Source organism: Rhipicephalus sanguineus, chromosome 5 (genome assembly GCF_013339695.2).
Source record: "Rhipicephalus sanguineus isolate Rsan-2018 chromosome 5, BIME_Rsan_1.4, whole genome shotgun sequence".
Classification (NCBI taxonomy): domain Eukaryota; kingdom Metazoa; phylum Arthropoda; class Arachnida; order Ixodida; family Ixodidae; genus Rhipicephalus; species Rhipicephalus sanguineus.
In genome coordinates this window covers 173,174,744-173,246,832 of record NC_051180.1, presented here as the reverse complement: position 1 = coordinate 173,246,832, position 72,089 = coordinate 173,174,744, and the positions used below count along the sequence as shown (strand labels likewise).

At 45.4% G+C, this 72,089-nt stretch overlaps 1 protein-coding gene and 1 long non-coding RNA gene across 2 annotated transcripts; both read right to left on the bottom strand.

Annotated features, from left to right (window-relative positions):
• Positions 1 to 15,443: 15,443 nt before the first annotated feature.
• Positions 15,444 to 24,836, bottom strand: LOC119394447 (uncharacterized). The gene is made up of 4 exons (XR_005184137.2): positions 24,707 to 24,836; positions 22,163 to 22,260; positions 17,644 to 17,764; positions 15,444 to 15,563 (listed from the first exon to the last, which is right to left on the bottom strand). It is a non-coding gene; the product is annotated as an uncharacterized LOC119394447 (long non-coding RNA).
• A 13,464-nt stretch (positions 24,837 to 38,300) lies between these two features.
• LOC119395107 (transposable element P transposase) lies at positions 38,301 to 46,017 on the bottom strand. Its single transcript, XM_049416089.1, has 5 exons — positions 45,942 to 46,017; positions 44,809 to 44,872; positions 43,328 to 43,721; positions 42,594 to 43,259; positions 38,301 to 38,357 (listed from the first exon to the last, which is right to left on the bottom strand). Exons 1-5 carry the CDS (start codon positions 46,015 to 46,017, stop codon positions 38,301 to 38,303), a joined length of 1,257 nt encoding a protein of 418 aa, XP_049272046.1.
• Between the last annotated feature and the right edge of the window lie 26,072 nt (positions 46,018 to 72,089).

The window sequence follows — 72,089 nt, the reverse complement described above, 5'->3', positions numbered from 1 at the left end:
CGTACCAGATATTTCAGCACGCGTAGACGGCAAATCTAACTAAGAAGCCGTTCATCTCACTGCCAGAATTCACGAAAATCTAAGCGTCAGTCCCAATTGGTCTATAACAGGGTATCTACTTGGGCTTTTTCTTAGTTTTGAGATTGCATATCTACTGTATTGCAAAAAGGCAGAGACCAGGAAGACACGGTTTCTTACCGCTGTTGTGTTGAACACTACGGGAATTGTTCTAGCGCATACTTTCCCTATGGCAAAACCCAGCGCCACTGGGTACCGGCGTCCAGTGCCATGCGCGATTATGGGCCCAGCGTCGCGCTGGATATTGGGCCACTGGAGCGGCGTTTCACTGGGAGGCACTGGGTACTCAAGCGCAAAACGGCTCTACAGCGTTGAAACAACGGTGGCTACGTGCCCGGCATAAATATATTAGTAAAGAAAGTGATATAGAAAGCATTAGTGCATAAAAAAGACGTATGAAAAAAAAAAAAAAAAAGCTCCACCACGAGGATCCGAACTCGCCACCTCTCGATCCCCAACAGTGTACTCTACGGCTGCGCCACGCTGATTTTTTGTTCTTTCATGGTACTTATTACACTGAGTATTAAAATGCGCAATAAGAGCACAAATAAAACAAACAAAAGTAGAATCACATAGCGACAATAAGCGTTCAAGCGTTAATGAGGACACATTCGATGGCTAACACAACATGCAGTAGAACAGTGAGAGTTCACATCTTGTTATATAGAAAAGGTGCTGAGGCCGAACGCCTCACCAAGAGGGAGTACCAGTCCTGTCTAAAGTCCACGTCGTCTAAATGACCTTTGGGTGAATAACCATTCGAATGAAGTGTATGCTCGACGAAATGGTGGGCTCTGCATTACGGTCACATGTTACGGTCACCTCGCTGTAAAAGAGCTAGTACAGTAACACAGCGTTTCGTTTCATATTTTGATGTCGCATACTGAAGGAAGACACGACGTTCCTTTCCAAATCAAGCTTGCTTCTTTATTAGACACAAACAAGGGGTTGCTGGCAACGAATGAAATGCCCAAAATGGGAAGAGCGCTAAGTTTCTTTAAGAATTCCTGTCTTACCTGCGAAACATACGAAATGAATCCAGTAGCAGGGCACAGTTTAACGGCTGTTACTGCCGATTTATAATAGCCGTCTCTCGCCCTTGCTAATGGTCAACGTGTACAAAAGCTTTATGATGACTCGTTCGATAAACATGCGGGTACCTGAATTCATACTGAGTAGTTTTGTCGCGCGAGCGACGATATTACTGCGGGGCGGGCGTGCCTGTTTACTGATTTGCAGTTCTATCGATAGCTACAACTATAAAACCGCTCAGCAAAAACAAATACAATTCGCTGAAAAAATATGCCGGTGTGTTAGTTCACTAACACGTACCAGTTGACAGGTATGTGTTCTGACGCATCAGTCAGAGAAGTAGCTGCGAGCGCGGCCGGCTGCACTGTAGAAAATGTGTGCAAAAGTACAGACATCCTTACAGAAAAAGTTTTTGGTCACACAGAAAATTTCTGTTATTCGTCATTAACAGAAATATGTACCTGAAAAAAACAGACAATTTCTGTCTTCAAAGTCGGCGCTTTACAGACGATTGATCACGTGTCTCTTAGTGCTTGTAAAACAACTATAAAAAATACACTCCATCAAGTAATACATTGCTTATATTTTAGGAAGCAAGCCAACGGTAGCAATTAATTTTGTTTCAAGTAGTATGCGTATTTGTACATGTTGCGGTCCTTGCTTTCGGCGCGCTTCAATGCACAGATTCAAATTTCATGCTGCATAGGCCTAGTTTCTTCTTTGTGGGCTGGACCGACTTACCCTCCTCGTTGTTTGCTCGTCGACAGTCTGCTGCAGTTTAACCACTGCACTTTGTTACAGTTCGTCCATCAGGTGAGTGAGAGTTCCCTTGCTGCTTTATGTGAATTGCTGAACTCTATTCTGTATTACTGAAGTGCTATTACGTGACTATGTTGTTGCTCTAGCGAACGATGACAGGGGCTCGTGACGGTTAGCAAAGTTTTTTGAACCAATGATTCTAGAAACGTTGGTTGCTAGTGCACGTCGTATTTAGCTGTGCTGCTGCGCTTAGCCGTGCGGCAGGTGGTGTAAATATTGGCAGGAGGTGTAGGCAGAGCAGTACTGCCATTTGGAATGTGCCAAGAGGCTGCCGCGGTCTGCGCAGTGTGCTTCGTTGTTACCGCGCAGAGCGTACTATCATGCACGCCCAGTTCAGGCGTTGACTGCGCGAGATTGCGTCACACTGCAATGTGTTCGACCGTTCTCTTGTCTGTGAGGGGCTAGTTTAGGCGCACCGAAGCAGATGCTCCGCTAATATTGCGTTTAACGAATGTGTTCCGTGTCATGTGGCGTTGGCGGAACGAGTCCCAATTATGCCGATCGCGTGCGTCCTTAGCTTGCTATGAAGCGTGATTTTTTTGTTCGTGCACTAGCCCAGCATATTTGCATGGAATTTTACAACTGTTCGACATGCACAACAATTCGTGTGGTTCGATATCTGCGTGTTCGACTACATTTATTCGATAAGTACTGTTCATGTAGAGGACACAGAATCGTTGCGTTAATATGAAACGGGTTGAGGCATTGCTTAAAATGGACACTGCAATGTGTTCGACCGTTGTCTTATCTGTGAGGAGCTAGTTTAGGCGCACCGAAGCAGGTGCTCCGCTAATATTGCGTTTAACGAATGTGTTCGTGTCATATGGCGTTGGCGGCACATGACTGGCTGCAGCCGTTTCTTCTCTTTCATTCTTTTACATCCCCTTTCCCTTTCCCACGTGCAGGGTAGCAAACCGGAGACTGCTTCTGGTTAACCTCCCTGTCTTTCCTTTCTCCATCTTCTCTCTCTCTGTCTTTGTTCTGCTTTGTCAGCGCAGCGTTCGCGTCAACCAGCGTCAGCAGAAGTTAGCGACGCTAGGTTCGTTGGTTCGTCACGTTACGTTGACGCGAAAACCGAGCATTCATACTCCCACTTGCGCGCCGCGCCAGCCGCGCTACGTCGACTTGACGCATGCGCAGTTGAGTACGCCCGGCGTCCCTTCGTCACGAAGAAAAAAAAAAGGCAGACACCGTGAAGTTAGGGTCGTTGGATACACTGTTCTTTGGGTAATGTCGCTGGCGCGGAATGCAGCATGTCGCATTTCGCGCCGGCTGGAGTAGGGGCGCTGGCACGCCGACGGACTCCGGACATGCCGGTCGCGCCGGCCTTTGTGCTGTAGTACGTTTGAAGAGCGTAGCGTCGCTGTGCCGAGCGTGCGCACGCGTCGGCGTTACGTCGAACTGTCTTTGACACCGGAGCGCTAATGTCTGCCTTAGTGAATTGTATCGTTCGAGATTCTGTTCGATAATATAATTATTTAAAAAAGTGGCGTGACGCAGTGTCCATTTCAAGCAATGCCTCAACCCGTTTCATATTAACGCAACGATTCTGTGCTCTCTACATGAACAGTACTTATCGAAAAATTGTAGTCGAACACGCAGATACCGAACCACACGAATTGTTGTGCATGTCGAACAGTTTTAAAATTCCATACAAATATGCTGGGCTGGTGCACGCAAACATAGTGCTCTTCTTAACTGCACACTCGATATCTATATCGAACGCGACGCCACGCCCAAGGCCTCAAAGTACACTGCACCACACGTGCAGGAAGTCCGCGCACGCGTAGTGTAGAGAGTGTAGAACCTGTCTTTTCTTCCTCTCCTTTTTGTGTTTCTTTTTTTTTTCTTTCTCTTTTTTTGAACTTTGCGTTACTACAAGATATGTATGCGTGGCGACAGATAAGTCATTTTCAGTGCCACAGTCTGCCTCACTTCTGGCTCGCTGGCTTCGTTGACTGGACGACCCGCACGCCTCTGCGCGCTTATTGGTTCGCGCCTGGGTCTGGGAGAGTTAATTATGGCTCATCTGTTCACAGTACAGCAGCGGCACGGTAAAGATGTTGAGCCTGATCGGCATCGTCGGCAGACGCGCCGGTGAAAGCAGTGTCGTTTGAGACAGCGTAACGCCTCAGGTTCTCGAATTTTCAAGGCTAGGCGCAAGCGCTTTGTTCTAAGCCAGCTGGCTGTTCTTGCTTGTACGCGTTTCTCAGGCGTGGGGGAAGGGTGGGTGCTTTGAAGAAGTGGCGGCCTTTGATGAAATTGCGCTCCGTCGAAGGTATCGGCGCCTTGATTTGGCGCTGGATGTTGAATGTGGTGTAAGCGCTTACTTGTTCGAAACAACTGTTCTTGCACGGGTTTCTCTGGCGTGGGGGGGAGGGTGGTCGCTTTGAAGAAATGGCGGCCTTTGATGAAATTGCGCTCCTTCGAAGGTATCGGCGCCATGATTTGGCGCTGGATGTTGAATGTGCTGTAAGCGCTTACTTGTTCCAAACACGGTGGCTGTTCTTGCACGGGTTTCTCTGGCTTGGGGGGAGGGTGGTCGCTTTGAAGAAATGGCGGCCTTTGATGAAATTGCGCTCCGTAGAAGGTATCGGCGCCGTGATTTGGCGCTGGATTTTGAATGTGGTGGAAGCGCTTATTTGTTCGAAACACGATGGCTGTTCTTGCACGCGTTTCTCTGGCGGGGGGGTGGAAGGGTGGGTGCTTTGAAGAAGTGGCGGCTTTTGATGAATTTGCGCTCCGTCGAAGGTATCGGCGCCGTGATTTGGCGCTAGATTTTGAATGTGATGTAAGCGCTCACTTGTGACTACAGGGCATGTCTTTCTCAGCACCAAGCTGGCCTTTTTTTTATTCAGCACTTTTTCATTCTTGGACATTTCACGTGTGCTGCCAGTTGAGCCCCGTCGACCTGTTCGGCTTTTAGATGCGAAGCATCTCTTGCTCGGGGGTAGGTCCCGCGGCGTGCTAGTCCGCACTCACACTAAGCATGCGCAACTCTCCTCCTTCCCTCTCTCCAACAGCTGCGCGTTACTCTCTCCACTTCTCTCCCAGCAGCTGCTTGCGCTTCTCCTGCGTTCTCGCTTCTGCTATCGCGGCGCATGCGCTACTCTCCTCCTCTAGTCACCTCTCCTTCAAGCCGGTAGAGCGCTGCGAGCTTTGTCCAGCGCTTGCTTCTGTTGACTCCTCTGAAATGCAGGCTCGACATGCCGAAATTCTCTCCTGCGCAGCGCCGCGATGAGCACCAGCGCATGCGCGTCCCCTCTCCTTCTCTCTCCTCTCCTACGCTGCCTCCCTCTCGCGCGCCTGTGGACCGCGTTGCCCGCTCGCCCTGTGAGAATTAACGGCCAGGCTAGAGGGAAGACACGACGCGCGCAGTGTTCGTCTTCGCGTTGCACGACGCGAGGTCGGTAGCATGCCCAACGAACGCCAACAGAACGCGATCGTGCAAGTGCTCCGGCTTCGCATCGCCTCATGGTCTCCTTTAGCGGGAGATGGTGTAATTTTTTTATCATCAAATCATTCATTTATCAGCGTCGTGTGCCTGTCGACGTTGTTGCTTGTGGATACGCCAATCGGTAATCTCCCGTATTTTTGGAAATTTTGACATTTTGTCACGAGCACAATTTAGAATATCGAATTACTTATACATCGAACTATTTCAGAATCTCAATCGAGTTCGATATATACAGGCTCGATTGTGCACCGAAAATAGAGCGAACCATCGCATGTGCTGACCAGCACTTTCAAAATGCGCCATTTCAATTCCACTTAGGGCAAGAGATTCGGTGCTAATACAGGCTTAAAATCGCTTGGTGATTTTTTATCTTCTTTCTTGCATTGTGCCTTTTGTTAAGCATCGTTGAGGCGCTCAAAGTGTTTGAGATTAAGCAGTGTTAAAATATGTGCAAAAATCCAACTTTAACAAATTGTTTAAAAGGGTATGAGCTTTGGCTTGTTGGCTTGGCTTCATAACAGGAAACAGCGCGGGCAAACGGGACAAGAAAGTCCTGTCAGCCTTTCTTGTCCCGTTTGCCTGCGCTGTTTCCTGTTATTAACAAATTCTATTTTGCCTCGTGTCTACTTATTCGATCAATGCTCGTTTCTTTATTAAAGGATACCACCTGTCATGATGACATTGAGGAAATGCCAAGTTGGCCTTTCATATTTACTAAACATACGTTATTCTCCCCTTGTAAATAAGAGTAAATTTAGAACCCAAATTTTCAACTTGCAGGTGATGGTTTCCCGACAACGAAGTCCTTCACAGTTTGCATTGACACCGTTCCTCTCATGCAAGCATCCAGTCCTAGAGAGGCGTTCAAGATATTATTCCTGACACACTTTGCATCAACGTTGCCTACCCTAAAAAGAAAAGTCTTACCCGGGAGTTCACTCATAGGTGAGAGGGAAACTAAATCTTGGACACAATACTTTGGCCAATAACTGTAGCTTTCCGGTAACATTTTTTTAAAAAAAAGGTATGGTATATTGCTGACATAAAATACCTTTATTTATTGAGATGTCTTCATTTAGTTAAAAGGAAGCTACTTGTTTTATGGTATGCTGCTTGCGAGTATCCACAAGCATACTGGCTGTCATTACTTAGACATTAGAAGGTTCAAGTTCTAATATTAGTGTTAGAATGGTTAGGAGTTTCATTTTAGACTTATGTGGCAATGTTGTATTTAAAGTGAAGGTAATTTAAGTAGCGATGGATGTATGCAGAAAAGCTTATTCTTAATGAATAGCAAGTGGGTGCCTTTGTAGTTACACCTTGTCTAAGAATATTTAGGTACTTCTGCACTGCAAAACAGAATCGCTTTTTCATTTTAGGTGAATTGTCACTGTCAGTCCCGGAAAGGGCACAAAGACTGAGCATGCACGTGGGAAACACCACAACCTGAATCCGAAAGTGGCGACATTGATTAGCTCCCTCAAGGACTTGCCTTTTAAACATATGTTCCTGCCAACTGGAACAATATCCCCGAGAGATTCCTGAATCTGGACACCTTGTGATACTGTAGGCATAGTGAACGAAACGTGAATTGTTGGCTTATTTTTCTTTGTTAGACACAACATTAATCACAACTAACAGACAAGAAAGCCAAGGCAAGTAAGGGGATGATATTTCTAGCCATTACGAAGCAAATGTGAAGGAAGCAAAGTGGATGAAAAGATAACATGCCGCTGGCAGGGACGGAACCTGCGACCTTCGAATAACGCATAGTGACCACTTGTGATAGTGTGAGCACCTCTCGTATTTTAAGGTGCACATGTTGGCAACTGCCTGAACTTCTATATCCCATGTCAATAAACGTGTTTGCATTTCACTCTATGGTGTACTGCATTAACGAATTTGTGAGATAATATGCGTGCTATAAAGGGGACAATGCAAATGCAAAAAATTGTGGTGCTTTCTGTTTGTGAGATTTCCTGTTCTTGTTCCACATACATTTTAATTTTGCATAACCTGTCAAATTGCAGAATATTTGTCCACTGACGTTGCTGCCATGAGAAAGAAATACAATTTCAAATTTCTTGTTACTTAAAGCAGAAAGCCCATTTTAATTATAGAAGTTTCCTGTACTGAACAAATGTAAAAAAAAAAAAAAAACTTGTCCAATCACAGAATATTTTTCTACTAAAAGAATCGGCAGATCCCACGCACTGTAGGAATCGATGTAATGCGAAGCAGCCAGCAAGGAGCTGCATACATCGCTTTGTTTGTCTTTGAGCCAAATGAAATCATTCATGCCATGGCATCTAGTCCACCATATATCGCATGTTTGCCATGCACGCATGCATGCACAATCTAGTGTACACCATGCCAATGAAACGCATATTCTGGTATATAAATGCATGACCTGTCGTTTATGTTCATCACGCACTCGTGTGATGCCATACCAATTTTGGCATATATCACGTTAACAAAACGGCCGGAAGCGCACCATGACAGTGGCATGTAAATCATACCGTACATGACATGCATAACATGATTCGCATGTTAAGACCTCTCATTTATGTTCGTCATACAGTCACATCGCACAATACCAATTCTGGTGTATATCAAAGGAGCAAAATGGCCGCGAGTGCACCATGAGTAGAGCATGTAAATCATGCCATACATGACATGATTATTATGGTTTTTCATGTTACCACCTGTCACTAATGTTCATCACACAGTCACATCGCGCAATACCAAGTTTTGGTGTATATCAAGCTATCGAAACGGCCGCGAATGCACCATGAGCGTGGCATGTAAGTCATGACATACATGGCATGCATGTCATAGTTTTAATGTTACCACCTGTATTCATGTTCTTCATACAGTCACATCGCGCAATACCAATTTTGGTGCATATCAATCTAGCGAAACGGCCACGAGTGCGCCATGAGCATGGCATGTAAATCATGACGTACATTTCATGCATGTCATGATTTCCATGTTACCACCTCTCATTTACGTTCGTCATGCAGGCGCGTCGCGCAATACCAATTTTGGTGTGTCAAGCAAGCGAAACGGCATGAGTGCGTCATGAGCATGACATGTAAATCATGTCGTGCATGTCATGCATGTCATGATTTTCATGTTACCACGTCTCATTTACCGTCGTCGTACAGTCGCTTCGCGCAGTAGCAATTTTGGTGTACATCGAGCTAGCGAAGCGGCCGCGAATGCATCATGAGCGTGGCAATTAAATCATGACATACATAACATGCATGTCATGGTTTTCATTTTACCAACTGTCATTCATGTTCTTCATACAGTCACATCGCGCAATACCAATTTCGGTGTATATCAATCTACTGAAACTGCCGCTAGCGCAGCATGAGCGTGGCATGTAAATCAGGTCGTACATGACTTGCATGTCATGATTTTTATGTTACCACGTCTCACTTACGTTCGTCATACAGTCGTGCCGCGTAACACCAATTTTGGTGTATATCACGCAAGCGAAGCGGACGCGAATGCACCATGAGCGTGGCATGTAAATCATGACATATATGACATGCATGTCATGGTTTTCATCATACCTACTGTCATTCATGTTCTTCATACAGTCATATCGCGCAATACCAATTTTGGTGTATATCAATCTACCGAAACTGCCGCTAGCGCATCATGAGCGTGGCTTGCAAATCAGGTCGTACATGACTTGCATGTCATGATTTTCATTTACCACGTGTCAGTTATGTTCGTCATATAGTCGTGTCGCGTAACACCAGTTTTGGTGTATATCACGCAAGCGAAACGGACGCGAATGTACCATGAGCGTGGCATGTAAATCATGACATACATGTCATGGATGTCATGGTTTTCGTGCTACCACCTGTTATTCATGTTCTTCATAAAGTCACATCGCACAATACCAATTTTGGTGTATATCAATCTAGCGAAACGGCCGCGAGTGCGCCATGAGCGTGGCATGTAAATCATGTCATACATGACACGCATATCATGATTTTCATGTTACCACGTGTCAGTTATGTTCGTCATACAGAAATGTCTCGTCATACCAGTTTTCGTATGTATCCCTCCATTTAAACGGCCGCGAGCGCCCCGAGACCATGTCATGTAAATCATGCTGCACATGACATGCGCGTCATGATTTGTATGTTAGGACCTGTCATTGTGTTCGCCATGAACTCTTGTCACGCCGTACCAATTTTGGTATATATGAAATTAACGGAACGGCCGCAAGAGCCCAAAGGCCGTGGAATGTAAATCATGCTGATCATGACATGCGTGTCATGATTTTCATGATATGACCTGTCATTTATGTTCCTGATAAGGCCATGTTATGACACCCCAATATTGGTATACATCCGATTAACGGAACGGCCAGGGAGCCCAAAGGTCGTGGAATGTAAATCATGCTGTTCATGACATGCGTGTCATGATTTTCATGATATTACCTGTCATTTATGTTCGTGATAAGGCCATGTTATGACACACCAATTTTGGTATACATCCGATTAACGGAACGGCCAGGGAGCCCAAAGGCCGTGGAATGTAAATCATGCTGTTCATGACATGCGTGTCATGATTTTCATGATATGACCTGTCATTTATGTTCGTGATAAGGCCATGTTATGACACACCAATTTTGGTATACATCCGATTAACGGAACGGCCAGGAGAGCACAAAGTCGTAGGCGGCTAGATAGATAGATAGATAGATAGATAGATAGATAGATAGATAGATAGATAGATAGATAGATAGATAGATAGATAGATAGATAGATCGATAGATCGATAGATAGATAGATAGATAGATAGATAGATAGATAGATAGATAGATAGATAGATAGATAGATAGATAGATAGATACGCTCAAAGTCGCAGAAGTTCGCTAAGAAATGCTTCGCATTTAGAAACCAAAAGTGCAGCAAAATTACAGAAATCCACTGTTAGTGAGAACCGAAAAAACCATGTCAAGGTAGAGAAGTTCTCTGTTACTGACAACAGAAAAAATTATTTGAAATTACAGAAATTTACTGTTACTGAGAACAAAAACACCATGTAATATCAGAGACATTTTCTGTTACTGAAAATGGAAGAAGCCATGTAAATTACAGAAATTTTCTGTTAGTAGGAACAGAAGAGACATGTAAAATTACAAAAACGAAAGAACGGAAAACAGAAAGAGAACAGAAATTTTCTGGCAGGCCAGCCGCCAGACAATTTGTTTTTTTCAAGAAAAATTTTTTACAGTGTGCTTTCGGTGAGCCTGCGTCCGTTGCTGAAAGCGCGTCGCATCGATGGTCATCGGTCCTTGTGCAGACAACGTACACAAGAAAAAATTACTAATTAATGTTAACGGATGTCCACAGTGTACTTTACAGTCATTCTTACACCATGAAATTGCGTGTAAATAAACCAAGGAGCGCCGGTGGGATGTAGTCGGACTCGGACGGTACGCAAGCCCTAACGCTCGCTGGGAGTCGCACTGGGTAAGACCGATCACGGCGGAGATGAGTTGCGATGGCTGAAGTTCCTGCATTTTGGCCTTGGAACCTTTTTAACTGTTATCTAACGTATAGCTGAAGTAAGTGGAAGTGCAAGAATCGCCCGAGATGCGTTTCCGGTGTGACGATACCGAACGACCGTTGTTTTTCTGGTCTGTGTTGGGAGAGGTCGCGAAGCCAGAGCTCATTGACTTCTTGCCAAATGCACGGCGATGTAACGATATTCTCTGTATGTTCAGACCAACGCCTCCAGACTTATAAACACTAGAATATGGAGACAAACCGCAACACATCACGGATGCAAAGCTGATATATATGCGCCATGTGCACAAAATGTGTATTCCTTGCGCCTACATGCTCCGCAAGAATTAACGTCGCTATTGGCACTGCATGAATAAAAAAAAGCATGCTAGAAAGCATAATGATCGGTGTTGGCTGCTTTGGATTATTAACATAGTTTTTCCGCATTCGATAGGGAAGCATTAAAAATGACCGTGATTTCACATATCACGTACATCATGAAAATAGTGCGCATCTCATCCTCTTTCTCTGCCAAGCTGGAATTTGTGACATGCTTGGGACCTGTTAGGCTAACATCTGTCTGTATCATCGAATCAAACATTGGATATGGATATTCAACGATACCGAAGCATTGCGCCGCACACAATACTGGAAGCAGCGCGCTGCACTGGCAGAAACAGTACAGGCTCCAGTATGTGCCAGTGCACGCCAGTGAAAATTCAAGTCTCCAGCGCTTCCCAGTGAGCGCCAGCGTCACAGCGGCAAAGCCAGTGCCCCTACCAGTGCGACCCAGCTCTTTCCCAGGGCGTTCACCGGGGTCCCAGTGAATCCGAGCGTATACCAGTGTTCCCAGTGTGAGCAAGTGTCAAAAAAAAAAACGTACTGGTATGACGCTGGGGTTACTGGAACGGCGCAGCTTTTTCAATAGGGTTCGTACCTCTGAACTATCAGTAAACAAGAATCGTTCCTTACTTCTCGACCGACGTGCGTCTCGCTTCGGCAGTTCATCGACGCTGTTAATCGGGTTGCACGGGCCGGCAACTGCACCCATTCTTCTAGCGTGGCTGAAGATGCTAAGTACGCTCACTGCAGAAGAAGCGTCAGACGTGGCTAGGCCGATTGGTTGCTTGGTTGTTCCAGGAAGAATGCCACAGCCCACCACGGGGGATCGGCCACGAAACATACGGTAGTAGTTGCTTGCTTGCTTGATTGTTCCCTTTTGTTGGCTCTTACCCACTACGGGGGATCGGCAATGAAAGCGGCGGTTATGTTAATAATTTTTTTTCATATATATAAAGAATGAGGAATAAATCAATTGCCGAATGAATAAACGAAATTTTAAGAATGACTAGTCGATATAGAATAAGGAGCAGAATAATATTTGTGGAGAAAAAGAAAGTGTGGGGGGATATGAGAAAAAGAAAATATATAGTGAAGCAAAATATTGTTGGCAATTTTGGTTCATTTATGAAATGCTAATTAAAGCAATGTTAAATAATAGAAATGCATGAATAAATACAGAAACAATAAATAAATAAATAAGTGATCATATATAGATGGTGCCGTCCACTCTTGGTACCAGCCCGGCGCCGCGTGGCTTCGATCAGCGGGGCGCCAGCGCTATCGGTGCGGTAGCGCGTCGAATCTAGTCGGCGCACGCGCAGAAGTGCGTGGAGGTGGGGCTTCGTTTCTATTCAAAGCGCTGGAGCGCGCCGTGCCTGTTTCGCCGTGAACCAAACATAGAGCGCCTGAGGAACCGCGAAGGCGTTGCAGGAAAGCGCGCTTCGCGCAGCATTACGCGGTGTGTAGTTCCAGCGTCTGGCAATTGAGCGATCCCTCTTTTCGGTACCGTAATACCAGTATAATGTGTACATCGTTGCACAATTCTGAGGATTGGTTTCGCTTGGTTTGTGGTGTTTTAAGCCCGTGAAAGGGCTCAGACATTGAGAGACCATCCTCAAGAGGGCTATGAGAAGGGAATATTTAACCGGAAACATTCAACGTGCACTGCAATTACCTCCGCTTGGGTGATTCTGCATTTCTCCTGCACTGAAACACGGTACATGCTGTCGCGATCAAACATCTTTCTAACCACTGAACCACCGCGGCGGGGCATTCTGAGGACTCTGCATATTCTGAAAGTGTTGAAACTCACAAATCAAAACCTACTGTTTTTGCGGGCGTTTTCTGAAGCATAAGAGATATTCAACAGATCAGCAAATGTAAAGAAGTTTGCAGAAGCGGGTAATTGAGAAGAGAGATTTTATTGTTGCTAAGTGTCACTCATCCCGCTAATGGGTGGCAATCTCCGGGCGAATCTTGAAGGGTAGACGTATCGCCCCTCAGAAATGAGCCACGAAAACGCCGAAAATATTTAGGGTTTGTCCTTTTAGTGCGCCAACGAACACCGTTTGTGGACCAAAGTCCGAGTCAGAGCCGAGAGTTGATAACACAACCAAATTAATTCTCAGTTAAGACAGTACAAATGTCACACAAACATGCACATTCGGCTGGTAACAATCACAGCACAACTCACAGTATATTTTACATGGTGATACAACGGGAACAAACAAGAAATCGTGCTACAAATGCAATCTCCTGCATTCAACCTATTTAAGAACACTTAAAAGTCAGAAATATTAGCCAAAGGAGTCTATTCCACAATTCCTGAAAGACAACTTGAATGTTTCTCTTCCACCAGACATTCATGCAAACTCCAGCGGTGACGGACGTTCCCTTCCGTCATCGGCCCCCCCATGCTTCTCTTCTAGGACACATTCTTCAAAATTCTCCCAGCTCCCAAGGCGTCGTCACTCGATTCTTCCGGGTCGGCTGGCCACACTGCATCATCAAACACGTCTTACTTGGCCGACGGAATGACTCTCACTTCGACAACATAACTTCAAACCTCTGGACTGAGAGATTCTTCGCCCTCGGTGCATGCTTGTATTTCCTTGCGCCCCGGTTCCCGAAGCCTCCGGTATCTTCTTCGACGTCCAGCACAGCCAAAGCGAAGGAAAGCTCTCGGTTTGCGTCGCAGGTTGCAAGCGCGGCGGCGCCACGAAGCGTACACTGTTAAAAATTTTGCCCCTTGTTTACGTAAAAAGCTGAAGGTAAAAAGTTGCCGATCACTTTTCCGATTCTGAAATAGGGCGATTACCGTAAACGGAGTCTCCCTAGAAATGTTGTACGTATTGTCTCCTAGAAACATTGTACGTGATGCCTTCTTAGGAATGTTGTACGTATTGTCATTGTCTCCTACAAACATTGTACGTAATGTCTTCTTAGGAATGTTGTACGTATTGTCATTGTCTCCTACAAACATTGTACGTAATCTCTTCTTAGGAATGTTGTACGTATTGTCATTGTCTCCTACAAACATTGTACGTAATGTCTTCTTAGGAATGTAGTACATATTGTCTCCTAGAAACATTATACGTAATGTCTTCTTAGGAATGTCGTACATTATGTCTCGAAGAAACGCTGTACGTGATGTCACCTTAGGATTGTCATACGTAATGTGTCCTGGAAATGTACGTAATGTCTCCTTGAAAATGTTGCATGTAATGACTGGGAAATTTCGCACTAATGAGGAATATGAAATGTGCCAAATAGCACACTTTGTTGCTTTAATGTGACTAAAGTGCACAACTTGACACCACACTGTACTTAAAAAGTTGTAATAATGGGCGCTGTGTGGTGAAGAAAGTTTCGGTGCTTTACATGCACCTACCGCAATGGTTATCAACTGATGCAAGTGGCAGCTGCTACTTTGCTGCAAAGAAGTTGTTAGAGAGAGGAAAAACGCATTATGCAGTGATGGCGACGAAAACTTCCACTGGATGTTTAACACAACAGTCACAAAGAGATGCATGTACATATTGCCCCTGTTGAAACAAATGCCAGGCTACAAGTGTCTGCTACTTCAGTGAAAATTGAAGTGTTCTGGCACCACATACAAATTAGTCGTACATAGTTTGGCTTTTTGAAGTCTAGGGTCTGACAACATCTCGCCTGGTAGGGATGAAACTTTGGTGAAAACATTGTTGGACGCCAGTCACAAAAAGTCTGGCAATCCCATGAACAGATATTGCTGTTCAACTTGAACAAGAAATTTGGCAGAGCAAATATAATGGCACTTGTAGCCTGATATATGTTTCAACAGGGGCAACATGTACATGCACGTCTTTTCTCATGACTTGCATTTAACATCCAGTGGAATTTTTTGTCATTATTACTGCTTAACCTGTGTATGCTCTCTCTAACAACTTCTTTGCTGCAAAGTAGAAGCTGCCACTGGCATCAGTCAATAATCACTGCAGTGGCTGCATGTAAAGCACCACAACCTTCTTCACCACAGAATACCCATTATTACAACTTTTTAAGTACAGTGTGGAGTCAACTTGTGGGCATTGGTGACTGCAAAGCAACAAAATGCACTATTTGGCACATATATTTCTCAGCAAATGCAGAATTCAGTGTTTCCCACTAAGTGTGGGACAGCACATAGCTGTGGCAGGAAGCATGCATACATACTACTTCTTGCCAAGTAAACAGTGAACATCCAGCTGCTCTGAACGCATAAAGATGGGGTTTATTCTGCGAAACTGTACGAGTACACTGTTCGCACTCTGGCTCGTCTGAAAAGAGAAGAAACAAAATATATGAGGACACTTGAACCAAATGAAAGAAGGCAATCTGTGCCGAAACTGAATTTTGCATCTACCTTGCAAAAACAAACGAGCCACACAGCAGCAGGTTTTGAATTTTGATGCATCCACAGCCCGCCCAATTTCATAAAAAAAGAAAAGGGCATGTGTATCCTAAACCCCTGCATGATTGACTAAAAAAAATAGTGTTCACAGTAAAATATCCAAATGACTTCTGTGCAGATGACATTAAAGACATGAGGGGAGACGTTAAGTTCAATTGAAATGCTAGATTACCATGTTGAGATTAGACATGTGTAACTGTTCAAGCAAAGGGGGATCTTGAAAGCAAGAAAACAAAGCAAAAGTGAAAATCAGATTTTGCGCACCAGCTGTCGGACACGTGCAATGGCTGTGAACAGATTCGAACTGAGGCCGGCTGAGAAGGAGTGTCGTTTTTGTCAAAAATGCCAAATTAAAAGAGCTAAAGAGGAGATAAAAACACGTTCTGCGACATTTAGCCTTTCTGCATAAAACGAGGCACATGCAACATGAAATAAGTAAATCAAAATGTACGCAATGAGCCACTCCAAAGGTGCACTTGTGAAACAAAGTTTCAGTTACCGCTCCCACATCACGCCAAGTAGTTTCAGGTGGACAGTGTTGCAAATCGTCCTTGCCTGTGGTGTTTTCACAAGTTAACTCAAAATGTAAAATGAGTGAGTGTCATAGGCGACATCAACAGCCCAAGGCATCTGCTCAAAGGCAGGCACATCGAGGCTGCCCAACTTTCTCTCACAGCTTAATGCGTTACACATTATTAAACACTTTCCAATTGGAGTTCATAAGTAACGCACGTCCCTGCTCGTCGGGATCCAGAAACTCAACACCTGACAATGGAATCAAGGTCGCAGATGCTCCTGTTTATCGTAATGGGGACGTAGCTTTGCTCTCCACTTGCTTATTCCTTGCATTGTTGCAGTATGCAGCAAAGCTAGCTACACAACCTCTCAGGGGCATTTTGCATTCTGTGGCACTGACGTTGACATTCTGTCCTGCTTCCAAGCAACAGTTTGTCTCGTTCACAGTAACTTGTATCAAACTGAGCACTCGATCAAAACGACCGCTAACAAAATAAACTACACCTCCTGCTTGTTCTCGCTCTCGACTTATTTCTGTTCCTGGCGACCCCGAGCTCGGATGCTTAGTAATGCAGCAAATGTGGAAAAGCACCTAGCAATTAACCGAGAATGAGGCAGCCTGTTACATTGCGGAAAGTATGCTGTTGCAGTAATGAGAGAAATTAATGAAGAGCGATTTGGTCAACTTAAGCAGTTTTCTTTGCTAATACTGTCTGCCCTCCTGTATATTGTCTGGTTACATAGCCACAGCAAATAGCACCATGTATGTGCTTTCCTGCTGATGTCAATATGACAACCTGCAGTTTGCTGACATACACAGAGTCATTCATGAAAGAGGGTATGCGAGAGTGTGGCCGACGCACAGTGACAGCTGACTAGAATGCACAGTTTGCTGCATGAGAAAGCACGTCCGCTCAAGCTGTCGGCTACTGGGGGTCAAAATAACCAGGCATGGCCAAGAGGCGAACGCATGCCAGACCACCGCCTATAGCTGGTAGAAGAGCCTCTAGCTAACATATGGCTTTTATGTTCCTTTGCACAAAGCAAAGCATCCCCTCATATTATGAGCAATAGACGGGGTGGCACTGGTGCCCCTTGTTTAGACAAAGAGATACGAGGAAGCATGCAAGCGAAAAAGAATTAAGAATAAGGAATGTAAATTCGACAACACAATTCTGCAAATATTGTTAGTATATCTGAAAATTGCTTTCACTTATCATAAAGGTTGTCTTGTTCTGTGTAAAAACAAGTGCTTCAACATTCCTTCAATAAAAATGTTTATGATGGATCTCCTCAGACTGACCATTCAGGCTTGTTAACCTACATATTCAGCACAACCTTATTGAATATCAGGCCCTACACACGCAACCAAAATATAGCAGGGATTACAAGCTCATCAGCAAGTACCACAAGCAAAAAAGTTAACTTACATCTTCGGTGATTCAGCACAATCGTTGTATCAGTTTCAATATTTTGCTGTCTGCAGCTGTCCTTGACTTGCGTCCATTTCCACATTTGCTGCCTCTCATCGGGTTGATATTGAACATCTCCCTGGAAGGCACAAAAATGTGTCGTCTGGATATTCTGTTTGTTCCATAATACAGTTATGAAGTCATTATCACATTTGTTCCTGCTTTCGAAAGATCTCAAGGATGTTTTATTTATAAGGAACTTTTCAATCCTCTTAAGCTGCGATTAATACAGAGCCAATTGCCATGTGGCTTCAGTGTTTTTTGGTTGACCCACAAGAATTCTTGAATAAAGTAAAATTAAACAATATGAATATTAAGTCAAGGAATTCACCATGCAATTTTAAAATACAACAGTTCACTTGTGTGTACCTTTTACCTAGCTCTCATGTCTGTAGCTTTTCCAACATTTACCCTTTGCAGTTGTCGTCGCTGCCATCAGCATGCACAGTGTGGTAACATATAAACATGAAAATTCAAAGTTAGCACATTGTTTATTTCACATCAGGATTAGTAAATGCAGTCACGAAAGATATTTTTCTCTTTCTCAGTAATCTCGCATTTTAATACTATTCAATGAATTGCCCTTGATGTAACAGTACTGAACACTGTTCATTTCCAGGCATTGAATCTATCCATGTCATGCCTTTGTCTTACATGAACATAATATTTCTATGTCCCTTGTCTTGCTCTAAACAATTACATGTTACATTAATGTGCAACATAATCTGTTCATTCATGCCTGTGCACAGACATATACGATGTTCACATATGTACAAACATCTAACTGCCATGCGGGCATAAGTCAGAATGCACTTTACATTCTGTGGTACCTTTGAAGTACTTCTGAAACCAAATGACTCATTAAAATGTGACTGAAAAACATAAAGGAAAGCACAGAACAAATGTCCAACTAAAACGAGAAATGTAGTGCCATGCTAACCCTAGCTATGGAATATAAAATGAAGGCCTAAATGCTGTAATTACGCAGTAACTTCTAGGAATAATGTTTTTGCAGTATGCTAATGAAGACAATGGTGCTTAATGAATGCAAGCCCTGGTTTCCCTGACATCTTAAAAAAGCACACAAAATCATTTGTCAAATTTGAAGCACTACTTATGTGAGGCCCTTCAAAATAAAATTGATACCTCAGAGCAGAGAAAACTGAAGATGATATCTCTTGCATTCACCCTTGACACTCATTTGTCACCAAGCCAACACTCCTTCGTCTTGCATATGCACAAAAGATCACACAGTGCATAGAGGCCCTTGGCAATAAGATCTGATGATACGGAGTATTTTTGTTTCACTGAATCTTATCACTAATGTTAGCTTTTCAATTAATGTAGTTCATAATTACAACTAAAGTGAGGCTTTACTTGGCCACCTACAAAGCAAAGGACTCTCCAGAAAATTAACCTTTAACCCTTTGACACGCTATGTACACAATTGTGTGCACCACTTATTTTTGCCATTGGTAACAACTAGGGCTACTAGAGAGCAAGATACCTTGGAAGTAAGCAGCGCGAAAAGCAAGACAACGCACACAGGGAGGAATTACAAGAAGCGCTGATCAAGATACTTTGAACAAGATACGTTGAGCTTTGGATCAAATGAACCTGCTGCATAGTAAATTTGTGTTCATTTAACTTCATTTTGCAGTGTACTGTTGTATATTATCAGTTTGCTGAAGGCACTACACTGTTCAACGAGTCGTTCGAAGTGCTCCTTTCTGCGAGCCATGCCAAAAGTATAATTTTTCTTCACTCCAAATGAACATACACAAAAACAAATTTGCACTATATTTTTGGCGTAAGATTTCATTCTATTAATGTAAGAACGTAGCATGAATGACTTTACAATAGATAATTATTACAATTGAATTATAATTACTATAACACACATAAATTAATGCATTATGACATTATTTTTGTTGCAATAGAATATCGAGTGCCTTGAAATGATGTATCAATTTGACGCATTTACAGACAGTTTTTCATTGGTGGCGTCTCAAAGGTTTAGAGAACATGGAAATATTTCACCCTGTTTCTGTACAACACAACAATACGAATAGAACCAATGCAGTGATAAAGTTGGCTAATGAACAAAAGTTATTTGCAGTCAAAATGTTATGAACAGCACATATTTAAGACTTGGCAACTACTGAAGCTTGCAATTATGCACTACCAAGAACAAAAATCCACAGAAGTTCACATGCCCTTTTGCTTTAAACACTGTGCTTCACAGAAGGAGGGAGCTTGCATTATGTATAGTTCAGTAGAAAAGTTTTTGAAGTGCTTTATAAAGAATAGAACTGCACGCTGAAAAGAAGTGAGTTGGACGGCTTGATGGGAAAAAACACTTTAACTTGTTTCATTCGTTCTGAGCATCCTACTTCACCAAGGAAGGTGTGAAAAATATGATAAAAAAAGCAAGCGAAAAAGGCATCTCAATGACAGACAGTGACACAAGAAATCAGATTCTATTGAGACATTTTTTGCCCATCTTTGAGTGCCTGTTCCTCATGAAAGTGAGGTCGGCTGCAGCCATTAGCAAGACATAGCTTCAGGTATGCTTTTTCCCATTTCTCTTTACTAATGCAGCTATTGATATCATATATCCTTAGAAAAAATTGAAATGCACTATCAGCAACGTTGCTGTGTTCACGAGCTCATCAGAAGAGAAGCTGGTGTCATCCAAAGATGACAAGAAAGCGACAGGAATGGTTCAAGTGATCACAGGAGCAACTTGTAAGCAGCACAAAGCATGTGACTGGAAGTCTGAGATTTCCATTGTAGAGGCTGTAACGAAGCATAAAAGCCTTGGCTCTTTATTTGAGCCCAAGGTATAAATGGTGAGTGTCCTTCAGACGATATTTTTTTTTTGGGTACATGTCACATCACACTGATCCAACCGGCCACATTCTCTGTGACCCAGAACAGCAGAGTGAAGTGTGCCCAACTGCACGACTGTTTGCAAAGAGCTGTGAAGGTGCAAGCTATGCTGCAAGCAAGTTGCAACATTGTGTGTTTGAACAATATCACAAGCACTTGCTATTACATACTCTTTCCTGTCTTGGTGTTCCTCACATATAGTGCCATAAGTTTCTCAGTTGGATGAGTAAAATAGCGCACACTTAGACAGGGACAGAGTAAGCAACATGACACAAGCGCTAACAACAATTGTTTATTTGAAATAGCAGAGGAAGTCTTATGTAAAGAAACAGGTGAAGTGAGTGCGCGTGTCACGCAGGCATGACTGCAAGCCATCTGAAATCGGTACAAAGGAATACAAGTTCCTTTTCGGGCAAACTAATATAAGGCATTCTAACACATCGTGTGCCTAACCACTGAGTCATTTCGGCTTCAATCATCTCATGGACTAACTTTTTACTTTTGACAATCACATGAACTTTATCGAATTCCTGCTGACATCCACATGTCGCACTGCATAGCTAGAAGACCGTCCTTGTGCTTTTTTTTATTGCCACGGTGCTCTCTGAAATTATCATTAAGGTAGAATATCTCACTTGAAAAGGATCATTACACTGCAGCAGATTTAGTATTTCTAGCAAGGAGCTAGAAATAGATCTTTGCCATGCTGCTTTCTCAGGTATAATAACACGCAGAGGGCATTTACTTTTGTGTTTTTGCGCTAAAGAACAGGTCGCTTACTGGAAGCTGGTTATCCGAGAATCAACAGGTAGCAGTGGTCGAAATTTTACTTCACGAATTATCTGCCCGCACCATAGAGTGCATTGTTGTGTAGCGCTTTACATGCATGATATTGTGCATAATCTCAAGAAGATTGCTGGTCGCGTTGATGTATCTGTTGTGTTTAGTGCCCCTCAAAAACCTTTCAGCCTTTGCAATAGTAGTGTTCCTAGGAAGGAGCTACTAGCGACATGCTCAAAGAAACATAGATGTACGTTTGTTAGATGCATTGATCATGCTGCGTATCGGATCCCACTGCATTATGGAAAGTTCTACATTAGCCAGTCCGCTAGATGCCTTAACGATCGTTTGAGAGAACACCGTCGCAATGTACAAAAGCACGAAAACGGTCACCTAGCTATGCAACTGTAGCACGTGTGAATGTCAGCCTGAATTTGATGAAGTTGACGTGATTGTGAACAGTAAAGAAAATGCAGTCCGTGAGATAATAGAAGGCGAAATGATTGAGAAGTTAGGCACACGGTGTGTTAGCATGCCTTTTGTTAGCTTGCCCGTAAAGGAGCTACCGATCCTTTGTGCCGATTTCAGATCGTTTGCAGTCATGCCTGTGTAACATGCGCACTCACCTCACACATTTCTGTACACAAGTCTTTCTCTGCTATTTCAAATATTCATCTGTTGATAGCGCTTGTGTCGTGCTGCTTACTCTGTCTAAGTGTGCGCTATTTTACTCGCATTACGTACCAACAAGCCCAAGCTACTCTTCTCGAACTGCCCATTTGTAGAGAAGGAAACCAATGCCTACCACTTAATATGAGCTTGTCCAGACCAGAGGAAGAATGCTCCCATCTTTCACAGCAAGCTGTCCACTGCTTCAGTTCCTTGAACAGTCAGTCGTCTATGCTGGGTACATGCATTACAGATGCCACAAAACATTCCATAACCTGCACACAATAGAGGCCTTACAGTACACAAGTAGTACATATAAAACATGATGGCTTAACACAGGTATCTGTTGATACACCAAAACTGTCCATGAATGATGAGCTTAGGATGCATTAAGAGCAAATATTAGTGGAGTAATAGATTTTTGCAGACAATTTTAATTATGCGTTACATGTCAAGCTTTCCCACACTGGCGTACTAAAATAGTATGAAGAATACAGTTTGCCGAATAAGCAACTTGCACAGAAAACTCCATCAGCACTATCATCACAATATTAAATAGATCAGTGTATGCTCTATGTACACAATGTATGGTAACGAGCCACCCTTATTGTACGACATCATGAATGTGAAGATTTCAAGATAGCTGAAGACTTAGAAGTGTAAGAGCACCAGAGGTTACAGCAAAGATTGAGCACTGTGTTGGCTTTTCTGTCTCCTCTGCTGCTCTTGCATGGTTTTAAATCTTGGGTATGTTTGCCAACAAGCCCAGTTTTGAACTCTTCAAAAAAAACCTTGTTGCACTAAAGTCAATTCATATGCAGGGCTCGTGCTGTGCCCTACAAGTGTCTGTTCAATTCAATGAGCCCTTAATTCACTATGTTTCTTTTGTCCTTTCATAGCTATAGGGTCTCGTCCCGGTAGACTTGATGGCTTCAGGTAGCATGCAAGGGTTCATTGGCCAGCTGCCAGCTCGTAAAGAGTTCTACAAGACGCCAGGATGGCCAAAAGTAGCACTAGCATGTACTGTTGGGATTACACACTGAGGTGCTCAATGGGATGGATGGGACAATGACCACTGTTGCAGCTCCATTGGAGCATCAGACGTACTATCCAAAGGTTACAGATTCGGTCCCTGGCAGGAGCAAGTGTCTCTTTTGTTGATTTAATTGCTTTCAATTTATGTAAAAATTACCACACTACAGTCAAAAACTAAAATAATCTCCCCTACGCCTTCCTTGGCTTCATTGTCTGTCTGCATTAGTAGGTTGTGTCTAACAAGAAAAAGTAGCCCTTGATCCAGTGCCCTTGTTTCGTCTGTTCAATTTCGTAGTGCTTGGCACGCCACAAAATCAGTATAACCACACTGTCCAGAATTCTGTGATCAGAAAACATGTAAACATATCAGAAATGACATTCTTCAATTTATAACTGCATAAACTAAAGCAGCACTGTCATCCCTTTCCCTGATTGATACATCTTGGTTTTTTATACTGCAAATAAGACCCCACTTCTGGCTTCATACTTCTTTAGCAAAGTACAAAGGAAAGCGAAAACTACGGTACCACAAGATCAAGTAATGTTCTTGATACACCATCACATCCCAAGCCACTTGTGATAAGAAGTTTTTATAATGATGCTACTCCACTATTAAATAAATTGGTATTAGAGAGAACATGTTTAGTTCATCAAACAAATATATGTAATGGCAGGACTAATAATCGACCTGTTTCTTCCCAGGCAAACACAGAACAAGCAGAGCATACGCTACCTTAATAAGCTTAGTTGAACTGACACGCACGTCTGTCAATTATAATTTATATAGACATGCTGTACTACTTCCAATTAAGCTTGCAGTTATATGCACACTTACTGTTACTACCAGCACATAATATGATTCAGTCAAATGCATTGCCTTCTTGTAAGTTTTCTGCAGAACTAAATCAATGTTCTCAAACATATGGCCCGTATATCTCTAGCCAGCGGCCCAGCCTGCATATGGCTGTCCTTGTCCGATATTTCCTTTCATTTATTTAATATATACGCTCCTGAGCAACTCTGGCGAGACTGATCTAAGCATTTTTTCGTAAGGCACACCATGTGGTTACAATACACTTATACATAACGGTGAAATGAAAACTCGATACTTCACTATCGGCGTATTGATTTCGGTCCTTCTATAGACTATTTTACTGATGGTTTTTGGTGCCACGTATTGGGCTGTTAACTTTGCTGTTTTGTATCTTGAACTAAACAAACAGTGCTACAGTACAACGCGTGCGCATGAAAACGGTTGGGTTGGTGCATTCGACGTTATGTGACCTTGTTAATTCACGTCGCTATATAAAAAATTAAAAAAAAAACTGATTTAACAGCATTTGTGGCCGTGCCTATGTGTCTTATGGAAAGCCGTCTATGTATCAGTGTCGATATGTTTCTCAAAACCTGACATCAAATCTCCTTTAGAAATGACAAATATAGTTAAACACGCTATCGGAGAGTAGATGAAGAAAACGAGAACGAGGCTGCACTTGCTTGCGAGCAGCTCGGTGAACTGTTTTTCGCTCCGAGCTGTACATCTGCATTCATTTTACATTCTGTAAATAAACGCGTTCAATCGTCACAATTGTGGTGCAGGTGCAGGGTATACTTTTGTGAAAAGCCGTACGTCCAGCGACCTCACCTCCGTCGGCCACGCCGGCTTTCCAGGTGGTAGAGATGAAAGGCGAGGCCGGTGAGATGATGACCAAGGCCGACGCGTGGTAGGCAGATCAAGCTGCGCACAGGCGGGTCACTCCGATGTTCGGCTGGTAGGCGTGCCGCTCGGAAGTTCGGTTTGTGGGCCATTCTGTAAATAAACGCGTTCCATTGTCAACAATATGGTATATGGGAAAGGCCGTCTTTGAAATGGCAACGTTAGTTGACAATTTTTTTCATGCCCCTCCCCCTCCCCATCTTTTCCCCTCTCAGTTTTTCACTGTCCCCGCCCTTGCGGGAGACTAAAAAATTTCGCGACTGCGGCCCTGCGGCTGAAGCGAGTTCGAGACCCCTGAAATAGGTGCTACGCGTCCCAACCTGTATTAATAGTAGTATGTTTTATATTGTTTACTATTTTCAGTGTATATTACCAAGTTTGTTCATATAACTGTCTCAAAACCCCCTATGTAATGCCCAAATGGGCCTTTAGGGTATATGAATAAAAAAATGAAAAAAAAAACCTTGCGCAGCCAGGTTGAAATCCTCACCATAGAAGAATTATGCTATTGGTCATGGATTGATCAAGCGCAGCACAGTAGGGTGATTCCACGAGAGATTGAACATGCCTGTCCGGTCGCAATTTTTGTTTTGCCTGGGTTTTTTATATGTTATGTGGGCACGTTCAAAGTGCACGGAACCGAAAATTTTATTTCCAAGAAACGCTCCCAGTGCACCAAAAAATTATTTGAAGGTGGCGGCGCGGGCCTCCTGTTTTTGCTCACTGCAATGTTTTCGGATTTCACGGCCGAATTTAGCGCGAACTATAAATGATGTGTCGAAAATCTTTTTTGCTGGTTTTATACGCATTACTGTGAATTACATCCATGCTTTTTTTATGCTGTCCTCAAAAAGAAGAAAATGTGAAAAAATGGCAAACACGGCCGAAATCAAAAAAGGGTCCTAAGTTTGATGCGCCTTTGCTATTACAAACAGGAACTTGAAAACAATGTCAAATATAGAAAAGAGCATTTGCAACATTTATACGGAAAATAATTTTCCTACAGGCAGCGCAAGAAAAGAAAAATATAGTTAAAAGAGCGAGTTTTTTCAAAAAAGTACATTTTCAAAAAATAAAATTAAAATAACTCCGGTCTCAATTTTGATGAGAATTTTTTATCGAAGAGCGCTTATGTCAGTGAACACACGGTTTTAATATCATATGTCCTCATTTGCTTTGTTTACGAGATATATCTGGCCAAAATGACCCTTGCTGTGTGTGCTCACTTCAGTGCGACTGATGGTTGTTATTAGCTTGCATTGTGCGTAAATCTCAGTTTTAATTATTCTGCTGCAGCAAAACCTTGCTGTGGTGGCTTTTCGTCAAGAAAAATGTTTTCTCAGATTTTATTTGTGTCTAGCGTGTGCAAAAGTGGGCTGCTGCCGCCCTCTAAATGGCTAACGTGTAAACAGTTTGCAGCCTACAACCTCGCCTAGAATCATCAGAGGAAAGATGGGCGCGCCTGTTCAAGATATCAATCGCTTCTTCTTCCTGAAGAAATGCCTGGTCTACCTCATCGCGGTTAGATGTAGACAGGTTTTCCTTGAGGAGCGTAAAGCAATGCAAGCAGACTTCGCAGGTGTCGCGAAGATCCTCAGCCTATGACAGTAGCTTCTGGAGGTAGGCAACAACAAAAAGAGCAAAGAAAGAAAATTTGCGCAACGAAAATTTTCCTCAGCAATCTTCTTTTTGTGAACGCGTAAATAATCGGCCCAGAATAATAGGACCTAGCCATGGGCCGCAGGCATCGCGTGTAGTGAACAGTTAGACCTAGAGCAAGTCGAAGCGTTTATACTGAACGGCGCCGCACAAATTATCTCACATCTGCGCAGCTGTCATGAATGCGTTTCCAGAACTGCTCACGGTTTAACATTTTATGACTAAGGGTGTCTAAGCGCTTTGGGCTGTAATAATTAATTTGTAGGGCACACTCATTGTCAAAACTAAGGGTAATGTCCGTCTGGCGCCACCAATGACCTCTGCTGTCCTCGACGTGGGAAAGCAATTTAGTAAAGTGGCAACAAAACATCATCAATTGGGCAGCTTCGGCCACTCATGGCTTAATCATGCCGCACCGCACGTTTTGGCTGTTGAAACGTTGAGGTAAAGGTCGAGATGATAGAGGAAGACGTTATCTGCGACGCCGAAAACATGTGATAGCGGGGAGTGAAATAAACGGCTCGGAAATGATTGAGCTAACTTTTTACAAAAGTTGTTTAGGCACAGTGTGCGTCGAATGGGGAAGATGGTTAGAGCGTACAATGCACGTAATGGAAGGGAAGCAAGCAAGCAGTGAGAAAACAACTGCAATACAGCGCGCCTGCTGATTGTGGCATTTAGTTACAGATTAAGTTGGCCTTCGCTGCATAGAGATGCTTTATTCTGTGTGCAAGGAGAGTTTTGACAAAGTGACCTAAACCATGTGTTCGCGGTGTCTCGCGTTCTTCTGATTAGCGAATACAGGCGGGGTAAGTTGAGGTTATAAGCTGCAAACTGCGTACGCGTTAGGCCTTTAGAGAGCGGCAGCAGCCCACCCCCGCATACGCTAGACACAATTAAAGTTTGAGAATACATTTTTCTTGACGACAAGACACCAGAGCAAAGTTTTACTGCAGGAAAATAATTAGAACTAGATTTACGTGCGATGCAAGCTGATGACAACTATCAATCGCACTGAAGTGAGCGCACACAGCAAGAGTAATTTTGGCCCGTTAAATCTCATGAACAAGGAAAATGAGGACGTACATATTAACATGGTGTTTTCACTGACATAAGCGCTCTTCGATAAAAAATGTCGTCAAAATTAAGGCCTGAGTTCTTTTATCTTTTGAAAATGTACTTTTCTGAAAAAAACTCGCTTCTTTAACTATTTTCTTCTTATTTTGCGCTGCCTTTCGGAAAACGATCTGCCGCATAAATAATGCAAAGGCTCCTTCAAATACTTGACACTTTTTTGAAGTTTCTGTGTGAAATAGGAAAGGCGCCAAGGTGCATCAAACTTAGCAAACTTTGTTGATTTGGACCGGGTTTGCCACTTTTTTTCACATTTTTTTTTCCTTTTGAGGACGGCATAAAAAAGCATGGACACAGTAATGCATATTAAAACCAACAAAAAAATTTTCGACACATTATTTATAGTTCGCGTTAATTCGGCCGTGAAATCCGAAAACATTGCAGTGAACAAAAACAGGAGGTCCGCGCCGCGACCTTCAAATATTTTTTTGGCACGCTGGGAGCGTTTCTTGGAAATAAAATTTTCAGTTCCGTTCACTTTGAATGTGCCCACATAACATATAAAAAACCCAGGCAAAACAAAAATATCGACCGGACAGGCATGTTCGATCTCTCGTGGAATCACCTTTAGAAGGCGGCAGCAGCCCACGTTCGCACACGCTAGAAGCAAATAAAATCTGAGAACGCAGTTTTCTTCACGAAAAGCCACCAGAGCAAGATTTTGCTGCAGTAGAATAATTAAAACTGAGATTTACGCACAATGCAAGCTGATAACAACCATCAGTCGCACTGAAGTGAGCACACACTGCAAGGGTCATTTTGGCCAGTTATATCTCGTAAACAAAGCAAATGAGGACATATGATATTAAAACCGTGTGTTCACTGACATAAGCGCTCTTCGATAAAAAATTCTCATCAGAATTGAGACCGGAGTTATTTTAATTTTATTTTTTGAAAATGTACTTTTTTGAAAAAACTCGCTCTTTTAACTATATTTTTCTTTTCTTGCGCTGCCTGTAGGAAAATGATCTTCCGTATAAATGTTGCAAAGGCTCTTTTCTATATTTGACATTGTTTTCAAATTTCTGTTTGTAATAGCAAAGGCGCCAAGGCGCCTCAAACTTAGGACCCTTTTTTGATTTCGGCCGTGTTTGCCATTTTTTCACATTTTCTTCTTTTTGAGGACAGCATAAAAAAAGCATGGATGTAATTCACAGTAATGCGTATTAAAACCAGCAAAAAAAATTTTGGACACATCATTTATAGTTCGCGCTAAATTCGGCCGTGAAATCCGAAAACATCACAGTGAACAAAAGCAAGAGGCCCGAGCCGCCACCTTCAAATATTTTTTTGGCGCGCTGGGAGCGTTTCATGGAAATAAAATTTTCGATTCCGTGCACTTTGAATGTGACCACATAACATATTAAAAACCCAGGCAAAACAAAAATTGCGACCGGACAGGCATGTTCGATCTCTCGTGGAATCACCCAGTAGATGGTGACGCAACCAGCGATACACACGCTTCTGAGCAGCTTGACAAGCGTTTTGTGTCTATCTGCGTCTCCGTCTACTGCATTGTAGTTGATTTGCACGTTAGTTCATTATTACCGATGCATTGTATTCACAGAAAATGTACGAGGCGACTAGTGCGTTTAAAAGCAGGCGAATTTTTATGGCGGCAGGCGATTGAACAATCGGTTCAAGCGATGACCTCGCGATATTAACATTTGGGGTTTTACGTGCCAAAACCACGATATGATTATGAGACACGCCGTAGCGGAGGGGCTCCGGAAATTTTGGGGATCTGGTTTTCTTTAACGCGCACTGACATCGCACAGCACCAGGCTTAAATGACACAAATAGAGCAACTACTAGAAGTGTATAACAAAACATCACAGAAAAGCAGATACTACCTGTAGCAGAATCCATACTTGCCTATCAGACAACTTTTCTCGTACATCATCACTGCTGTGTGAACACGCCACCCGGCCTGTCTTACCTGCATAAATGTCATCCACAATAAGATCACATAGTTACGCAATTTGGCGAGTTGAACTCACCTAGGCATCCGCTGAGACGCACGCTTGTGCTTTACAGTCGCCGTCGTCGTCAGACAAGGCACTGGACGGTGGACTGTCTGAGTAGATGCACTTGATTGAACCACGCAATAACCGTGAGCAATCAAGAAACGTGGAAAGCACGCCGATCACGCAGCGCTGAGCGCGCAGACAAAGCGACGAGCCCGTTGAGGCTACGACGACACACCACAGAACACCAACACAAAATCTTGACACACCTTTGGCCGCCCATTCCATCCCACACGCGATACACTTCCAGTCGACGACTGACAACGATGATTGGCACACATAATATCAATAAACACCGCAAATATACAAGCGCGGAACTAACTTATCACGGCACCACCTTCGATTCCCCACGCCTATAGTGTACTAGAATAATCTCCTAGTGACGCGTCCAGGAGGCAGGGACAATAGGCCGGTTGAAGCAAACGCCAGTAGACGCCACTGGTGGCGTTGCTGCGCTTTTTTCTAGTCGCGGAGCCAGTTCGCGCCGGTTTGGTCCGGTTCAGACGCGCTTTGCAGCTGCTTGCCTCGTGCGCGTCCCCTGCGACGCTACGTTCAACGTCGTAGTTCTTGTGAAAAAAAAATGGATGAATTTTTTTTCTCCGGACGCTTACATGTGGGATGCTTCCATGTAGTACGTCTCATTGCACGCCGTAAAATGAGGTAAGGAAACGCCGGAATAATCTTGTTTAGCTGCGTTTCTGTAACCGAGAATAAATCACGAAAAGTTTGCCACCATCAATATGCGTCCGTCGAGGCCGTTATTTCATCGTACGCCTTCTGGCATAGCAACGCAGCGTAGACGTTGCTGAGCACTTTTGTGTAGTTTGCGATGAGCATGCGATTTAAATGTTGTGCTAGGTATTGCGCAATAGGAGCAAAACATGCAGAGTTACTCATATGATGGGTTTGTGCAAATGGATGATAAAAAAATGCGAATAGATACTGCTGCAGGCGATGTCCCGAACTGCAATGAATCCGCCGGTCTGCGGCATTTACGCTAGCAGACGACTAGAAAAAGGCGCAGTGGCGGCGCCTGGTGGCGTCTACACAAACGGGCACGCGCGCTCCTTCTCAGACGCGTCACGAGGAAATTATTCTAGTACACTATACCCACGCCGGTACATTTTTTTTCTATCGCGCTGAACGTTGTCCCGCACGCGTGGTTTTGGTTTGAAGGGATTGGCTCTCGCGCAGCGGGTGATTTGAATTTAGTGCGTTATATCTCTAATTATCAACTGACAGCAATGATACCCCGCGTGATATCAACAAACATTATAACTATACAAGCACGGAGCAATTTTGTTGTGGTAGGATCTGTTTTGTCGAAAATTGTTTTTTTTTTTGTGTGTGGTCCCGCACGCACGTCTTTGGCTTGACGTGATTGGCTCGAGCGAGGCGGGTGATTTGAACTGAGTTACGGAGTGCACACTCCTCGCGTTTTCTGTTCTCGCTGTGTTCTCGCTCTTCCCCCCTTCTTTATCCTACTCTTTCGGTACCTTGTTGAGGCCACTGATCTCCACTAGGGGGAGCTGGATGGCGCATCGAGCACGCGGGCGTGAGGCCACCGGAAGCCGCCGTTTTTGTCCCGGAAAAGAGCTTTTCTCTTCTTTTTTAAAAAAGATACCTGCCTGTAACGCAGTAAACTGTACGAATCGACCGGAAAAGTCGTCAGGGAAGACATTTCACGCGTAAGTACCTCAAAGTTGCATTACTTTTTGCGCATTTTGTACGTTGTAGCACTCCGCCGTATTCGGACGGTGTCGGCACGGCGTCTGTCATCTTTCGTGTAGCGTTCGTCGGCGTCTAAAGTGAGGCGTAATCGCAGAGTTTGAAAAAATAAAAAATAAAAACGATCATAACAGCAGCTGCTACCCGAGAATATTTGAATTGCGCGACTGAGACGCACAGAAGACGCCGGCTTCCGGGACAAACAGGGCACCTTCCGGTGGCTTCACAAGCGCCCGCCTCGCAGAGCGGGGATGCGCCGTCCAGCCTTTTTAATGGAGGTCAGTGGTTGAGGCGTGCGCCGTGCTCCCGACCGGGCTGCAGAAATTAGGCGCCTTTTCCTCTTCAAACCACTACCACCACGACCTTGTTGACCTTGTCCGCCTGCCCTGTGCGACGCTTCAGGACGCGCTTCATCTCGCAGGCTGTGACGATCGTCGCCGCTCTGCCCTCGCTACGTTACTCTGCTTCCTTCATGACGCGAGCCCAGTCTAGCGGCTTTGAAACGCGCCAAGAACGCACTCGCACATGCACACAAAACGTCCTGTGTGACTCGCGCACTGCACTTCTTGGTCTTGCAGGCGTGTTATGCTCTGCTCGATTTTTTCGGCGGCGCCGGTCTGTTTACGCGCCTTTGAGGCCCGTATTTAGCCGTCTCCTGACAGTTTGTTTACACTCCTGCGGCGCTGACTTCTCCCGCGACCGTGCGCCCGTCACGAGATGCTGCTGGCATCCTTCTCTCCCCTGCCGACCTGCTTGACTACTCCTCTCCTTGGGGGCGGCCCGCGCCGCGGGTTTCTGCTGCCGAGGGACACGCGAGCAGAGTGCGACCATCCTCCTCTTTTTTTCCCCTTCACCCTCCTACCTCTCTCTTTCATGCCCCTACCCTTGTCGGCCTGTCCTGTGCGACGCTTCAGGACGCGCTGCATCTCGCAGGCTGTGACGATCGCCGCCGCTCTGCCCTCGCTACTGCTACGTTACTCTGCTTCCTTCATGACGCGAGCCTAGTCTAGCGGCTTTGAAACGCACCAAGAACACACTCATACATGCGCACGAAACGGTCCGTTATCGGAAGGATCATAAATAGCGATGGAAAAGAACAAAAAGCACACCAGTACAGACTCATCGCGAAGCGTCATTCGCTAACCCCACTTTTTTAAATGCGAAGCATTTCTTAGCGAACTTCTGCGATTTTGAGCGTATCTATCTATCTATCTATCTATCTATCTATCTATCTATCTATCTATCTATCTATCTATCTATCTATCTATCTATCTATCTAGCCGCCTACGACTTTGTGCTCTCCTGGCCGTTTCGTTAATCGGATGTATACCAAAATTCGTGTGGCATAACATGACCTTATTACGAACACAAATGACAGGTCATAGCATGAAAATCATGACATGCATGTCATGAACAGCATGATTTACATTCCACGGCCTTGGGGCTCTTGCGGCCGTACCGTTAGTTTCATATATACCAAAATTGGTATGGCGTGACAAGAGTCCATAACAAACATAATGACAGGTCCTGACATGCAACTCATGAACCGCATGTCATGTGCAGCATGATTTACGTGACACGGTCTCGGGGCGCTCGCGGCCGTTTAAATGAATGGATATATACGAAAACTGGTATGAGGAGACATTTCTGTATGACAAACATAACTGACACGTGGTAACATGAAAATCATGACATGCATGCATGTACGACATGGTTTACATGCCACGCTCATGGCGCACTCGCGGCCGTTTCGCTAAATTGATATACACCAAACTTGGTGTTGTGCGATGTGACTGTATAAGGGACATGAATAACAGGTGGTAACATGAAAACCATGACATACATGTCATGTATGTCATGATTTACATGCCATACTCATGGCGCACTCGTGGCCGTTTCGCTAGACTGATATACACCAAAATTGGTAGTGCGCGACACGACTGTATGGCGAACGTAAATGAGAGGTGGCAACATGAAAATCATGACATGCAAGTCATGTACGACATGATTTACATACCACGCTCATGGTGCGCTCGCGGTTGTTTCGCTAGATTGATATACACCAAAATTGGCATTGCGCGATGTGACTGTCTGAAGAACATGGAATAATAGTTGGTACCATGAGAATCATGACATGTATGTCATGATTTACATGCCATGCTCACATGCATTCGCGGCCGCTTCGCTAGCTTGATATACACCAAAATTGGTATTGCGTGACGCGACTGTATGACGAACGTAAATGAGAGGTGGTAACATGAAAGTTATGACATGCGTGGCATGTACGACATGGTTTACATGCCATGCTCATGGCGCACTCGTGGCCGTTTCGCTAGACTGATATACACCAAAACTGGTATTGCGCGACGCGACTGTATGACGAACGTAAATGAGAGGTGGTAACATGAAAATAGTGACACGCATGACATGTACGACATGATTGACATGTCTTGCTCATGGCGCACTCGTGGCCTTATCGCTAGATTGATATGCACCAAAACTGGTATTGCGCGACGCGACTGCATGACGAACGTAAATGAGAGGTGGTACATGAAAGTCATGACATGCATGGCATGATTTACATGCCATGCTCATGGCGCACTCGTGGCCGTTTCGCTAGACTGATATACACCAAAACTGGTATTACTCGACGCGACTGCATGACGAACGTAAATGAGAGGCGGTAACATAAAAATCATGACATGTAAGTCATGTACGACATGATTTACATACCAAGCTCATGGTGCCCTCGCGGTCGTTTCGCTAGACTGATATACACCAAAATTGGTGTATATCATACAGGCGACGCGCCTGTATGACGAACATGAATGACGGGTGGTAGCATGAAAACCATGATATGCATGTCATGTGTGTCATGATTTATATGTCATCACGCTCATGGTGCATTCGCGGCCATTTCGCTAGCTTGTTATACACCAAAATTGGTATTGCCTGATGTGACTGTTGATGATGATGATGATGATGATGATTATGTGACTGTATGAAGAACCTAAGTGACAGGTGGTAACGTGAAAACCTCACTCAACTTCACTTCGTTTTCTCACCCACACATGGCTATGCTATATATACATGGCTGTGCTATACATGGCTTCGCCTATACGTGACGCCAAGTGACATGAGACGACGACAGCATACGATGACGACAGCCCTGGCCTCTAAAGTGCTCTGCACTTTAAAAATTACAACATCTCCCGCTAAAGGGGACCATGAGGCGATACGAAGCCGGAACACTTGCACGATCGCGTTCCGTTGGCGTTCGTTGGGCATGCTACCGACCTCGCGTCGTGGAACCCGAAGAGGAACTCTACGCACGTCGTGTCTTCCCTCTAGCCTGGCCGTTAATTCTCTCAGGGCCAGCGGTGAACGCGGTCGTCAGGCGCGAGAGGGGGGGGGTAGCGAAGGAGAGGAGGGAGAGGGGGAAGAGACGCGCATGCGCTCATCGCGGCGTTGCGCAGGAGAGGGGCACACCATCTCCCGCTAAAGGCGGCCATGAGGCGATGCGAAGCAGCGTTTCGGCATGTCGAGCCCGCGTTTCAGAGGGGGAGTGGACAGAGGGAGGAGAGAGGGGGAAAGGGAGAGTGGGGAGGAGGTCTGTGGAGAGGACTTGCGCATGCGCAGTAAGGGTGGTCACGCCGCACACAGTTTGAGCCCCGCCATAAGATGCTTCGCAACTAAAAATGCCATTAACCAAGAGAAACCATGCACAGGGTGAATATATATATATATATATATATATATATATATATATATATATATATATATATATTAGAGCTGTGCGAATAGCAAAATTTTGGGTGCGAAGCGAATTCAAATATTGAAGTGTGAGTGCGAATCGAATCGAATATTTTTCGAATAATTCTCGAATATTTCTAGAATATTTTTCGAATACTTCGAAGCGAAATTGCAGAAAAAAATGTTAAGAGAGGATTCCTAAGCATATTCCTATGAGATAGCAACATGAAAGTGTTTCTTTTCACTAGGTTGATGAAGCACTGGCGGGGTGGGGTTTCATAGTTGTCTTATAAAGAATGAGGCAATGTAGAGGCCGAATTGTATTTATGTACGTGGTTTGGTGCAACCAAAGTGTTGCCGATAACACTTTACACGTGATAGGCGAAGATGCCGTTTCCTCAGCCTCTCCTCCTCTTTCTGTGGAACTTCTGTGGAAGCCCAACTGATGAGGCGGACAAGTTCCAAATCTGCCTCCTAGACGTCTATATTATAAGAACATCTGAAATATTGGATGCTAAAAAGCTTCGGCTTCCAATTTTTCACATTTCCTGCCCAAATTTCAGGTCCAAAACAGCATTAATTGAGCCCCCACCTCTGCCACATTTTTCTTCTCCATGTTGGAACCAGCGTTTTCTTGAGTTAATGCATTTGCGACCGTAACGGAGCTTGAATGGCAGCTTTGCCGCAATACTGGGGTGTAATGAGGTGAAGCATATTAAATATCTAGGGACCACTTTCAATCGGACGTGGCCTTTTGGCAAAGTTCGACCGTAACGGAGCTTGAAAGACAGCTTTGCCACGATACGAGTGTGTAATGTGGTGAAGCATATTAAAAATTTGAAGGGGTCACTTTCAATCGGGTGTTGACTGTATTTGTTTTTGGGAAGTTCGAATAGTTCGAATAGTGAAATTCCAGTGCGAATCGAATCAAATAGCAAACACTATTCGAAAAATATTCGAAATTTTGAATATTCGCACACCCCTAATATATATATATATATATACTTATAACACGTTCCCCGTGCTTTCCGCCAAAGCACCTTGCCTAAAAAAGTAGCCTGGTAACGACGAGGGTTCTTTGGTTGGAAAATAACTCGAAAGGAAGCCACAACATTAATTAGAACTTAATTAGAACACTAATTAGAAATGGAAGCCAACTTTTACGACTTTTAAGTGGCACATTATACAAGGAGACTCTTTCCGTATTTGAAAAAACTGACACATGTCTGTTGGCATTTAGGTAAGTTATTGCCGTGTTTGAATAAAAGGGCAGGCATCCTTAAATTTTACGAACATTTTGTTCGTAGATTCTAAGGAAATTTCTTTCAGTGTAGCGTCATGCTTCTTTTCGCAATAATTCAAAACCCTTCCAGGCGTTTGATGACGGCGGCCGTTTCTAAGGGACGAGGAGGTTTTGCGCCGGTTGCGCTTTGGAGACGCGACAGTTGTCGGCGACTTGAATCGCGGCATCTTTTGATGTTTGTTTTTTCGTTTCGCGCACTGAAGGGAGGAAACTGCTGGCGCCGCGATTCCATGCTGTCGTGTGAAAGTGGCGGCGCGCCCTATTTAGCACTGGCTTGTGACAGTAAGGCCGCTGAGGCGGTTACGGGGTTCGTTACTTCCGCGTTTCGCGAAGTTTGCTACGATCAGTAGCGGGTTGGTTCGCCCCCAGTTCCAATAACAGCGTTCATTCGGCTGGGGAGGCTCCTGTACAGCGGCTGGCAAATGTTACCGTTGGTCCTCAGTCGCACAATATGTCAAAGCCCGTCCGCTGAGACGGCACGGAGCTGTCGGTGGGCCAAGGCACGCTTCATGCTTCCCCATACATTTTCTATTATATTTAAGTCTCTCGACTGAGGAGGCCACTCGAGTACTGCCACGTCGTGACTCTCGAAAAACGCATTGACCTTTTTTGACTTGTATATAGGGGAGTTGTCGTGCTGCAATATAAAGTCGGCCTCTTGAATGGTCCTCCAACTAGGTAAGGAACAAGAGCGTCGTCTAGAAATCCGCAATATGCAACTGCTGTAAGGCGACTGTCACTTCTTACAAGGGTCCCAGCCCTTCAGCGGTGACGGCGCCCCAAACGCTTAGGACAGAACGACCGCTGGCTGCCACTCGATGCATGTATTCTGGCATGTACCTACAAAAAAAACGACGTAACTTGTTAGCGTTCTTATCAAGTACGAAGGATATAATTCGATTAAAGAGAAATGCATTCAGTTCTGTGTTTTAGCATTGCTGGGTGGATAATGACGGTAACAAACCAGTTTTACCTTCAAGTTTTCATAAAAGATAAGCAAACGGTGCCGCTCTTTTTTCGCTTCACTTCGTATCAAATATTATTAGATAACATACTCCAAGATTCTGACAGAAGATATTCTCTACAAATGCCGCCGTGTGCGAAAATCATTTTTCTGATAGCTAACATGTTATTGGACCTAATATTGTGTGGGATTCAGATTTCTGCCTGTCCTGTTACACTCAGCACACGTATTTTTTGGTCAAACCTGATCTAAGCTTGGCTTAACGTAAACTCTTGTACTGGGAATACGCAGCTAATTACACCTGTCCGCTCAATAATTCGTTTAAAATAATTAGCACAATACGGAAGGTAAATTATGTTTCTATTGCATTCCATCGCGTTTGTATCAATCGATCCAGTTCAGCCTCGGCACGTTCAGTAGTACTAGTAGTTATAATAATAATAATAATAATAATAATAATAATAATAATAATAATAATAATAATAATAATAATAATAATAATAATAACTTTTATTATTATTATTATTATTATTATTATTATTATTATTATTATTATTATTATTATTATTATTATTATTATTATTATTATTAGTCCCTTAAAGGAACATAATTATTGCACGGGCCCTATTTACTCAACCTAAAAGACAGGCCCGTAGCCGCAATTTTTTCTTCGGGAGGGGGTCACTCGCTGAAGGCCTTGAAAAATACCCCTTTTTATTAGTCATTTTCGCTAAAACACAGACAACCATCCGAATTCCGGGGGGGGGGGGCTGCCTACGGGCCTGCTAAAAGGCACCAGGGTAGTTATGAAATCGAAAATGTGCTGATAGCAGGCAATGCGACTAATGCAATGTTTATCGTTTTGACAGTAATTTCAATTTGCAATTGCACAGCGCATATTATCGTTCAAAACACAACCTGACACGTTTTCGAATACGGAAACTCATGTAAATGTTACTTGCCGGCAGTTTTGGGGTCGCCAGACTCGCTGTCGCCGCTGCTCCCACCTTGCTGTAAACGAAGATTCATCTGTGAAAACGACCTTCAGCCCAGTGGTTCTCGGTCCATTGCAGATGCTGTCTTGCGAAGTCGAGGCGCTTTTGCTTGTTTGCCTGGCTTAAGAGAGGCGTCTGAACCGCTACTCGTGATTTGAGGCCAGCCGCGTACAGGCGACGTTTGACGGTCGCGTAAGAAACACCCGCCAGCCCTGTACATTGCTTAATTTCGCTGACACTTGCACCCGGATTGTCGACAGCTGCTGCGACGATGGCGATGTCTTCGTCGCCAGTGGTCACCTTCAGGCATGCTTTACGAGCAGCGTCCTTTATTCTTCCCTCTGTCCTATACACCTGGATGATACGGTTTATAGTAGAAAGCGGCCGATTCTTCATCGCAGATGTCTGCCTTTGCGAATGGCTTCGCAGGCTCAAATCCTCGAAGTCCCTCCTTTCGCCTTCTGGAACACGTGACATTGCTGTATTGTTGAACGTCCGCCGAAAAGTGGTGCAGCCTTCGCAGGTTTGCAGCCATTCTACTACCGAGTGTCAGAAAAGAGCAACAAGACAGAAAGACCACATTTCCGAACTGAAATACTCATTGCGGAATGTTAGGCCAGCCCATCAATTTACTCTGACTAAAACAACGTCTGGCGACTTGAGCGTATGCAGCTTTTTTATTGGACATACGGCACTGTTAGCTTGAAAATCATCTGCAACCTAGCTCGTATCAGTATCACCACCAGATAAAAATCTGTGATGGTCTAACACATGAACCGCAAACGACCACCTTAGGGGAACCTTGGGAGGCCAGAACGTGAAGACGCAGAATTTTTGGCGAGCTGGTCTACGCGTACTGAGATTATTGCAGCAATCAGGGTTAAACAAGAAACAAACCCGAAACCACAGATTCAAGCACCGTCCTCTCTATTCTCCTGTCCGTGTTCCTTTAAACTACCTAGGATACGGGAAGGGAGGGGCGAGAGGCTTCTTCAGGAGTTACCCATGTGTAGGATATTTTCCAAAGGTACCTTGAGGTTATACTTAGAGCAAATTTACATAAGGCGCTTCCCGAATAAAATACCTGAATCATGCAAGCGCTGCGTGTGGTGTGTGTTTTCTTCGTGGGGTGACTTGTGTGTTTGCGCTGTAAATTTCACCTTAGGAATACTTAGGCCCAAACGAAGGTTCATTGTCGTTCGAGGTATGGCTCATGGGTTCAGCGTAAAAAATAATGAAAATAAAGCAAAATTCTCGGCTGCTAAAGTTCGAACGCGAACGTGAAAAGTGTCGAGACGCTGCTGCAATCCTAGGGATTTTATCCCGCATTGACTACGCATTGATTGTTCTATTCGTCTCTCAATATCAGAGCCCTTTCATGGACTTAAAGCACCACAAACCAAGCGAAACCAATCCTCAGAATTGTGCAGCGATGTACACATTATACTGGTAATATGGTACTGAAAAGAGGGATCGCTCAATTGCCAGACGCTGGAACTAAATACCACGTAGCGCTGCGCGAACCGCGCTTTCCTGCAACGCCTTCGCGGTTTCTCAGGCGCTCTAAGTTTGCTTCACGGCAAAACAGGCACGACGCGCTCCCGCGCTTTTGAATCGAAACGAAGCCCCGCCTCCACGCACTTGTGCGCCTGCGCCGACTAGCTTTGATGCGCGGCCGCACCGATGGCGCTGGCGCCCCGCTGAGCGTAAAGTCCCTGAAACTTCGTGAAGTAGCGACACTCTCCTCCTCCGCTCGCGTTCCTCCTCGGTCTCCTCTCCTTCGCACTCTCTTTTTGAACGTGGCGCCACCTACCTTGCTCCTGCGTAGCAGACGACGCTTCGCAAAGTGAGCGCGCGCTTGCCAGGCGGCGCGCTTTAAGCATTCGCACTAGCCCTCTAGTTCTTGATATCCTTTTTTTTAATTATATGTTGTTTAGGAGATCTTAGCACACGTTTGTAAACGACACGTGTGATGTAGAACGTTAACGTCCCGCTCTACAAGAAGCCTTCTGAAACCTATACATTGTACGCGTCGCCCTCGCGAGGCGAATTCGCCGCGCGTACCAATGACGCACTGAGGCTGCCAGTACGCACTAGAGGTAGCCGTTCTGAAGTATCGGTTAGATAAAAATAGGTAATGCAGCTATACGTGCCTATATTATGTATCGCACTGTACACTGCAATACAAAAGGGTGTATTTGACGCATCTCTTTCCCACAGAACAATATTCAGCATCTGGGTCACTTGTTATTTTTTTTTTCACCAAATCACTGCGCTCGCTATTTCCTGTTAACTGTTTAGCAATCTCACAAAAAGGGCGTGCTATGGGGCGTATTCCTGTCCCGATAACCATCAATCTCGCGCGCCTTTCCTTGCATTATCGCCGAGCGCGCGGTACTTCCAGGCCACGAATGGTGTGCGCGTTATTAAAAAGCATCCTTGATAGGAAAGTGGCGAGCGCAGAGTTTTCAAGAAAGGAAGCGCAAACTAACCAGAGGACGCATTTCACACACGCTAGCTAACACAATTACGTTGAGCTCATGCTGAGAACATTACTTTTAGTCTGCCACAAGGTTGCAATACAGTGCGATTTCACACCCGTATTGTGTTAAATTGTCGTAATGGAGCTGAAAAGAAGAATAAGAAACTTCATGCCATTCGTGCTTGACCACAAAAGCTTCATGTTTGAGATTTATTTTCCAACAATTATACATTACAAGTTTGCGTTTGCAGCCACCCACGTACATAATTACAGTACCGAGAACATAACATGCACGCATGAGTTTAAACAGACGCAAGCTGTTTGGTAAGTTTGGTCATTCACGTTTAATGCAATAACACCTTTGCGCTAAGTACTACAAGCAAATAAGTAATGCTGTCATTAAACGGCAATTTAACACCGGTGCGTGCTGACGAGCGTACACATTTGAGAAATGCAGCAAGAAAAATGTATGGTGTTAATTCAAGGTGGATTGCCATATAAGTCAACAGGCTTTATTATATAACAAGTCCTTAATTATAAACGAAATGCAATCAAGAAAACAAAATCTTAATAACACTGACTAGGAAAAAGAAACTAAACCGAAAATGTGGAGGACGATTCCTCGAGCAAAGAGCAACGTTTCAGTAGAAAAAACGGGAGACATCAATTAGACGGTTCTCACCTTACGCCAGTTGTCGCCACTTGCTTTCCCACACTACTACTACCACACTTCACATTTGAACAGTTTGATGCTGCACGCTCATTCTCCTTCCTCAAAGAAATGTGTAGCCTTCTTTTGAAAAACACCTTCAGCAGCTTCGTCTCAACATCATGGCAAGATGGGAATCAATTTACTGATGTAATATTACTCTTAGCAGACGATTCTAGCTGTGCAAGAGTTACTTTATTTTGCAGAAGGCCTCGACTGTTAGCACGAAATAAACCCTCCGCAGTTTCAATTAAATGTAGAACTGCTGGCGAAGGTATGACAAGGTTAATGTTACTCGTGTAGGATTTCAGGCGTGTCAGAGTGCTCGCACTGTTCGATTGAATTGACGCGTTGCACTCACTACAGCATACTGCATTTTTCAGCACATTGCTCACAACGTACCCTGCCAGGTAGTCTAACGATTCTTGTTCTGCACTGCTCAGTTCAAGAATTTCATTAGGAAGGGCAGAAAATGCTGTGCCTTCTGTCTCGGAACAAGCTTTTCCAGCTGAGGTATTCAGGCCAGTGAGAAAAAATCCATCATCAGTAGCGTAGCTGCCATCTTTGCTAGGTCTTAAAAACTGTGCCATTGTTGCAGCTCGAATAGCACAGCGGAATTCAAGGGGCCTTGGCACTGGATTTTTTGAGCGCAATGTGGAAAATAAGTTTTCCAGCGCATCTTGTCCGAATCTGCTAAAGAGCACACAAAAGAAGTTCTTTTTGTTCAAGTAGTATTCCTGCAATTCAAGTGCTACTCTTGTCACTAAGACCACTCCTGTCTGCACAGGCTTCCAAGCACTTTTCTTTGCACTGCCGATTTGCATTCTTTCAAATAAGTCAATGACATTATTGAGGAATGCAACCGTTTCGCTGTACTTCTGCTCATCAAGCTTACTAATGGCAAGCTTTGTTGTCCTCGATGTCAATAACTTAAACCATCGGAAAACGGTCTCAAAAAACCAGGCAGTTGTGAGGGTTTCCTTGGGAAGGTCTCCTTGTTGTACTAGGAAACGAATGGCAGCTGCTGTATCATGATTAAAAAATGAATAGGCTAGGCCTACTTTCATCTTTTCAAAATGTCCTGGCTCTAAACAAGCTGGCTTCAGGTGAGGCGCGAGATTCAAATCAAGCTTGGCATCAATCTGCACAAGAGCCTTTACGTGCTCAATCTTAGCTTCATTTGGTGGCAACTTCAGCTTAGTCACTATGTCATCTGGCAAGAAAAATGATTGCCGTCTTGTAAAATGATTGCGAAGGTTCTTCAAGAGATGCGCAACATCTGCTATGAAATACAACCTGCGACTTGCATCAGATGGGTGCGGGCATGAGACAGATGCTTTGCAGTGCTTGCCGACAATTATGCCAAACTCTTTCCAAAGGGCCTGGTTACCACCGGCCATATCGCTGACCACTGCGTCTACGTAAATAGAAATTTTTTCGCACTTTTCAATTATGTCGAGGATGACATTCTTCACAGCACTAGAACTAAAAGAGTTCCCTGTGAAGTGATAGGCCACTGTCTGCTTCCAGCGCGTGGTCACACCACCTAGCATGAACACTAGTCCATGCGTAGCCAGAGTGTCTTCTGGCAGCGTCCCATCAGCTAACTGTATCGTAGGTCTGCCAATTACCACGCCGGTTGACTGATCAAGAGCAAGACCTGTTGTTAGTTGAATCTCGTCGAACATTAGGACTGCATGCCGCTCGTGATCATCCATAACCTTAACCTGAAAAATGAAAGCGGATATTCAGATATCAAAGTCAATTTGTTATAAACAGTGCCGCATCAACTTACTTTCAGAGAAAGGCAGTGCAGAATGTTATGAAGCACACATGGAGAAAATTTGTTCTTTTCTAAGTGCCTTTGTAATGTGCGTTCAGCTGGAAGAGGTGTGCAAAGTTCCTTCACAACGGCATATCCGCGGGCACCACACGAAAGTCTAACTTTTAGGGCTTTCTGTATAGTGCTCGGTGACCAACGCTGCTTTCCATTTGATGACCTTTCTAAGGACTGCAACTGGTCAGGGGCTAAAAAGTGATTAATTTGCTTCTGGAGGTTGCTCTTTTCTTGCAATACTTTCTTCTTCTGTTGCTGTGTAAGTGCCAGGCTTCTCTGCGTACGTTGGAGCTTGTTTTCCAATTCCCGTATCCTCTCGTGGAGAGCAGTTACAGCATCCGGTGAAAGGTATCTACCGTCCGAAGGGACTTGCACTGGTGGGCTCTCTCTCAGTTTATTTGTTGGATCTACGAATGAAACAACATTAGATATCTGCGGTAAATAAAACTGTAGCATGGAAGAAAACACAAGTGATGCATACCAACGATAAAACTGGAAGTTTCAGGGTCCATTTTCTTTGGTTGCCCTGAACTATGACATGCTCCTTCCAAACGTTCAGAAGCGTAGGAAACAGTCGGGGTAGCTGCAAATAAAACTGTGTGAATTAACTTCGGTGGCAATTCGTGCCAGGGATGCAAAATTCAAAGGACTATACAACTTACCGCTGTTTTCAGATGTTACAGCTTGTGAGTCAGCTCTGCTTAGAATGCCTGCGCTGTTTGAGGATGCTGTTGACAAAGACACCATGCAGTTTAGGCAGAGCTAGACAATGGCTGCACGAAACAGCAATGAAAATTTACCTGCGACATGGGCTGCAGCTTTCAGCAGAAGGTCGGCGCCTGCGTGCTCACTGACTTGTGAAGCTGTTCGGGACACAGCAAAATAAGTAGTTCTTAGACGACGCACGCAACTCTACTACTTCAATGTCGCATAATATTAAGTACAAACCCTGCGGAAAGGAGCTTGACACAGACTCATCGCCGGATGTTGGAATGACTGAAAATGTGAAACAAACAGGCAATTAATTGTGTGAAAGAGACTTTCAGAAGCCGAAATTGCTGACAACACCTACACGAAAAAGCATTATGCGCTGTGTACTCAGGCAGTTCCTCATACAGATCATCCACATTGTCCGGACTGGATGCTAGGACTGCTCAGTACATGAAAAACAGACGTTGATTAATAAAGCTGCATATGAGTGCTAATGCGTAGGCAACGTAAACTCACAATCGGTGTCTGCCGCAAGCGTCTCGTTAGTACTAGGAGGCGCATTTTCTGAAAGCATCTGTTGACCTGCAAGGTTGTGTGGCGCATACAGGAAATGCAGTGCCTTGCATAATTGTGTTGCAACACTGTAGCAAGCTTGCAAAGAGCTGCTGCATATTATGTCATTGCTACCAGCTACACAGCATCTACAACTTGCTTTATACGCCTCTTACCCCTGTGAGACGAGGCTAGTTGTTGAGTGTAGCTTGTCCAGGTAACCTGAGCTGCTGGGGGATGCTGTAGGCATAAAAAAACATGCCGCATAAGTGGTACGCCACGTATGCACAAAGTAGCAATGGCATCTTACATTCAAGATGTGCAGCAGCTGCAAGCAGAAGGCAAGCACCCACATTGTTGGCATTGGCTTCGGGAGCTGTATTTCCCATAAAACAAGGTGCGAAAGGGCAGTCGAAGACCTTCCTACGAATAAATTATTTGTAGCACCATACTCACCCTGCAAGTTGCAGCAACCCACGATAATACCGCTACCAGATGAAGGCGCTGGAAGTACATAAGAACGTTAAGTGACCAAAACAACAAATGGACCATATTCATTGGTGCAAATGTTCCAATATTCTTACAAAACATGTGCATGAGGTCAATCCTTGAAACCGACCAAAAGCTTGCGTTCATTTTGAACCACGGCTACGAAATGGGGACTTGAACACGTGACCTGTACCGAGTTTAGCAGGCCTGCATGTGATGTGCTGAATAGGCTGCGAAGCAAGGGCATAAATACGCATGTACCGTCCCGATCCTGCGAATGCGGATGTCTAGCGGACCTGTAGAGAACCACCACTACAGTCTGCTCAGGGAGTTATTTACACGTGGGAAAGCATTTTATTGCCAGTGAAGCGAAAAATCCGGCGTTACCATACGATGGTACAAAAACCCATGGGATCAAGTGGTGACGTTACGTAGGAAATCATGACGCGATGACGTCATCACGCAACCGGTCGCGTGATGACATCCTGTGAAACATTACGTTGCTTGCAATGTTACCGTCACGTGCCGATATCAAAGTTGACGTCATGAAATAACGTCACCATGTCAAGCGTTACGACTCTCGAGGGCGGTATCGCCATGTGATGTCAAATGATGACGTCATGTGATGCCTCTTAGGGCATCAGCATAGTGCGCTTCCCCTTACACTGTCTCCGGGATTGGCCAACATATTAAGGCGAAAGCCTTAGATGCTTCATCAAACACGAAAATTCACAGTCGGCGTGTACACGAGTGATGCAAAAAGGCATCACGTGCTGACGTCATCACATCACGTCACAGATCCCCGAAATTGGTGACGTACATCGTCGCTTTACGCTGCCTCCGTGATCGTTGGGCCGCTCACGGATCATCGCACTGCCTCCGTGATCAGCCCACATTGCACCAAGGGACGATGTCACGTGATGACGTCATCACGTGACTTTACGTGATGCCATGATGACATCCCAAATTAACGGCATTTGAGATGTCATCATGAAGTCATGTGGTGACGTCAGCGCGTCACGATGATTTTCTGAATCACTCGTGTTGGCGCCGACGCCGGTCAATTTTTGCGTTTGAGAAGGCATCAGAGGCTTTCACCTTAATAATGTAGTTAATACCTAAAGATGAATAAATACCATGAACATGCAAGTACCTTTCAACGTCGGGGTATTTGATGAACATGCATTTCTCGGCAGTAGAGCACCTGAATTGTAGAAAGGTACCAAAAAATTGGTTAGTGTACATAAAAAAGAAAAGTTCAGACAGCAGTATTTTAGGACTACCATCCGTACGTTCCAAAGGTGGCTTCCTGGCTTTAGGTAAAGTCCGGTGTCTGAATATACTTGGTACAGCACCAGGTCTTAGCTTCTTTATTCCGAACTTGCTCAGAAATAGAGGCTCAAACTGGTCCTCGGAAAAATGGTCCTAGAAAGATTAATTTCATTTATACTACACATTATGCATTGCTGCTAACCATAGCGCGCAAGGGCGCCCCGTAGACGTACTTGACATGCGAACTATACTCAGTGCACAATGAACGAGCAAACGAACGAATAAACTAGCCTGCCACCGTAAACGTTTCCTTCGCGATAGGTCCACTCGCGGATAATATTATCATCTGGGGTTTTACGTCCCAATACCACGATATGATTGTGAGAGACGCCGTAGTGGAGGGCTCCGAAAATTTTGACCATCTGGTGTTCTTTAATGAGCATTGACAGCGCGCGGCACACTGGCCACAAGCATTTCGCCTCCATTGAAATGTGACCGCCGCGGTCGGTCGCAACCTTCGGGTCAGCAGCCGAGCACCACAACCTCTGCTCCACCGCGGCGGACAGCCACTCGCGGATATAAACCTCCACACGAAATGGCACGTAAACGTTCGAGCTAAATAACACGTACACGTGAGGCTCCTAAACGATGAACGCAGCCTGCGACTCGGTTGGGCACGCACGCTTTGCCTACCTACCTTCTATCGCAAGTCCACCGGCAGATCTGTCGACGTAAAAGAGCCAGAGAAAGCTATTTGCTCCGAGAAAAAACCGAGCACGAAACAAAAACAAACAGAGATTACCACTCCTAATGTGAGCTTTCGCACTGCAGCTTTATTTCTCCAAAATAACTGCGCCGAATCTCTGAAGTTTCGTAATCACATTTTCGATCGGCGTGCCTCCGTAGTCGGCGTGCAATGCTAGGCGCACAAATCTATACCGCGAACTCAAACCTGTGGGCGCATCGCGTCAAGCAGAAAACGTAACCATATAATCTTGGGAAAAAAGAAACTTAGTACAGACCCCGCAAAAGCAGTGATAAAACGTGTGAGGAATAGCGACGTACTGGACAATTAACTGAGACGTGTCTACGGCATTATAGCACGCAGCGATTTGCGCGAACCTCGACGAATACTTATAGTGAGAGGATAGGAACTTACCTCGCATAGTCGCGTCGAAAACGTCGGCCGAAAGTTCTCCCTGCCGATTCGGTGCAGCCAAGCTTTTCTTCGCAATTCGTTGCGCTTCCCAGACGGTATCATAAACAGCTTCTTGCCATCACTTGATTTGTTTCGGCATCCGAAAGCGCAGCAGAAGCCCACGGCAAGCAACCGTGACGCCGGTTTTGTGTGCAAGGAATCTCAGAGCACAACGCACGCGGAATGGAAAGTGCGCATCCATAAAACACACGCGGTGAGCACCAGCGAGTCCGCGCTTCGAGAGCAAAGATGGCAGTCGCGAGCGGCTACAAACACACGCACTCTCCGAGCGGTACCACGTGACAGCCGTTGGCCAATACCGACGCGGCGTCAGCCTCGGAGAGGGCAGGGGAGGGAGAAAAGAGAGGGGGCGCGCTCTCATGCACGTATGTCGCTACTTTACGAAGTTTTAGGGACTTTAGCTGAGCGAAGCCACGCGGCGCCGTGTTTGTACCAGGAGTGGACGGCACTGTACTTGTAACATTAACATGGCAGTCTGTTTCTTTTATATAAATAAATACGCCACCAGATACGCCCCTGTTCCAGTGCTCCTGTGCCGACGCCCCCAGGGAGAGTAATGCCGACGTGGAAAGCTAAAAGCCAAGATTTTGAAAAAATAATTTCAGAAATATTTGCCTTATATTTTGATGTCTGGGAAATGCTACAAAGAAATGTTGTATCGCTTCTGCTTGATTACAAAGTTATATTGGGGGGAAGGAACGAATCGAGGCCTGTGCAAGTAAAAATTTAGTGACGCTATTCTGCATCGCAGTTTAGTTAACGTAACTTCCACTTGCCTTGTGCTTCACCATGTGCAATTCTACGGAAACCTAAGGCGCTAAAAATTGATGTCGTTGGGGGCGGAAGATTTATCACGTTCCTCTTGCATACAAAAATTTCGGAATCGTATCTCCACACCCACCTTCAGGCCGTCCAGAAGGCCCACGACATCGCGACGGAACTTCGACTTCCAGTCCCATCGTTGGCGGACCACCAACTTGATCTGGGGGCCTCCGCTCCCAGATTCGAGTTCCTCAGGACTACAATAAAGTTCTTGTCATGCCTTGTCATGTCGTGTGATCATGTTATTAGAGGAGGGTCTTAGAACATTTAGGACACGTCCTTTAACGAAAGCTGTCGCTAAGGTTTCCGCCGCTTCATTTATTGATAATACAGGGTGGTCTGATACCCAAACCAGACGGACATGCCGTACATGACTGGGCATATATCAGTGAAGTTCTGTTAGGCAGCTCGACGAGTGCGGTACCATTAAAGCAGCGAACAAGGACAAGAAATCTGTTAATATCACTACTGAAGAATTATATGTTAGGAGTTTGCACAAGGCAAGAATAATAGCCATTAATTCTGCCTGGAATATTGGTGTGAAATTGGGCAAGCGAAGAGAAAATGGCCAATTCAGTGCTACTGAATAAATGCCCACTCCTACCTTCTGATCCGTAACGGAAGCATCTGTGGCTATTACTGAGTTTATCCGAACGCTTTCGAGGTGGTCCTCCTACAACCCGTTTAAATATCTAATCGGCGATAGTTTAGCATTCTTTGGAAATGTCATGAAATTTTATTACTGCTGTGTGATTAGGTACGTTTTGGTAAATTATATCCCGAAGTGCTACTTGTAATTGTTCCGAAAGCTTTTGCAGGAAAATTATTTTGAGGGCTATGTAGTCCGCACCACTCACATTCAAAACATATGGACGGCTCACTAAGAAATATATATTGGGAGCGTCTCTGTGGGGAGGCATATATGCTTAGAAGTGTTAGACCTGTCAGCATTCGAAACCTGCTTTGATGAGATGGCAGATATGTTTCATGGTAAAGTATACTGTTAGCTACATATTTTGGAAGACCGAGACCTAAACGTAACGCCTCACGTCCATCGTTAAAGGAGAGCATAATTTATAAGCGCCCCCCCCCCCCAGAGAACAGTGCATATCTAAACTCTAATATTGGGCGGAGATACACACATCATTAACAATGTTTTTCTACCCATTCCAAGTTGAATGCGGCTGATGTGTCCAATTAAGATTAGCGGGGTAAATTATACCAAAATACTTTAACGAATCTACCTGTGGAGTAAAGGTGTGGCTGTACATCAGTGCAATCCGCACAGGAAAAGTCAATGGGAAAGCAAGAAAAGCGCTTTTGTTAACATTCAGAAAATTATTCAGATCTTTAAGCCATATTTCAATCTCATTCAGATACGTCTGTATAATGTTGTACAGCGAATGTATATCACTGCAAGAGGCAAATAATGCAATGTCATCCGCGTATACATACGCTCGCACGTCGTTGTGCGAATGAATAGAGCTTAGTAATATATTAAATAAAATGGGCGAGAGAACTGACCCTTCAGTTCTCTCGTTTTTGTATTTTTGAGAAGATAACCGATTCTGCGAGCAAGAAAATGTGCGCCCACTTAGCAAATTTTGTATCCATGCAATTATATACCCAGGAACAATAACGCTTCGGTGTTTACATATGGATTTCCAATATCCAAGGTCGCTAGGGCGGCGTACAGTTTTTGTGCAGAGCAAGTTTAATTCTGCTGTACAAGTCAACATGAGCACACCATATCGAGCATCCATGTCTGAATCCAATTTGAGATTCACTCAATTAATGATTTCCTTCAATTCATTCAAGATATGCATATATTATTTGATTTATTAGTTTTACGAGATTGAAGTGAGGAAAATTTGGAGACAAACATTTTTGCTGGCAGTATAAACCCTGATCTGCGAAACCTGTTCTAGATTACTCGTCCGGTCATTCCAAGCTTGTAAAACGAGGAATTGTACTGTCATGCTTACGTTCAGCCCTTGTTAAAAGCTGCCTTCAAAAGCTGCACTATGGGTTTGTTGCGCAGCTAGAACGATTATTAGCTGCTCGATACTCTTCGTCTTTAATTGCATCGGTATGTCAAAGGCTCTTGCAGATGGTGAAAAATAGTGAAAAACGTACCTGTATATCTTCAGCACACACGGAAAAAAACAAAAGAGCGGCAGTAATCCTTTACGTTCATAAAATGGCCCACGGAGTGAAAAATGTTGGAGACCGGTTTGGTGTACGCGTTCTGTTCTCTGCACCCAATAAACTGGGCAGTATATGTGCTATAGTACATAAGAGAGCACAGGGAGTGTCTAAAGGCAGAAGGTGCCTCCGAAAACATGTTAATCGGTATGTCAAGTGTGTCACAGGAGGGGTATACAAGATACCCCTGTCTTGCGGTCGCATGTACATCGGCCAAACTGGCCGATGTGTAATGTACGCCTCAGGGAGCATAGAAACTCATTGAAAAGTACCCCATATTCCCACTTAGCATCGCATTGTGATACGTGCAAATATCACCCACTGTTTGAAAAAAACATTTATTCTGTTCCGGCATCCCCTTGAAACTACGCGCGAAATTTCTGAAGCGTATCATATTTCCAGGAATGCTGACCAGTGTATAAGTTATCCTTCATTATCACTACATGACTGTGAGTTTAACTACATTGATAGTTCTTAGACAAGTGCCTCGATAAAGTGCTTCGCGCGCTGCTCGTGCTGCACTCTTTTTCTTTGTTGACATGCGCACCTTTGTGTATAAATGTGTCCTTCTAATGTGTAAATAAACCAGTTGTTAGTGAGCGCTCGTTTTCTGTGGTTCTTCCTTCGTCTGTTGTGTGTACCCGCGCTCCCAGTAAGCTAAAAAAGACTCATTCCCCTACATGGCTCTTATATGGCGCTTTTTTCCGGAAGCAGTATGAAGAAAGAGCGTGGCTTTGTGGTAGAACACTAGCTTGCCAAGCAGACGGCCTGGTTTTCATTTTCACTAGCTCCCAAATTTTTGAATATTCAATTTATATGCACCTTTCTCGATTTTTCTGTCATGGAAAAGATGATGATGTTTAGCTCCCAAGCAATGAGGCCGAGGCCGACACAACACCGACACCGGAATTTCTGAAAAATGAGCTCTTTACCGCTATCGCGTTAAAAATACACATCTCCTATTGGATATGCGCTGAATGGGACGGTATTAGCAACGGCGCGTCGCAAGTGCTGATCGTGCAAGCCCGCATTACTTCACTCTTCCGCTTCCAGACGGTGATACCTCCCCGCCAACAAGGACACTGTTAAAGGAAAGTGTGAGAGATAAAAGGCGCGTTCATGTAGGCTCCTTTATGGCTGTGGCACTACGCGCAGTGGTGTAAACGCCCGCCAGCCATAGTCGTGGACCGAGCGCTCGTGGGTTCAACTCCCGGCAACAGAACATTTCATTTACCGCTTTTCAACACGAAAGTGTTTTATGCCGGGGTCCACCATGGCTCCACTGACGCATTTCCGTCACGGATATGACAATGTAAAATATGAAGACTAACATATGGCAAAGAAGAAACTAGAAGAAAAAGTTCTGTCACCAGGAGTCGAACTTATGACCTCTCAATACCCAGCGCGCAGCGCGAAACGACTCCGCCACAGACAACACATTCTTCGGCCTACTAAGGGCGTGATATTTATACACAACATTTGCCGGTAGAGGTACTCAGAGATCGGTGGTACATCAGCATGTATTCGTTATGACAAGAGAGGTGGCGCGAAGGGCTCGAAGGGCGCGCTTCAAAGCTCGTCGCCCCACGCGTTGAGATGAGCGTGCATCTCTACAGGGCGTGGTCGCTTGTGCGCGCGCGCTTATCTTTTACATCTTGCGATCTCAGCGCTAGTTTGTGTTGAAGTTACAGATAGCACGAAGGTCACTTCGGTAAGCGGCCGCTTTTGCGAAAGGAGCGCGCTGCTAACAAACAAATAAGTTACAACTGTGACCGTACGCGCTCATCCTGTGCATATTTGTGCGTTCGTTTCGTGCGTCCTCCTTTGTATTTGACCAGCGCGCTTTAACTGTCGAGCTGTGACAGTGGTTAGTTCGCGCTCATACTGTATATGTTCGTTCCGTGCGTCCCTTCTGCTTGAGCAGCGCATTGCAAGTTTCGAGCTGCTTGCCGTTCTTAGCGTGACATTACAACTTGTTGCTATAGCATTCATTCCTTCGCCCTCGGGGCGAAACAATGTACAACAAACGCTCAACTACGTCTGTAAAGACTCGTTTTAATTTAGTATTATACCGATTCCTATGACAGAGGGATCAGCCATGTTTTTTTTTTTTTTTTGCCATATGATCGCGTTCATTTTGGTGAAGTAATTTGTGACGGAAATACGTTATGAAAGTATTGGCAGACACCGGCATAAAACACTGTCGTGTTATAAAAGAACACCCGTGTGTTTCAGATACGTGTACCGTCAGTGTGTATGCGTATGTGTGTGCGTGCGTGCGTGTGTGTGTGTGTGTGTGTGTGTGTGTGCGCGTGCGTGCGTGCATGCATGGTTGTCACGAGTAAGAAATATACTGCAGAAGAAAGAAGAGGACGACGAAGGTTGCCAGGTGTTCGAATCGCATGAGCGCGTGCTTGTAAAATTCTAGAGAGTCCAAGGCACGTAAACTGAGTCGCTTGCATTGTCTACATGGGCTAAGCAAAAGAAAGTTGCGTCTCCATCAGACGCACTGGCGACGGCCGTTCGGGTCTGCAGGATGTGACGCGGGCGTCCTGAGGTGGCATCGGCATAGACGTCAGACTCTGCCCAGGCGTCGCTGCTAGAGTGTACTAGAACTGTCGAGTGGCGTGAACGCGGCACCGGACGCTAGAACGTGCCGCTAGAACTGCTGGACGCATCGGCGGCACCCGGCTAATCAGCACTGATGTGGCTTTCGTTGCGTGTCTATCATTATTAGGCGTAGGAATTTTCGTCGTAAGCCTTGATGGACGAAACTTCAAAGCTTTTAATGGATGCTTGCTTCATATATGCCTTTGAGAGATACTGCAATTCAGTTCTTGTAACCGAAGTGTGCGCTGGAAAGTACGCAAAATATAAAAATGAAAACAGGCTGACACCGACCGTAAATATTCTCGATCTCAGTATAATTGAGCCGAACTCATTGCTGGGCTATTTAGAAGAATTACTATTAATTAACTAGACGCCGAACGACCGCCAGAAGAAAGAGACGGAGGAAACAAAAGTGGCGTGTCTTATTCTGACTTCTGTCTTAATGCTTTTTTCTGGTGGTGATTCGGCGTCTAGTTTATTCAGAGTAACTGAGCTGCTCTCATGAAATGAACACCACCGCCCCTTCTGGCTTCACTTTTGACACTTTACAGATGAGCAATAAAATTATAATACAAAACGTTGCCAAAAAGAAGTTATTCTAATTGCATCGACAGAAGATCAGGAGAGTGCAATATAAGCTGTCCATTGAAAAGGAGAACTGGCTATAATGAGTTGAGGAAGAATAACCGACGGGCTATATTTACATCTGCGCATTGTAATAAGCTTGAGATAAGCCCTGATGCATGAAGTTTGTGCCTCGGAGGTGAACACGCGCCTTCGGCTCGGCTTCCTGGCTCGCCTTCCTGGTATTTTAAGCCATCAGAGGTCGCATAACCGATGCATCGTAACCGCGGAAACACGCTGCTGAAACAAGATAGCCTTTCGGCATTAACAAAACAACGCAAAACTGGCAGAACTCAGCCGTTACTAATACAAATTTTGCGATAGAGTCATTTGAACTCAGGTTACTCATGAAACAGTCTAGCGCATTGGAGCTCATACAGGGATCAATGCTCGGAATATATCGTAGAGACTGCCGGCAGAAGAATTGTAGGCTTTCGTCGCCGGTTCGTTATTTCTTCGTAGTCAGTGTTCGTAGTCACTTATTGTATAGCGCGGCTCGAAGCGCTGCTTGCAAACCGCACAGCAATCAGTGAGCAGCTAGATGCATGTGCGCAAAATCCCATTGTCACCTTCTTTGGTGGTCGGCATGATCCAAGAACGGAATATCTCGGCGCAATTTTGGCACACCTGCATATTCACGCATGCACCATGGCGCGTACACCAGGCGTTGAGACACCGATTGAAGCTCAGTAATGCATTAAACGCGCTCAAAACGCGCAATTACACGCTTTCGTAGGCTGCAACGAGCGCGCGCCAAATGCAGACGCTCTCCACAGCTTCAGTACAAAGTGACTACAGCGCCGCCTCTACGGTCGCCCGTCGGAGCATCACCCAAGATGCGGCGCGGCCGCTTCGTTCGTTCCACTGCCCCCTTCTAGTATACTGTATCGCTGTCAAAAACAGCGCCACCAACGCTCTCATTGCAGTCCTGGCGCTAACTAAGTGGTACAAACAGAGCCGTCCGCATTCGAATGTGCATAGGCCACAACAGAACCCCCCTTCTTTCGTTGGTGTCGACGCGCGGTTTCCTGAAAATCAAGCCAATCCACGCTTTAAAAAAGTAGGAAGCTCAAGAAAGCAGACTGTGGGTACAATGCGCAAGAAATTCTAGTTATTCCGGCGCGCTGTGCCTCGCAAATACAAGCGAGAATCGCACGACATTGAGTTCAAGGCAAGCGCTCCGATGTCCGTTTTCTAACGCCCAAATGCGTAAAACTCGGGTATATACGTAATGCCAAAGCGATGAAGTACATACACGATCAGTTTACTTAGCGTTTAGTGCTGCAAAATTTGCTTGGTCTGGAACAAACGGTCCCGGTGATTTTCGCCTTTTCAGTTGCATTCTCCCTTCATATCTCGCTTCCTGTGTATTGCACTGTTTTAATATGCATCCTGAAATGGTCTCTTGATTGCTGTCTTCAGTTCATATACACTGCAAATGGGGACACGTGCGTGTCCACTTTCGCGGGGCACAGTGAAAGGCAGAACCGTGGCTTTTGAGATAGCTACGGGAATCGCGGAGGCCACGGCCAATCCTGAAGGATGCCATGTCAACATTTTGCGAGTTACTTGCATGACGAGTTAGAACCGGAACTCAGAGCATTAAAAACGTACATGCGCGATGTTGTGTGGTGACGACCAACTCAAATACAGACCTTTTCACAAGAAAGAAGAAACGCTGCCATGCTGGGCTGCGCGCGGGAGAACAAAAGCTGACGTCTCATCCTCGGCAGTGCATTGTGGGGCGTTCACGCCTATTTAATGCAGCCCAGAGATGATTATGGCGGCGCCCAGGAAGCCGTTTGTGCAAAGTTCTATACAGTCTCACAGGCCTCTAAAGTCTCACAGGCTAAAGAAAGTAGGAAATAGATACGGCGCTAATGTTGGTTTCACAGCTGCCAATAAGCTAGGTACGATATGTGCCGCTGTGCGGAGGAAGAATGAGCGAGTAAAAGACAAGGAGCGAACCGATATTTGTTTTGTAAAACACACAAACAAATTCGCTGATTGCCGTACAAGTGTGGTGTATAAGGTTCCTTTCAGCTGTGGCCGCTTCTACGTAGGACAGGCGGGCCGCTGCATTGACCAGAGATTATTAGACCATAAAAGATCACTAACCGGAGGCTCACGTTCTAATCTATCGTTACATTGTCGAGATTGTAAGTGCGCGCCAAAATTCAATGAATGTGCCGTTTTGTACCGACATAGGAATGAAGAAACGCGTCTGATGATTGAGTAATGGCATATCGAGAATAGTTGTAGCGCCAGTAGCGCATGCGTGAGCCAACCGTCGATTAACTTGCATCAAGTTGAAATCAAATGCCTTAACAGTTATCTTACGCGTAGGCCCGGATTGATAGGTTCGCCTATTGCTTGGGCATGCGCAGATAAGTTTTCGTGCCTTCTTTCTTTTCCGCCGTTGTGCATCTATTCAGTTGTTAGTCGGCGTTTGTGGTGTCCTGACTTCTTTCTTGTGTCCGTGTTCGCACACCCTGTCTTTTTAGAATGAATACTCACCACCTTACTCAGCTCTCTGTTATTCTAAGCTTCCATACAGTGTCGCGGCATGCGTATCACGTGCCTTCAGTCTCCCTCTAGCTGCTCACTCCGTGTTACATGGCACGCACCGCGGTGAGATCCTCTGCTGAGCTTCATAGTCATAGTTACCACGGTTCTCCGTCCGGGCTACTCGAAACAACAGCAAAGCCGCATTATCGCACACTTTCGCATGCGACAGGCTGTGGAGAACGCGGGTACTTTGCCTATCCAACACGCTCGCAACGGCTCGTATCCAGCGCTCTCACCTTCCTGCTTCCTACGACTGCAATGGAAATCAATAAAACCGAACGTTGGTAATGGGGCATTTACGTCCGTGGCAATTCACAATGCAACAATAGCGTCGATTGGGGCGTTTCTTCGTAGCGTGCCGAGTGGTCTCGTCTACTGTTGGTTTCACCGTCGTTTTGGGGAGTGATCCAGCAAGCACTTCATGGAGGTCGGTGGCGCGTCCGACAAGCGGAGAGAAATTTACAGCTCTCTTTTTGAGCATTATTTGCGCAAACGCACGCAAAATTAAGATGTTTCGCGGTCACCAGTTGGACCTGGCCCCACAGCAAGCTGTGCCAGGGAGTCGGTCTTGCTCAGACAGGTGGCGCCACGCGTTTTGCGAAGCTCCAGACTTTGACGTCTATACTCGACAGTGCTCGAACAAGACTCCTTGGCGATGCAGCTACCGCGCACGGCAAGCTCGAGTGATTCTGACGCAAGCCGCTGAAGACAATACCCGGAAAGCGACGTCAGTGGTTCAACGCTATGCCGGGTGAAGGACCCGAAGGCGACGTTACATCTAACGTGCTACACGCTCCCCGCGTGAGCGACACGATGGCCTGCACGCACAGGCGACGGACGACGCATCGGTCTCCAGAGAGGACACCAAGATAATTGAGGACGTCGGTAGCCACGATGGATGACTAGGCGAAGTCAGCAGCAGAGCAGACTTCGGCGTTCAATAATGCCAGTGGTGCGGAGTTGCGTCGGCCCAACGCAGCAGCTGTTATAAGACAAGAGTTGCGTAATATCCATTGATCAGAGGGCGTTAGATATTTGGGGTGTAGAATTTAATATTACAGCGAAAGCTATCATGAAATTACAACAAAAGCCGATTTTGGCGCCGTAATGACCTGCCGCCGCCTCCGGTGTCTATAACCGCTATTGACCGAAATTTAAAGAAGAACAATGTAAAAATAAAACGCCCGGCCTGCGCAGAAAGCGCAGCAAAGTCACAGCGATAGCTGAAAAGCGGCATTTCTACAGCCCGTCGTAAACACTCTTGAGGCTACTAATAGAAGTACACTAACAAGGGAGCCACTCTACCACGAATGTTAAGTTGGAAAGCACCCACTGCGCCATTATTCGCCATGATGGGGAGGGGCGAGACACCAGCTACACATACGTAAGAGATTATGTGCACTTTATTGATGCGAGGACTGATGACGATGTAGAATTATGACTGAGCCTTTGTAAGGGGCTGTAAGCTTTAAACAACCCACTATCTGTGTATTCGCATTGTATGTCGCTCGGTCGTTATCTCAATCTCCAACCACGCTATATAACATACGTAAACGTGTAAAAGAGAGAGCGATAGAACTTTATTCTAGCGATAGACCCTGAGAAAATGGATCGTGGGGGCCTTATGAGCTTCCTTGGCAACCAATACATATGCATTTGCGAGAAACCCACTACGCTATAAATCATCACATTTTTTGTGATGCAGCCACTATGCGATATGTCGTCATTTTGCGGAGAAACGTGATACCAGCTAAACCCGTAAGAAATTATACGCACATTGTTGATGCTATACCTGATGGCAATAAAAAACTTTGGCAGAACCCATTGTAATGGGTTGGAAGCATTCAACAATCAACTCGTTGCGCAATTCGCATTCTGTGACGCCTGGTTACATAATTCGCGTTGTGTGACTTCTTGTTATTTTACTCTTCCAGTACGTTATATTACATATGTAATGCGGTTCCTTCCCAACGTAAAGGCTCCATAGGATCCTTTTACAAAGGAATTTCAAGCACCGAAAGATCCAGGAATTGACATCTCAAGCTAACAAATGGGGAGGACGAGACCTCTCAACTTTCGTCCGCACGGCTATTTGCAGAGTGTTATTGGCGAGAAAGCTGGCCTATCTCATGCAAGTCTTCAGTTGGTCCAAATCAGAAATTTCATAGAGTATTTGGTGTTTTTGTGTGGCAGTAAGAATATGAAAGGACAAGCAGAAACAACTTGTTTCGCAAGTTCAGTCAGAAGGGATTAAAACTGCCGAATTTATTCTTAAGGCAAGTCGTCTCTAGATTTTTGTTCTTGCGTGACACGACAAATCCTTTCTTGAGAACAGTTATTCAAATACAACAAAGCAATGTCTCGCCCACCTTTGTTGTCTCGATGAGAGAGGGCGAGTGTTACGCAACCAGTAAATTTTTACGCGAAGTAGTTCTGGCATTTAGATGTTTAAACTAGCACTTTTCCATTGAATATTTGGGTACCGTAACACGTAAGCGTTTGAACTTGGATTTGATAGACATTATGTTTCCAGAACCTTTATGCCGATTATAGTACAGCGAAGGCCAGGGCAAATATGTTTTAAAACGTGTGAAACGAATGATGGTGCCAGGAGCAGTGGAAGCATTCTTCTTTACACCTTGCCCGTTAAAACTTGGCTTGAAGAAAAAAGGGAGTACCTACCATGGAGTACCTATTGTTTGCCTGTAGGAAACCTGATTTTATAGAACATGGATTTCTAGACTGGTGGAGTGCAGTCTTTTTTGGGGATAGTATGCAAAAACCCTTAAAAAGTAATATCGCTCACGCCACATGGCATCCGTTATTTCGCTACAGGTCAAGACACTGTGCCCCATGACATGTTCTTTCTCCTCGGCATTCATAGTATTGAGAAACCGCATGGCTGCAAGAAACTGTGGCATAAATCCGAGACCAATGAACTCTTACTTTACCGAGTTGGCGAGCAGACTACGCGAAGTGTTTCGGAACTTGTAATATGACGAAGTGTTGGCTATCATGGATGCTCTGGTCAAAATGAAAGTTTTATAATTTCAACCGTATGCTAAAAAACGCTGCGGTGGGAAATTGTTTCCAGTGTCTGGAAATAAAGAAATAAACCGGCATGGTTTTGTGGTAGAATACTTGGCTGCCACGCAGATGGTCCATGTTCAAACCCGTTCCATCCTGGATAATTTTTCTTATTTTTTTTTCTTATTTTGCGCGAGAGCGGTTTCGTGCACCGGCTGCAGCGGTGGTGGTGGCAGACAACTACGGCGCCGAACACGACCGTAGCTGTGATCTCATAATAGCTTTTGTTGCAAAAATACCCAGGATAGAATGGGGTTCGATGGAGAGAGAGAATTTATTTGAAGGAAGAAAGGTCGGCCTGAGGTAGTGCGCCCTCTGGGTGGCAGTTCAGCAATAAATGCGGATCACTTAAAGGGCTTCGCCTGTCGTACGCTGTCATCGCTTGGCGTAATTTGCCATGTGCAGCGTAGAGCTCTTTTGATCTGGCTCCTACTCCTTATGGTGTAAGCGCACGTGAGCGCCAAAGAGAAGTACTTTTCCTCTTGTTCTTCGAGCTCATTGATGATGATTGGCATGCCTTGGCGTAGTGCACCATCTGTACCACAGAGCCCCTACGATCTGGCTCTTATCTACTATGGGGTGAGCGCTCGCTCGCGACAAAGAGAAGTATTCTTCCTCTTGCTCTTCGAGCGCATTGATAATGATTGTCATCGCTTGGCGTAACGCACCATCTCTACCATATAGCCCCTTTAATCTTGTTCCTACCCCCCACTATGGTGTAAGCGCGCACTCACGCCAAACAGAAGAATTCTTCCTGTTGTTCTTCGAGCCCATTGATGATGATTGCCATCGCTTGGCGCGACGTAACTAGCCATCTGTTCCATACAGCCCCTATGATCTGGATCCTACCCTCTATAGTGTGAGCGCGCACTCATGCCAAAGGGAAGTATTCTTCCGGTTGTTCTTCGAGCTCATTGATGACGATTGCCATCGCTTGGCGTAACTAACCATCTGTACCATATAGCCCCTTTGATCTGGCTCCTACCCACTAAGGGGTGAGCTCACGCTCGCGCCATAGAGAAGTCTTCCGCAGCAGGGACAACAATGTCTGCGGAGGCGCGAGCAGAGAAAGCCCCGGCGCGTACTACTGTAAAGGACATGAACAGGTGGCAAGACAGGAGTAAGTGCCCAGGAAAGGACTTCCCGCGTTCACAAGCACTCTTCCCCGTCATGGACACCGGGCACCTCACTCGTGTCGACAGAAGGCGGAGTAGAAAAGATGCGCCGTGAGCGACTAAAACTACGCTGCGAGGAAACACATGAAGCACTTGAAAGGGGGGACTTTCCTGCTACCCAACAGCTCCTAGCGATATTTGATGACAGCTCCGCACTTTCTACAGCTTTCATATTGTGTGTAACTCCACAAAGTATGCTACCACAGAGCAAGGCTGGTGCTTGAACCCCCATTGCGAAATGACCTTATGTAGGCTTTATATCAGCTAAGGAATCATGTCAACATGTGTAATAGTGCATTCTAGAAGCGTACAGTAAAAACCGAGAAGTTACACGAAGCCAATTGCATAACAAGTGGGTCGTCGAGTCTTTGCAACCCATTAGAAAACGCTCAGCCATGATTTTCCATCGTCATTAGCCATAGCATCAGCATAATGCAAACAGTTCCTTACAGCTGTTTAGCAAAGTTTCGTCTAGCTAGCAAGATAATAGAAAAATGGTCCACAGAAGGGAAGCCAGTGTACCATTGTGGGCAGATGTGGAACGCAGGTCAGCCAGACGTGCACAGGAAGCACCCAGACAAAGAGGAACACCTTTAGGTACATATCGACAGGCATCGATCTAAACGACACAAACACCTACACATGTAACAATCGCGTGCTTATGCTGTGACAGCGTCAAAACTTTTGGCACTCGCACCACGCTGCAGTACGTCTAGGTGTGTCAGCCGTGGTCTAATCGGAGAAAGAAGCTCCAACCCGAACAGAAGACGGGCCGCACTTGTGCTCAGGGGTCAAGTCGCCGGTGTGCGTTGTAGTGTCGTCTTGGCGCCAGTGACCGGGGCGCATTCTCGAGGTGCCAGAAGACGCGGCGCGTTCACTCCTTCACGTCAGTGCCGGGACGTGGTCCGGCCCAGCGGAGAATTGCCAGGGAGCATCCGGGCACGGCACTGTCAGCGCCTGGGCCAGCACTTGGAACAACGCCAGGGACAGCCGCTGGGGCAGGTGCGTCGATGCCCAGCCTAGTAGAGCCCCGTGAACGTAGAAGCCGGGGCGATGCCCTGACCAGCAGGGCAGGATCGTGATGTCGGTGCATAGCCCGGTGTTATATCGCCTGATGCGTCTCTGATGTTCGCCGAGCTGTTCCCGTCGCTCGAGCTCTTCACTCGAGGCCCGCGCAAGGACACGCGCATTGCTTCGCTTCTTCAACATTGCGCAATCACCACTACGGCAAAATGCCGCACACTTAAACTTCGCCCCGCACACCGAACACAAATACACGCCAACGGCGATGCTCGTACCCCAAGTCAATGTTCCTACCACATTCTCTCCCCAGCTCAAGAACAGCGAGGCGGTGAAGAAAGAAGGCTGGACCTAGCCATAGTGAATGTGACTCAATCGTCGCGTTAAGCAGTCTGGGTTCATGCAATGTGACACCGCAATCCCAACGCGAGCAATCAGTGGTAATCTAGTCAGTGCTAAGGGATGTTCAGCTAAGATAATCAGCACCGACATTAACTGGGCCGCGAATGCGCTGCCTTGCCGCGACAAGTAATAGCCATCTCTGTTATTTCGAGTTCTGCTCCGCTAGTCTGAAATGTCGGCGTACCTGTTACATTTACATATCAGAGAGCGTGATCATATAGCTATGCTGACGTTCTTACGTTGTGGATACGGAGCGTGATAAACATTTCGAACTGCGGCACAAGGGGCTCATCCACGATCGCTGCGCGAGCAGAAAAAAGTTTTCTGCGAAAGAACCGATCGTGTGCTTTCATGCACTACAGCCGCTACAGTTCGACATGGTTAACTTGCACCAACTCGTCCAATGTTCGGCTTTGCGTAATTGATAACTGCTACTATTATTATCTCATCAACTAATAGCAACAGTTTCTTCGCGCATAAAAGAAGCCTGATTGCCATGTGAAAGAACACATGGCTCTCACTTTGTGGCAATTTCGCAAGTGTTCAGGTTTGAATGTCGGATTTGCTTGCATTATGAAGTGTCATCACACTCCATGTTTCCAAGGATTGCAGCAGCTTGCAAGAGGAAGCAGGCGCTCTTCGTTCGCTAGTTTGATACAAGTGCCACAGTTCACCAGACAGCACTTCAACGTGTTTAGTGCGCTCGCATTTGGTGTTGGTTTGTAAAAAGCCTTCTACGAATTGTAAGCGTACTGACGGAACATAAAATGGAAGACGAGAAGCGTTCACTCTTTTTTTGTACAGCGTATCTCATATGCCTGCTTAGCTGCCCTTCAGTAAGATTATGCGCCATGTAATGCTTACGTATACAACCCAAAGGGACAAATAAATGATGAAGGAATAAAAAATAATAGAACAAAATGAAAGCAGCGAGAACAAACGCATTTCAGGATGTGCAGATGAAAACTGAGCCATTTTGCCTTCACATTCCTTCATGATTCCCTGAATACACTTAAGTCCAAACATACTCGGCCAATGACTGCAGCACAATACATCTGCAGCCAGTTTAGCAATGTTAAGTTTTACAGCAATCTTTCTTGTAACTAACAAGCAGATTTAGTGGCACTATTTTGTTGCACGACATCAAAAGAAGTTCCGAAAGTGACAGCACTTTTTGCAAAGCTAGACTTGTCCCTGCATCTGCATCTCAAGTACTACAAAAGTAATTGAGCATGGCTATCTAGAGGGGGGATTGAGCCAGAAAGAAAACAACCTTCGTAATGGATGCCGAAATGACAACTCGCAAAGGGCTGCCTTTTGTAGTACATCCCTAGCCTCCATTATCACCAGTGACGGGACCGAGTCAGACATTGTGCCCTTTGCATACTAGAGACAGTCGCTTTCCACGAAAGGATACTCCTCGGAGGGACGCACATCGATGACCAGAAGAGGCATTTGAGAGCTGTGAAGCAGAGCTAGCAGATCCCGAGGGGAAATTCGTGGGCAGAGCTCCGCCTTCAGCTCCTCCAAGGGCACCGGGCTCATGCCCTGCTTCAGCAGTGGTATACGTATCCAAATTTAGAGTTGTATAGGTATAGGTATAGGTAGAGTGTATACGTATCCAAATTTAGAGTTTTGCCATGTGCTTTTGTAAGATTTTCTGAGTGACAAAAATATTCCTTTTCATCTTGACTCGTAACACAAGTGCTTGGCATGCAGTCATGTCTTGCTGCTGTATGTTGTGTGTGCAGGGATGAGGGTTATTAGCGTCACTCATTATTTACGTCCAAAAAAATGGTGTACATGTCAAAATTATTTGGAACATGAAGGCACGCAGTCTAAAAAGAATGCGTTGTGGGGCCAAAACGCATTGCTTTATAAAAAGCAGCACCGACACAGTGGAGCAAAGACAAACATTAGAGCAGAAAACTATTTTTCTTGTACACAGCCAAGCAACGCCTTTTATTGCAAAAAAAAGAGAGAAAAAAGGGTACAACTATTTTTTGCATCCCATCCAAAATATGATGCAGTCAGATGGGCTGAGCCTTGTTTGCCATAATTTTGCCATGGTGATACGTGCACTCTGGATTTATAAAAAAAGTAATTATTCAAAACCTATTTTTTGGACCACAAAGCACACCTGATCGTACTTGGATGACCACATTAAACTGCTACTTGCCATGCGCAACACTACTCACTGCAAGTGCTCGAATAGTTGACAGAGCACTCTTAGAAGGCGACCCCTCGAGTTTTAAGCTGCGCTGTGTTTGCACAGGGCTGGAGTGACACAAGCAGTTAGGTTTTCTTGCCCTGTCTTTGTCCTTTACGTTAAAATCAACGTTAGGATATTTTTGTATGTGAGCAGCATAAAGATATATCGGCAATTTTTCCTGAACCATTCAAAGCGGCAGCATCTCAAAAAGTGTGATGAGGAGCAGTGCCAGATGCCAAGTGCAGCAGCAGCGCAGATATTAAAATTTTCATCTTTGCTTAGAGACACCGTTGCCATCTTGTAATAGTTTGACTCCATTGGGACACGGTGTGGACACCATCCTGGACATTTCTGCAGAAAACAATTACACAAGGTAGCCAACAAAGAATAAGCTTACCATGTTTTTACATCTCCTAGTTGTGTAGTAATATTCAGTTGAGGTTTGGCGTTTGCGCCGTGTCCCATCCTAATATGCACTTATGAAACAATACTCTATAAGTGAATGCATTGCTGCAGTGTTAGAGCCAGTCATTAAAGAGCTTCTTTTCTTTGGCAGCAGCACATTTAAAATAATTGTTTTTCTCCACAATACCTTTGCAGTCCGGCAGTTCCTTTATTTGCAATCCTAGAAATAGGACACCACAATATGAAACTTGAAATGTTCCATTCTTCTGCTTGGACCGAGAAGAATGAGCGGTGAATGTAGCCTGGAACAACCTTGTGACACCAGTGGTCACAGAGTCTGCGGGGCCCCAGCTAGACCAGTGTCTCTCCTCTGACGTTTGCATTTGTTCTTTTCAAAAGCGTCAAGTGCTGGTTATGGGAGGTGGAAATTTGCAAAGGTGTCGCATGCCAGCCATGTTGTTCCCACACGTGATGCTCAGATTCAAAAAGCACACTCCGAACGGTGCCAAAATTTGCGCACGTGATCTTGTGGCACCTGCGGTGGGGTGCCACTTAAAGGGGCCTTGCGACACAGATTAAGCGTCTAATTCTCGCTTCTTCTCCAACTGTGGAATTCACCGACATCGTTGTGTGAGCTGTTAACAAAGCTGTTATAGAAACCACATTGTTTTCAGACTAGAGCAACGCACAACGGCTATTTTTGGGATCGGAAGTGACGCTTCATCACGTGGGAGTGACAACGTTGGCCGGGCATTTTGATTAGTTTGACGCACGTAATATTCATATGGTCTCAGATAGGCCAGACTATTGTGGGCTTTAATTAAAACGGCACTCTCTGTACTTCCTCAGATACAAAATGATGAGTTTTTAAATATGAAAATTTGAAAACAATTGCCAAATGGCACTAGGACTACGGCCACGAGTCGTCCGGTATGTCTCCGCGAGAGGCGCATGGCGATTGGAAACGGCCTTTGAAGTCAGTGGGAGAGTAAAATGCAATAGGGAACTGCTGGGGTTTTGCTTCTGTTAGCGTGCACCGATTTCGGTGATCCTTTTTGCATTCCTCTCAGTATTGAGCACTACACGCATTCCAGTGCTGCACAATGCAGACGGAAAGTGTTGAAGGGGCCTCTTTAACAGTTTTGGATGAGAATATTGATGCGACACCAAAAATTTATATACAATTATTAACGACACTAGCATTAATTAGATGTTATATTAGAGCATTTACAATTTCATTATCAGAAAAAGACATCCTCATTAAATGGCCATTCTCCCAATACGCACCTGTTATCAGGAACTGATGACGGTGGAAATTCCCAGCAAATTAAAAAATATTGCCACGCCCACTTCTTGTTTTGTTTTGATGTATTCGGGTTTGACCGGCAGGGACGGTTATCAACGCTCGACGCTGTCCGCGAAGTAGTGTTCTTGAAGCGTCGCGATTGTAGTAGATCGGTTTGTTAAGATTGCACCCCGCACGCGAATGTTCCAGTTTTGTCTAGAGATAACGCCGCCACCAGCGATATTGCTGGAAAGTTCGATAGCGCCTGTATAAAAGCCGACGCGCTTGATCGCTTGTCAGTTGATCGACGGACGACGCCGTGTTCGCCGTTATCATTGTACAGCGTGCATTGCTGTAGTTCTAGTTCTCATTTTCCGGCCACAAGTTCGGCCAAATAAACAGTTTCATTCTACAAACGCCGACTGCTGTGTTCGTCGACGTCACGACCACGTGACATCTGGTGGAGGTGCTGGGTATCGATCCCAGTACCTCTCGCAGATGTCACGTGGTCGCAAGACTCGTCGCAAGAGTACGGATTGAAGTCGCTGGAGGTGTTCGTCGAAGTTCGAGGAATACACAACGACGTCGTCCAAGTAAACAAGGCAAGTCTTCCACTTCAAGCCAGCTAATACAGTATCCATGACTCGTTGGAAAGTCGCAGGTGCCGAGCAAAGACCGAAGGGCATGACCTTGAACTCGAACAGGCCGTCCGGCGTGATAAAGGCGGTCTTTTCTCGGTCTCTCTGGTCGACTTCAATTTGCCAGTAGCCGGTCTTGAGGTCCATCGACGAAAAGTAATTCGCGTTGTGGAGTCGATCCAGGGTGTCGTCTATCCGTGGGAGAGGGTACCTTCGGGACTGCGACCAGAAATTTTGCATGCCCTGCACGACGACCCGACGGCGGGACACCTCGGACTTTCCCGAACGCTCGCCCGAGTACACGAAAAGTACTACTGGCCGTGCCTTGCCGCCGACGTCACTCGCTACGTAAGGACGTGCCGAGACTGTCAGCGACGGAAGACACCGCCCACAAGACCAGCAGGCTTCCTTCAGCCGATCGAGCCTCCTCGGCGACCATTCCAGCAAATCGGGATGGACCTCCTGGGGCCGTTCCCAACGTCGACTTGCGGAAATAAATGGATCGTCGTGGCTACCGACTACCTCACCCGCTACGCCGAAACAAAAGCCCTGCCCAAAGGCAGTGCCGCTGAGGTAGCCAAGTTCTTCGTTGAGAGCATCGTCCTCCGACACGGCGCCCCAGAGGTTCTCATCACCGACAGAGGTACGGCGTTCACGGCTGATCTAACTCAGGCGATCTTGGAATACAGCCACACAAGCCATCGCCGCACCACCGCGTACCACCCACAGACCAACGGCCTCACCGAGCGTCTCAATAAGACAATCGCCGACATGCTGGCCATGTACGTCGACGTCGAACACAAGACGTGGACGCCATCCTTCTGTACGTGACCTTCGCGTACAACACGGCCGTACAGGAAACGACGCAGATGACGCCATACAAGTTGGTCTACAGACGGAGCCCGGCAACGACGCTCGACGCCACCTACCTACAGCGCGCCGAAGAAGTACGACAGCTCGCCCGCCTACGGATAAAAAACCAGCAGACGACTGACAGCCGCCGCTACAACCTTCGACGACGCCACATGGAATACCAACCCGGTGACCGTGTATGGGTATGGACGCCAATACGCCGACGAGGACTTAGTGAGAAGCTTCTTCGACGATACTTCGGACCGTACAGGGTACTTCGACGCCTCGGCGCACTCGACTATGAGGTTGCCCCTGACGGCATTACGAACTCTCAGCGGCGCCGTGCGCGACCTGAAGTCGTCCATGTCGTGCGCCTTAAGCCGTTTTTTGCGCGTTAGCGAGCCTGGGGACTCGATTTTTTCCTTCGTTATTGTAATTTATTTGTGTATGCACTTGTTTTGTTTTGTTTTTCTCTTCTAAGCATCGGGACGATGCTTTTTCAGAGGGGAGCAATGCCACGCCCACTTCTTGTTTTGTTTTGATGTATTCGGGTTTGACCGGGAGGGACGGTTATCAACGCTCGACGCTGTCCGCGAAGTAGTGTTCTAGAAGCGTCGCGATTGTAGTAGATCGGTTTGTTAAGATTGCACCCCGCACGCGAATGTTCCAGTTTTGTCTAGAGATAACGCCGCCACCAGCGATATTGCTGGAAAGTTCGATAGCGCCTCTATAAAAGCCGACGCGCTTGATCGCTTGTCAGTTGATCGACGGACGACGCCCTGTTCGCCGTTATCATTGTACAGCGTGCATTGCTGTAGTTCTAGTTCTCATTTCCCGGCCACAAGTTCGGCCAAATAAACAGTTTCATCCTACAAACGCCGACTGCTGTGTTCGTCGACGTCACGACCACGTGACAATATATTAAATACGGAGAAAGGTGCAAAATCAAAGCCGAACCCCAAACATGCAGTAATGCGTTAAGGGGCACATACCAAAATCGTATGGCGTACAGCGATGGCAGTCGTACAGCGATGGCGTAGTAGTAGAACATCAGCTTCGCATGCAAGAGGTCCGTGGTTCGAATTCCGGTGCCGGACAATTCCCAACCGGATTTAAAAAAAATCCGCGTGATGATGGAATTGTGTAAAAAGGCTTGGGGTGCAGCCTCAGTGGCGACCACAGCCAGCAATGCACTCCCTCACCAGAGCAGGATTGGCCACCCTGGTGTAGTACTTGGCCACTACCTCCCACATGAATACACCAATTAACCCTCGGCCCTCAGTCCCCAGCGGCTGCGAAGCAACTGACCAAGGCGGCGGCCAGACCTGCGACGCAGCGGAGGGTGCTAAGAATCTCTGGGTCCGGACAGGCCGCCATTGGAATCTGAACTTGGCTACGTATAACGCTAGAACTTTATCTAGTGAGGCGAGTCTAGCTGTACTATTCGAGGAATTAGAGGGTGTTCAATGGGATGTAATAGGCCTCAGTGAGGTTAGGAGGCCACAAGAGGCATATACAGTGCTGAAGAACGGACACGTCCTATGCTATCGTGGCTTAGCTGACAGAAGAGAACTAGGGGTGGGATTCCTTATTCATAAAAATATAGCTGGTAATATAGAGGAATACTATAGCATGAATGAGAGGGTGATATGTATCGTAATTAAGTTTAATAAGAGGTACAAGATGAAGGTGGTACAGGCCTACGCGCTTACATCTAGCCATGATGATCAACTGGTTGAACGCTTCTACGAAGACATAGAATAAGCAATGAGTAAGGTAAAGACACGGTATACTGTACTGATGGGCGACTTTAATGCAAAGGTAGGCAAGAAGCAGGCTGGAGATCATGCAGTTGGGGAATATGGCATCGGTTCTAGAAACGCCAGAGGGGAGTTACTAGTAGAGTTTGCAGAACGCAATAATTTACGCATCTTGAATACCTTCTACAGAAAACGGGCTACTCGTAAGTGGACGGGGAGGAGGCCTAATGGCGAAACTAAAAATGAAATAGACTTCATAATGTGCGGCCACCCGGGCATTGTACAGAATGTGGAAGTAGTTAACAAGATCCGATGGAGTGACCATAGAATGGTAAGATCTAGAATTCAACTAGACGTGAGGAATGAACGGCGGAAACTGATACGCAAGAAGCCGATTACTGAACTAGCTCTGAGAGGGAAAGTACAGGAATTCAGAGTTTCACTTCAGAATAGGTATGCGGCTTTAACCGAGGAAACCGACCTTAGTGTTGACGCAATACATGATAATCTGACTAGTATCATTAAGGAGTGTGCAGTGGAAGTCGGGGGTACAGTCGTCAGACAGAACACTGGTAAGCTATCCCAAGAGACGACAAACCTCATTAAGAAACGTCAAGGTATGAAAGCCTCAACTGCAACAGACAAAATAGAGCTGGCGGAGCTTTCGAAGCTAATCAATAGGCGTAAAGTAGCCGACATAAGAAAGTATATTATGGAGAGAATTGAGCATGCTCTAAAGAACGGAAGAAGCCTCAAAGCTATGAAGACAAAACTGTGCATAGGCAAAAATCAGATGTATGCATTAAGGGACAAGGAAGGCAATGTCACAAACAATATGGATAGAATAGTTGAGGTAGAGGAAGAGTTCTACAGAGATCTGTACAGCAGCCGAGACAGTCAGGATGATAACGTAAGAAGCAGTATTAGCGCAGAGGAATCTGACATCCCACCAGTATTGACAGGAGAAGTAAAGAAAGCCCTAAAGGGAATGCAAAGTGCAAAGCAGCTGGTGAGGATCAGGTAACATCAGACCTGTTGAAAGACGGTGGAGAGATTATGTTAGACAAACTGGCCACCCTGTATACGAAGTGTCTCTCGACGGGGAGGATACCAGAATCTTGGAAGAATGCCAACATTATCTTGATCCATAAGAAAGGGGACGTCAAGGACCTGAAAAATTACAGGCCCATAAGCTTACTGTCCATTGTCTACAAGGTATTTACAAAAGTGATTGCTAACAGAATTAATACGACATCAGAGTTCAATCAACCAAGGGACTAGGCAGGATTTCGTACAGGCTTCTCAACAATAGACCATATTCATACTATCAATCAGGTGATAGAGAATTGCGCGGAATGCAACCAACCCCTATACATAGCCTTCATAGACTACGAGAAGGCATTTGACTCGGTGGAGACATCAGCAGTCATGCAGGCGCTGCGGAATTAGGGCATCGACGAAGCCTACATAAACATAATGGAAGAAATCTACAGCGGCTCCACGGCCACTATAGTCCTCCATAAAGAAAGCGAGAGAATCCCAATAAAGAAGGGCGTACGGCAGGGAGACACGATCTCTCCAATGTTATTCACCGCGTGTTCACAGGAGGTTTTCAGGGCCCTAGATTGGGAAGAATTAGGGATAAGAGTTAATGGAGAGTATCTCAGTAACCTGCGATTCGCTGATGACATTGCATTGATGAGTAACGCGGGAGACGAATTACAGCTCACGATTACTGAATTGGATACGGAAAGTAGAAGAGTAGGTCTGAAAATTAATATGCATAAAACTAAAGTAATGTGGAACAATCTTGGCAGAGAACAGCGCTTTGCGATAGGTGGAGACACTGGAAGTTGTAAAGGAGTACGTCTACTTAGGACAGGTAGTAACCGCGGAGCCGAACCATGAGAGTGAAATAACTAGAAGAATAAGGATGGCATGGGGCTCATTCGGCAAGCATTCTCAAATCATGAATGGTAATCTACCGCTATCCCTCAAGAGAAAGGTATATAACAGCTGCATCTTACCGGTACTTACCTACGGAGCAGAAACCTGGAGACTTACAAAGAGGGTTCAACTTAAATTGAGGACGACGCAGCGAGCGATGGAAAGGAAAATGATAGGCGTAACCTTAAGAGACAGGAAGAGAGCAGAGTGGGTCAGGGAACAAACGGGGGTTAAGGACATCATAGTTGAAATCAAGAAGAAGAAATGGATATGGGCCGGGCACGTAGCACGTCGGCAGGATAACCGGTGGTCGTTAAGGGTAACTGACTGGATTCCAAGAGATGGTAAACGCGTGAGGGGGAGACAGAAAATTAGGTGGGTAGATGAGATTAAAAAGTTTGTAGGTATAACGTGGCAGCAGAAAGCACAGGACCGGGTTGATTTGCGGAACATGGGAGAGGCCTTTGCCCTGCAGTGGGCGTAGACAGGCTGATGATGATGATGATGATTGTACTCTACGCAGAAGTCGTAGTCCATCAAGAGTAGACTCCAGCGTAGTATTGGTGCGTTTACTTGTCGTGCAGGATTAATATATTTCATTGGCTGTTGGTCCGATTGCAGAATGAAGGACCACCGTACAGGTACACGTAGAATTTCTGCACACCCCACACGATGGCGAGGCATTCCCTCTCAATGGCGGAATAGGCCGCTTCACGAGGTAGCAGTTTTCCGCTGACGTAGCACACCGGATGCAAATGGCCATTGTGTTCTCGCAGAAGAACAGCTCCCAAACAACGCGATCATGCGTCAGTCTGCAAAACGAAAGGCCGTTCGATATTTGGCACTTTCAATATGGGCTGTTTCG

Coding starts and splice junctions, on each gene's coding strand:
- LOC119395107 (XM_049416089.1), bottom strand. CDS start 46,017: ATGTGGGCTGATCACGGAGGCAGTGCGATGATCCGTGAGCGGCCCAAC. Junction 43,260..43,327: donor TGCACTGCCTTTCTCTGAAA/GTAAGTTGATGC, acceptor TTCATTTTTCAG/GTTAAGGTTATGGATGATCA. Junction 38,358..42,593: donor GACATTTTGAAAAGATGAAA/GTAGGCCTAGCC, acceptor CTTCGTTTACAG/CAAGGTGGGAGCAGCGGCGA.